This window comes from Lithobates pipiens, unplaced genomic scaffold, assembly GCF_037356315.1.
Source record: "Lithobates pipiens isolate NorthernLeopardFrog02 unplaced genomic scaffold, aLitPip1_a1.2 Scaffold_48, whole genome shotgun sequence".
In the NCBI taxonomy this organism is placed as follows: domain Eukaryota; kingdom Metazoa; phylum Chordata; class Amphibia; order Anura; family Ranidae; genus Lithobates; species Lithobates pipiens.
Genome location: NW_027507872.1, coordinates 968,232 through 1,040,320, shown reverse-complemented (window position 1 = coordinate 1,040,320; position 72,089 = coordinate 968,232). Strand labels below are relative to the sequence as shown.

Here is a 72,089-nt window from a genome sequence, read left to right as displayed (position 1 = left end):
GTGGTCAAACCACACATGTGAGGTATCGCCGCGATCGGTAGAGCGAGAGCAATAATTCTAGCCCTAGACCTCCTCTGTAACGCAAAAAATGCAACCTGTAGAATTTTTTAAATGTTGCTTATGGAGATTTTTGAGGCTAAAAGTTTGACGCCATTCCACGAGCGGGCGCAATTTTGAAGCGTGACATGTTGGGTATCAATTTACTCGGCATACCATTATCTTTCACAGAATAAAAAAAATTGGGCTAATTTTACTGTTGTCTTATTTTTTTATTCAAAAAAGTGAATTTTTTCCAAAAAAAGTGCGCTTGTAAGACCGCTGCGCAAATACAGTGTGAAAAAAAGTATTTCAATGACCGCCATTTTATTCTCTAGGGTGTTAGAAAAAAAAACAATATAAAATGTTTGGGGGTTCTAAGTAATTTTCTAGCAAAAAAAACTGTTTTAAACATGGAAACACCAAGGCTGAAAAAGAGGCCTGGTCCTTAAGTGGTTAATTGCCTCAGCTGAGGCATCTGCAATATAAGCCACTGCCGCAGTCAGGGTAGGAAAAGAATCTAAGATTTCCTGTTTGGGGAAATCTGCAGCTATATGAGACTTTAACTGGCCGATCCAGTATTCTAAAATTCTGGCTACACACGTTGTGGCCATTGCTGGCTTTAAATTGCTCATAACTGATTGCCATGATCTCTTGAGCAAAAGATCCAATGCGCTTGTCCATCGGATCCTTCAAAACTCCCATGTCTTCGAAGGACAGATCCGTGGACCTTGAGACCTGGGAGAAGGCAGCATCCAGTCTGGGCACCTTGTTCCACACTGCCGTAGGGTCCTCCTCAAAAGGAAAACGCCTCTTGTGGGCTTTGGAGAAAAAGGGCTTTTTCTCTGGATCCTGCCATTCTTTGCTAACGGTCCCAGAGATGACCGGATGAACTGGGAACGTTCGGCCCTTAGGCTCATCCAACCCAGCATACATGCGGTCATGGAGTGATAATTCCTTTCTCTCCTCACTTAAGCCAAGCGTAGCATGAATGGCTTTAAGGAGCCCATCTACCTCTTCAAGGGACAGTTTGAATTTGAGGGGACTACCTCAGACTCCTCCAACTCCTCTTCCGAATCCTTAACGGAAAGAGCAGTGAACTGCTTTTCCCTATCTGAAGGGTCTTCAGGCAGAGATTCCAATACCAGGATAGAGAATGACCCCTGGGAAGACTCTGAAGTGGAAGGCTGACTAGCAGCCAGGTTTACTAGCGAGTCACGAAAATTCTGAATCGTGGCTTATAGCTCCTTCTTTACAGAGGCAACCAGATCCTCACATACAGAGGCTGATTCCTCTTTAACTAAAGAAGTAATGCAGGCACTGCATAGGGTTTTATTCCAATTTTCTCCCAGCTTGGCCCTGCAAGAAGGACATCTCTTCTTTGGGTCAGAGCTCTTAGCCTATGAATAAAAAGACAAAAAAAGGGAAAAAAATAAAATAAAAAAAAACACAGGGAACCCTTAGTGAGACCCAGTCTCAGCCTTCATAGGGATCACCACACAGGTGCACTGAGAAGAAACCAGTCAGCCTCCAGTGCCCAGACAGGCCCCTTGCCACCAGGGGGGAAGGAAAGAAAAAAAAAAAAAAAAAAAAAAAAAAAAGACCAAAAGCCAGGAAATAGGAGAAAAAAAAAAAGGCAGACTTTAACCACTGCCTCCTACCAGGACTTTGCTGGTGCCTGTCCCCACCACTGCAGACGCTGAATCTTCCATAACAGGTGTGCAGAATTCCACTTGTGGCTACACGCCGCCTCCGGACTACCATAATGCATCTGCACCAGACCGGAAGCGGAAATAGGCACCAGCTCCTGTCCTCCCTCCTCCCCCCACGCCGGAAGCGACGTTTCCGCCGACCCAGTGACCCGCTCTGTCATTTCTGGCACGACCGCCGAAAAAAAAACATGCGCCACGCCTATGGACGCGTGGGCCACTGAATCTTCGGCTCTCTCCGAGCACCAAGAGGGGAAGAGGAGCCCGCTTGCTACCGCTGCCGAGGCCTGGGTCAGGACAGCGGGTCCCTTAAGGAGGAAAAAAAGGGAAGGAAGCCTGGTCCCTCAGGAACACCCAAGAGATCTGACTCCCTCCCAAAAGATGTTCCCTCCGGGCCGGAGGAAACACAATAACTGAAGTGTTGTAGGGAGGTGCCTCCCTTTAAAGTTTGGAGGAAGAAGGTGTTTCCTAACGAGGAGGGAGGAGTCGCTATCTCTCAGGTGCTGTCCTGAAAGATGCCTTGGGAAAAGATGATTTTCTATTTCGGAGCACAGAAATTTCTGGTGAGTGGAAAATATTGGTACGTGGAAATAAGCATGTTTGATATCGGTAGAAGCCAAAACTCCCCTCCTTGCAGGATGGCAACAACCGATCGGATTGACTCCATGCAAAAGGATCGGGTGTTCAAGTGCCGATTCAGATCTTTGAGTTCTAGAATAGGTCTTACTTCTCCACTTGGTTTTGGAACTGTGAAAAGGTTTGACTAAAAACCTGTGCACTGTTCCACCAAAGGGACCTCTGATATCACAGACTGGGATAAGATGATCCAGCGCTAAAAGGAGAACCTTTTTTTCTCTGGGTCTTTGGGAACATTTGATGGAAAAAATCAGAACTAGTTTGTAACCTAGAGAAACAGCAGAAGCCACCCATCTGTCTCGACATCGCTCCTGCCAGACCCTTGAGAATTGCAGGAGCCTTCCCCCCACCCGAGTGAGCGGGGGGGCGCTTCTTCATAGGGAGGCTTTAGCATTCTGTCTTGTGAGCCTCTTCTGACCCTGGTGCTGGTCTTTCCCTTGAACCTGACCGTTGAGGCTGTCAAGACTGCCTAGAGGCTGATGCCCCTGGCCCAGATGAGGAAGCATGCTAAGGGCCGGTTCACACAGCGAGGCGCGGCGAGGCGTTTCCGACTTGCCTCGCCGCGACCTGCGGGGACCTCAGCGGCGACTTGCAGAGGACTTCTGTATAGAAGTCAATGCAAATCGCCCCCGAAGTCGCCCAGAAGTAGTACAGGAACCTTTTTTCTGAGTCGGAGCGACTCGAGTCGCTCCTCTCAGAACGGTTCCATTGTACAGAACGGGGGCGACTTGCGGGAGCGAGGCGAGTCGTGTCGCCTCGCATCGCCTCGCTGTGTGAACCGGCCCTTAACCACTGGGCACTTAAACACCCTTAATAATCAGACCAATTTTCAGCTTTCAGTGCTCTCACATTTTGAATGACAATTACTCAGTCATGCAACACTCTAGCCATATGACATTTTTGTCCTTTTTTTCAAACAAATAGAGCTTTCTTTTGGTGGTATTTATCCACCACCGGGTTTAATTTTTTTGTGCAATAAAAGAAAAAAAGAAAAAACTTGGTAAAAATTGGATGGATTTGGTAAAAAATATGAATTTTTCTTTGTTTCTGTTATAAAATTTAGCAGATAGTAATTTTTCTAAAATTTATACTACTGCATATCTTTGGTAAAAAAAAAATAAGTACAAATTGGTGATTATTTGGTCTTTGTGAAAGTTAGAGTGCACAAGCTATGGTGCCAATATCTGAAAATTGATCACACCTGAAGGACTGATGGCCTATTTCAATTCTTGAGACTCTAACATGCCATAAAAGTACAAATATACCCCAAATGAACCCTTTTTGGAAAGAAGACATTCCAAGGTATTTAGTAAGAAGCATGATGAGTTTTTTGAAGTTATTTTTTCCCCACAATTCTTTGCAAAATCAAGATTTTTTTTTTCCCTTTTTTCACAAAATTGTCATAATATCAGTTTATTTCTAACACACAGCATATGCATACCCCAAGTTACACCCCAAAACACATTCTGCTATTACTCCCGAGCATGACGATACCACATATGTCAGACTGTTACACAGCGTGGCCACATACAGAGGCCAAACATGCAGGAAGCACCATCAGGCGTTCTGGAGCACCCAGGACAATTCTGACATTTCTCTCCTACATGTAAAAAAAAATCATCATTTGCTAGAAAATGAACTTATATATTTTTTTTTTTTTTTTTTAGCAAAGACCCTAGAGAATACAATGGTGGTCGTTGCAACTTTTTATCTTGCACGGTATTGAGCAATTTTTTGATCGCGTGCTTTAGAAAAAAAAGTTTTGTGCTTAAAAAAAACAAAAAAAAAAACACCACACTGTAAAGTTAGCCCAATGTTTTTTGCACACGCTCATGGAATGGCGCCAAAAGTTGCTACTTAAAAATCCCCATAGGCGATGCTTTCATTTTTTTACTGGTTACACGTTTTGAGTTACAGAGGTCTAGGGCTAAAATTATTGCTCTCGCTCCAACATTCGCAGTGATACTTCACATGTGTGGTTTGAACAGTTTTCATATTTGGGCGGGACTTACGTATGCATTCGCTTCTGCATGCGAGCACATGGGCGCTTTAAATTTTTTTTTTTATTGTTCATTTTACTTTATTTTTGGTTTACTTTTTTTCCCCTAAAAATACATTTTTTGACCATTCCATTTTATTCTTATTCCAAGGAATGTAAACATCCCTTGTAATAGGAATATGGCATGACAGGTCCTCTTTACAGTGAGATATGAGGTCAATAAGACCCCGCATCTCACCTCTAGGCTGGGAAGCCAATGGACATGTGATATTCTTGTTCAATGGCAGTTGCAGCAACAAATCATTGGAACACCCCCCCCCCATAGGATAAAGTGGAGAAACTCTTTAGGAGGATGTTTATGCAGATGTTCCCATTCAGCATACATAAGCTTCCTTAGCCATGCATGAATAGGAAAGGCATCCCCAGATGGAGGTTTTAAATGATCCCAAATTAAGAGGTGGGTTCATCAAGAGCCTGTGCTGCAGGCAGCAACGAACCAGTTTAGTAACAGAGTGCCCAAGCAACCTGACCAATTTTCAGCACTTTCAATGACAATTGCGCAGTCATGCTGCACTGTACCCAAATGAAATCATCATCCTTTTGTTCGCACAAATAGAGCTTTTTTCCTTCATTACTCAGTTTATTTTTTGCGAAAAAAATAAATAAACTAAGTGGAAATTTGGGAAAAATTATATTTTCTTCCATTTTAAAAGAAATCCAATAAAATAGAATTTTGTCATAAATTTAAGTCAAAATGTATTCTGCTACATGTTTTTGGTAAAAAAAAAAAAGTTAAATGTACAAGAATTGGTTTGTGTGATCACAGACATATGTATGCAAATGATCGTGTGCAGGTAATCAGACATGTGTTCAGATAATCATTGGGACATTGTGTGGGTACATGTGTTTACAGTAGAGTGGCGATCAGCGAGAAGGAAAAAATAAAATAAAAAAAACCCAAACACACACACACAGATCACCAGCTGGCTGCAGCAATCTGCTCTCCTCAGTGACAACTTCTGTGTGAGGTGAGGAGAGCCGATTGCCTAGCAACCGGCAATTTACATCACCTGACGGCTGTGATTAGACAGCCATCATGTGATCAGGAGGGCCAATCACAGAGCACTCCTGCCAATCAGATGAGCCATGTCCAGGTGACACCAGCGCATCAAGATTGTGCCACTGCGCGCGCAATCCCCCTCCTTCTGAAGGACGTTCCTGAATGTCCATTCAGAAAGAGCTCCCATGCGGCCATATATGTACATTGGCCAGATGGGAAGTAGTTAAGCTCCTCAAGAGACAAACAAGTATCTTCAAAATCTTTGGGAAGATTACTTGATTTCCAGCCTCCTGAACCTCAATAAGAGGAGCCTGAGCACTAGATAGGGATCTGCTACATTTGATGCCATTTGACCCCTCCATAGTGGGGTAAATTTTTTCCAAACCAGAAATGGTAGAAGAAAAGCTATCTCCTGTGATATACTCAGGGGCTGAAGAGTCTTGTGTAGCTGCAACTACAGATTTCCCCTGACGGCTCAATCTGACCAGCCACATTACTCAGATGATAACATTCTTTTGGAAACGACCGACACAGCTCCTCTCTAACAAAATGGGACATCCAAGCAGTGCCAAACAAGGGGTGGGAAAAACAGCATAAGAACTTCAGCCACCATGGCAAGTGGGAACTAGTGAAATTAAACCCACAAATTTTTTATTTTTTTTTTAAAAGTAGTGTGTGAGGAACAAACACCACATAACCAGGTATCAACATGAGTGATCCCCAATACCACAACCATTTACGAAAGTAATGCAACAGTGCATTAAACATAACAGTACTGCATTTTTAATAGGAAAACCAGGAAAATATAGCAATTGCGTGTAGAATTGCAACTACACGGCCGCCTGCAAAACTCTGCGGCCAAAACAGGCATCAGCCAATGCACCGTCTACCTTGTAGAACTTGGTAAACGTATGGACAGGCGACCAGGCTGCCGCCTTACACACCTGAGTGACCGACACTTAGTGTCGGAAGGCCCAAGACGTTCCGATTGCCCTTGTAAAGTGGGCTGTAACCGGAAAGGGGGGCACCTGCCACTTCAAGGCGTAGGCTTGTACTACAATCTGTCTGATCCACCTGGAAATGGTGGCCGACGAGACCACCATACCCTTCTTTGGACCAGCCACCGAAACAGTGAGTCTGACTTCCGAAAGGGAGCCGTGGAAGACAAATACACCTTCAGAGCCCTAACCACGTCGAGAGCGTGAAGGGCCACCTCTTTGAGGTGCTTCGGCTTAGGACACAACGATGGTAATACAATGTCCTCATTGATATGAAAAGCCGAGACCACCTTTGGTAGAAAAGATGGTTGCGGACGCAACACCACCTTATCCCTGTGGATGACCAGATATCTTGCAAGTCGCGTTAAGGCCGCCAATTCCGAAACCCTCCTGGCTGAGGTAACGGCCACTAGAAAGACCACTTTCTGGGAAAGAGTCAAAAGGGGAATCTCCCCGATAGTTTCAAACGGCGGTTTTTGAAGAACCGACAACACCAGGTTCAAATCCCAGGGGGGGTGGTAACTGTGGGCACACCAGAGGGACAACATGTCGTACCCCCTGAACGAAGGTACTAAAGGAGTGCGATGCCAGCCAAAGCTGAAATTTGCCCTTTTGATGGTGCCAAATGCCAATCTCTGGTCTACTCCTTGCTGGAGAAACAGCATGAACCTGGATATGGCATAGGGATAGCATCCGCGCTCTGTCTCCTCACACATGGAGATGAAGGTCTTCCAGGTACGATGGTATATCTTCAGAGAAGATGATTTCCGTGCCCTCAACAGAGTTGGAATCACAGAGTCCGACAGACCCCGGTTCCTCAACACCTGGCTCTCAATAGCCATGCCGTTAAAGCCAGCGATGGTAAAGCAGGATGAAAAGATTGAACCTTGAGATAATGCGAGGTCCTCTCGCAACGGCAGTCACCAGGATTACTGGAATCCCCTCGGCTTCCACTCTGCGAAGCAGACATGGCAACAGTTTCAGTGGAGGAAAAGCATAGATCAGCTGGTACTGATCCCACAAGCCACCAACACGTCTGCCCACAGATCTCATGTCCTGGACACGAATCTTGGCACCTTCCGATGGAGACGAGAGGCCAATAGATCCACATCTGGTGTTCCACTTCAGGCACAGCAGCCTGAATATCTCCAGATGCAATGCCCATTCTCCTGGGTCCAGCATCTGTTGGCTCAGATAGTCCACCTGCCAATTTTCCACCCCCAGGATGTAAATGGCCGACAGGACCAGTATGTGTCGCTCTGCCCACCAAAGTATGTGAGCGACCTCCCGAGCAGCAGCTGAGCTCCTTGTTCCCCCTTGGTGATTTATATACACCGCAGCTGTGGCAGTGTCAGACTGTTTCCTGATCGGACAGCCTTGAAGACTCATCGACCATGTGTGGAGGCACAGCCTGATCGCTCTCAATTTCGAGCAGATTGAGCGGCAACTGATTCTTCCGTCGACCAGAGGCCCTGAGCCGACTGAATTCCCATCACTCCACCCCAGCCGGATAGACTGGCGTCCGAAGTGATCACCGTCCATTTCAGAAAAACGAACGATTTATCGGAATGAGTACCAGATCAGAGAGAGTCCCTGACTGGCTGGCTCACCTGGATCTGTCAATCCAGGGACAACTGAGATTTGTCCCATTTCAACAAGATCTCGTTCTGCAGTACTCTGGTGTGGAACTGGGCGAAGGGTACTGCCTCAAAAGAGGCTACCATGAGTCCCAGTACTCGCATGCAAAACCAGAGCGACAACCACTTGCGGTTCATCAGCAGATTCACCACAGACCTGAGAGTCTGCAATTTGTCTGAAGGGAGAAAAACTCTTGCTTTCCTGGAGTCCAACAGTAAACCTAGGTACTCCAGACGCTGGGTTGGCACAATCACCGACTTCTTTAGGTTCAACAGCCACCCAAATTCTTGCAGGGTCTGCATGGCGATCGCCACATCCTCCTCGACTTCTAAGGCGAAAGATGCTCTCAGGAGATCGTCCAGGTAGCCCACGGCCGCAATCCCACGTTGTCTCAGCAACACCAATACTGGAGCCAGTACTTTCGTAAAGACTCTGGGGGCTGATGCCAGGCCAAAAGGAAGAGCCGCAAATTGGTAATAGGCTTCCGACTGCAAAACGCAGAAACTTTTGATGCCGAAGGCATATGGGAATGTGCAGGTATGCATCCTGGATTTCTAGACGCCAGGGAATCCCCTTGATGGAGTGCAGCAACTACTGAGCGAACCGATTCCATTCTGAACCTCTACACTTTTACAAAGTGATTGAGGGCTTTTAAGTCCAAGATCAGACATACCCCTTTCCTTCTTGGGAACCATAGATTTGAGTAGAATACTAGAATCCCTGGAAGCTTTCCGATTCCGGAACTGGTACAATCACCCCTTGAATCAGCAAGCCCCTTACCGCCCCCAACAGAGCCTCCCGGTGAACCGGTGATACAGGTATACTGGAGGGGAAGAATCTGTGCAGCGGCCAAGAGAGAAATCATCTTGTAGCCTGTGTAAATCAGATTGGAGACCCATTGGTCAGGATAACTGGGAAGACCACAAGGCTGCAAACTCCCGAAGGTGACCCCCCCCACCCGAGACATGGGGGGGGGGGGGGGGGGGCAAACCTTCAAGCGCTTGCGAGCGGAAAAAGGAGGGCCCTTACCTGCAGCGTGGCTCCTTAGCCTTCCAGGCCTGTGGGAGTAGAGTACTTTAACCACCGGTGGCATTTTTAATGTCGTCATCTAATGAGGCTCTAAAGAGCAGGTCGCCAAGGAAGGGAAGATCTGTCAGGGCTCTCTTGGATGCCTGGTCAGCACACCAGCATTTCAACCAAATCAGGAGCGTCAGCACCACAGCTAACACTGAAGCCCTGGATAACTGAGGTAGAGTATCCAGGGCCACGTCAGACTTACTGAAGGCCTTGCGCTAGTTGGTCTGCTAATTCCACGCAGACAGGGGAGGCCTGTTGCTCTCCCAATTCATGGTGCAACATTTTTGCCCACTCAGTGTCTGCGACACCAGTGCGGATCCAGTACAGGTCGCACAGCGGACCCCACAATCATAAACAAGGAAAGAGCCACCGCCTCTGCCTTCCTATCCGTGGGATCCTTGAATGCAGGAGTACCCTCAAACAGGATCGCGGTTACTTTGTTTAACCTGGATACTGGGGGGTCCATGACTGGAGGAGCTGACCACTTCTTGAGGCTTTCCTCAAAGAGGTAACACACCGCCATGTAATTGGGGACTGAAAGAGTCCATTGCAGGCGACCCCATGCCTTGTAAATGAACTTGTCAAAATAAGTCAGATACGGGAACACCTTAAGTGAATGTGCTGGCTTGCGGGACCCAAAAAGGGACCGGTACATCAGATGGATCCGCTGGCTCCTGAATCTTCAGGGTATCATGCACAGCTGTGATAAGTGCTCTAACTAGTGCTTCATCACACACGGACCCAGGCGGGGACTCAACCTCACTGTCCTGGTCAGCGTCATCTGACAAGACAGAGCAGGGGTCACCGGCCTCAGCAGGACCCGAGTCTGCGTCAGAGGTCTCCCCAGAGTACGGGGGGGGGGGGGGCAGGGGCCGCTTTTTAGCACCTTTCTTCCCACGTACCACCTCTATCTTGGTAACAATCGAATTGAGGATCGCCGTAACGGAGTCCATAGGGACCGAGCAGTCTGCAGGTAACCCGGTTGCAATTGCCTGGATTTCGGAGGAAGAAACACGAGGTTCTGAAGCCATGCTGACCCTACCCATCTGCCACCCGAAGGGGACTTAGGAAAGTGACAGTCCCACCCTCCTGTTACCGCTGGCTGAGGGGGCTCTAACCCGCTGGACTCAACACCCTGAGCGGTTCTGCCTTGCATTACCGCAATGTCTGATGATCCCCAGCGCTCCCAGATGCAGAGATAGCAAAAAAAAAAAAAAAAAACTGTCGGTGGCCAGCCGGTCACACGATCAGTGAACACTCTGTGGGCAAACACACGTTTAGAACACAGGCTAACCTTCCCAGCGCCCTGTGATGACCAAACAGGAAGGAGGGCACAGGGGCAGCTGCTAGAGCACAAAAACATGGCCCGGATACAAGAAATTGCCGGTGTTCTCCATAGGGAATAACCAAGAAAAAGGCTACCTAAAGCCAGTCTGACCCTTGCTCATACTTAAAATGACCACCGAAAAGCGCTATGAGGGATTAGAGAATATTTGGCAGGAACAGCGCTGCACCAACACAGGGACATGACTACACCGGCATCCAGCGGGACCAAGCTGCAGGACCCAGCATAGCTAAAACCCACTGGTGAGGGCCCAGGTACACACACCGCTCAGCACATGTACAGCCCACCACCCCCCCCCCCGTGAGGGGGGAAAGGAGAGTTCGGGACAGGGGGAAAGGAGGGGGTGAGGGGGCTCCCCCAAATAGACCTCACAGGGAATGCCCAGCTGCTCCACCCTGTTAGGCAGGGAGAGCTGTACTTACCAGTCGTGAAGTTTGGCGACATTCCATGATCAATGCAGGAAAGACTACTGGCCTCGGCCTACTGCAACAGACATCAGTAGCCCAGTCATATGTATGCCCCGGAGCATAAAGCTCACCGACCACCTCTGGAGCAGTTATTTCATGGCCTGCCGAGCCTTAGCTGCGACCTGCACACGCTCAGCCGGACTGGGAAGACTACAAGGATAAGTGAACCAGCCTGTCACCCAGCAGGCTGTTGATTAATGATTCTGTGATCTTCTATCTTGCGCAAAAAGCCAAGCTTCTACATTCAAAAAAAAAAAAAAAAGGGCCCGCAGGGTTCCTAGGTCTAATCTCCTCACTCAGTTCTGCTGGAGCAGGCTGTAGGATTGTAGCCTAGGGACTGCCCCCTGGGCGGAACTAAAAGTTTAGAAGTGTTGTGTTACAACTTGCCTAGTAATCTCCAGTGATAAGGCTGACAACCCATTTTGTTACAGAGATGTGCGGCCGGTGGAGAAATATGAAGATTATGTATCGGCCTAAACTTATAAAAAAAAATGTGATTTATATTTTTAAGGGATATTATAGCAAAAAAGTAAAAAATGCATTCTCGTCAAAACTGTCATTGTTTATAGCGCAAAAAAAAAAAAATAGGATTTTGTACTCACCGTAAAATCCTTTTTTCTGAAGCTTCTCTTAGCCATTGGGTTGTTATGCCACCTTTAGGAGGACTCGGCATAACAGGTTATGAAAAACAGAATTTAGTTCCTCCCAAAAGGCGGTCACTTAGGCAACACCCCAGCCTGCCATGCAGCCTCAGTACGTCAACAAGCAGTATAACAAAAAAAAAAAAAAAAAATGGGAGGGGCGGGTGCTGCTTCGGTGAATTACAGAGAAAGGGATTTTACAGAGAGTACAAAAAAAGCCTATTTTCTCTGTAATTCACTGACAGCTCCTCTTAGCAATTGGGACGTCCCAAAGCAGTGGCAAAATGAGGGGGGTGGGAAAACAGCATAACAGCCACCATGGCATGTGGGAACTACTTTTTGGTAAAGACTGGAATAACCACCACCAAAAACGGGGTGCTCTTCAACACTCTACCCTCAAACCACACCAAAACTGCAGTAACAAATCAAACAGTGCATTAACTTAAAAGTTACTGCGTTTTTGTAAAAACACACAAGAATTATGTGCAATTGAAATTATACAGCTGCCTGCAGAAATTTGCAGCCAAAACAGGCAGCCAATGCACGGATATCAACCTTGTACAATCTTGTACAGGTGTGAACAGACGACCAGGACACCACTTTACACACTTGAGTGACAGACGCTTGATGTCTGAAGGCCCAAGAAGTTCTGTTTGCCCTTGTGGAGTGGGCTGTGACTGGAAAGGGGGGCACCTGCCCCTTCAAGGCATAGGCTTGTACTACAATCTGTCTGATCCACCTGGAAATGGTGGCCGACGAGACCACCATGCTTTTCTTTGGACCAGCCACTGAAAACTGTGCCGTGGCACACAAATACAACCTCAGAACCCAAACCATGTCCAGGGAATGGAGGGCCACCTCCTTAGGATGTGTTGGCTTAGGACAGAGATGGCAATATCTTTATTGATGGGAATTGCCGAAAACACCTTCGGCAGAAAAGGTTGCAGATGCAACACAGCATCATTGTGGATTAACCAGGCAGGGCGACTTGCAGGACAAGCCCGACAGTTCCGAAACCTCCTGGCCAATGTAATGGCCACTAGAAAGACCACTTTCTAGGAAAGTCAGAGGGATCTCTGATATCTTCAATTGCCTTTTTTTGCATTGCAGAAAACAGATTCAGATCCCACAGGGGTAACATTGACGCACCGGAGGAACTACATGCTGCGCCCCTTGAACAAAAGTGCTCACTAGAGTCAGACCGGGGGGGGGGGGGTCGCTGAAAGAAGACAGCCAAAGCTGATATTTGTCCTTAGATTTTACTCAAAGCCAACTTCTGGTCTACTTGAAGAAACAGCAGGACCCTGGATACAGAAATGGAGCGTGGATGACATCCTTTCTCCTCACACATGGAGCTGTAGGCCTTCCAGGTACGATATCTTCAGAGAAGATGTCCGTGCCCTCAGCATAGTTGGCATCTCCGAGTACGAAAGACCCCCGGTTCAACACCTGGCTCTCAATAGCCATGCCGTTAAAACCAGCGATGGTAAAGCAGGATGGAGAATCAGACCTTGAGACAGAAGGTCTTCTCGGAACGGCAGTTGCTAAGGGGCATCCGCCACTAGGTGCACTAGGTCTCTGTACCAGGTATGCTGAAGCCAATCTGGGGCAATCGGTATTCCTGGGATCCCCTCGGCCTCCACTCTGCGAAGCAGACGTGGTAACAGTTTCAGTGGAGGAAAAGCATAGATCAACTGGTACCAATCCCAGCGCCTCTGTCCACAGATATTTTGTCCTGGTGACCAGTCTGACACCTTCCGATTGAGGCCAGAAGATCCACATCTGGTGGGCACCACAGGCACGGTTGTCTTAACACCTCCGGACGCAACGATCATTCTCCTGGGTCCAGCATCTGGCTACTTATTCTGCCTGCCAGTTCTCCACTCCCAGGATGTAACTGGCCGAAAGGGCCGGTACATGTCACTCTGCGCACCGAAGGACGTGAGCGACCTCCCCGTGTGGCAGCCAAGATTCTTGTTCCTCCTTGGTGATTGACGTATGCCACAGCCGTGGCAGGAATAGCCTGATCCCTCAGTTCAAGCAGATTGATCAGCAACTTTGATTCCTCTGGTACTCCAAACGCCAAGTCGGTAGATCACCGACTTCTTTAGGATCAACAGTCACTCAAATTCCTGCAGGGTCTGCATGGTGATAGCCACATCCTCCTCCAATTCTGAGGCAGAAGAGGATAGTCTAGGTATCCCTCGACTGCAATCCTGCATTGCTGTAGCAACGCCAAAACAGGAGCCAATACCTTGTTAAAGACTTGGGGGGAGGGGGGGGGGGGTTGGGGGCTCATGCCAAACCAAAAAGGAGAACCACAAACTGGTAGTGGGCTTCCAACTGCAAATCACAGAAACTTCTGATGCCGGAGGTATATGGGTATGTACAGGTACGCATCCTGGATGTCCAAGGACCCCAGGGAGTCCCTTTGGAGTGCAGAGACTACTGTGCTAACAGATTCCATTCTGAACCTCTGTACTTTCACAAAGTAATTGAGGGCTTTTAGATCCAAAATTGGATGTACCCCTTCATTCTTGGGGACTAGATATTTGAGAACCCCTGGAAACATTGAGTCCAGAACAGGTACTACAACCCCACGACTCAGCAGTAGGTAGCTTACTGCCCCCAAAAGGGCCACCTTGCAATCCAAGAGTACAGGTATGCTGGAAGAAGAACGTTGTGTTGCCAAGAGAGGAACGCCATCTTGTAGCGTGAGGAAATCAGACCGCAGACCCATTGGTCGGACAGCTGAGAGGTCCACTGGGGTGCAAACTTCTGAAGGCGGCCTCCCACCTGAATTGCGGGTGGGGGGGGGGGGGGCAAACCTTCATGCGGTAGCACTTTTGCTCACAGGCTTGCGGATCCAGGGACGCTTTGGTCCTTCAGTCGGGCTGGGGACTTTGGCCAAAGCTCCAGGCAGATGAAAAAGCAATTTGAGTGGAAAATAAGGGCCCTTGCCTATGGCGCAGCTCCTTAGCCTTCCTGGCCTGTGGGAGTAGAGTACTCTTACCACCACTTGTGGCATTTTTAATGTTATCCAAAGCGCCAGTTGCCAAGGAAGGGAAGATCTGTCAGGGCTTTTTTGGATGCCTGGTCAGCAGACCAGCATTTTAACCAAATCAGGCACCTCAGCACCACTGCTGACACTGAAGCCCTGGATAATAGAGGGAGAGTATCCAGGGCCACATAACAAATGTACTTCAGGCCTTGCAATAGTTGGTCTGCTAGTTCCATGCAGACAGAAGCCTGTTCTCCCAATTCGCAGTGAAACAGTTTTTGCAACAAAAGTGCGGATGTCAGTACTGGTCGCATGGTTGACCCAGCCCCCCCCCCCCCCATAAACCAGGAACATTGCCTTGGCCTTCCTGTCCGTGGGGTTTTCAAATGCAGGAGTCCTCTACCGAGATCGTGGTTACTTTGTTTAACCTGGATACTGGGGGTACACAACTGGAGAAGCCAACCATTTTTTTGAGAAAGCTCTCCTCAAAGCATGTATTTGGGTACTGAAAAGGTCCATTGCAGTCAACCTCATTCCTTGGGAATGAACTTATCAAGTCAGATAGGGGAACACCTTAGTTGAACAGGCTGGCTTACGGAACTCAAAAGGGACTGCTACATCAGAGGGATCTGCTGGCTCGTGAATCTTCAGGATATCACGCACAGCTGTGATAAGTGCTCCAACATGCGCTTTGATGTGCACAGACCCGGACTCATCCTCACTGTCCTGGTCATCTGAAAGGATAGAGCAGGGGTCACCAGCCTCAGCAGGGCCCGAGTCTGCATCGGCACTCTCCCTGGAAGATGGGGGACAGGGGGACACTTTAGCACCTTTACACCCACACCACTTCCATCTTGGCAACTAATTGAGGACCACTGACAAAGCGTCCAGAGGCACTGCACAATCTGCAGGCGAACCGGTTGCAATTGCCTGGATTTTGGGGGAAGAAACACCAGTTTCTGAAGCCATGCTGACCCTACCCTGTCTGCCATCTGATGGGGACTTAAGAAGGTGGGACCATCACTGTTCTAACTGCTGCTGGCTGAGTGGCCCTTTCCCATGGGACTCCTTCACTAGGCAAAATAAAATAACGGAGGCTGCATGGCAGGATGGGGGGGGGTTGTTACCCAAGGGACCACCCCTTTGGCAGAACTAAAAGTTCTGCATTTTACAACTTATGCCTAGTTCTCTCCTAAAGGTGGCGTAACAACCCAATAGCTAAGAGAAGAGCTATGTCAGACGGTGAATACGAGAAATAAAAACCGCAGAGGTGATCAAATACCACCAAAAGAAAACTCTATTTGTTGGGGGGGGCAATTTTGTTTGTGAGCCACATCGCACAACCACTCAATTGCCAGTTAAACTGTCAAATTACAAAAAGTGCACTGGTTAAGAAAGGGGTAAATCCTTCTGGGGCTGTTAAGTGGTTAAGAGGGTGCTAACCAGTACCCCTGCAGCTCACCCAAAACAAGCCGTCAGCCACAATGGTAGGCATTCATTCACAAGAAACCAATTGAATTATGTGGTTGTCTGGACCACTGCACAGCCATGTTTGTCATAGTGACAGCAGGTACAGGGGAGAAAAACCTTAGCGCCCCCCCCCCCCCCCCCACATAAGAGGGAGAGGGGGGGGGCAAAGGCTGCAGCTTTAGGATGTAACATTATAAACATGTTACAAAAGTGAACCTATCCTTTGAGAAAATGTCCGAAATTTATTAAAACCCAACATCATATTTCACAGCATACATTTGCTCCCTCAGATAGTATGTAATGCTTTTTAGGCTGTATAGTTAGAAATAGTTCTCTACTTTTGTGCAACTATATATACTGGACACTTATTAACTCAAAATGGTTTTATTAAAGGTTCGAGATGAAAGGAATAAATAGCCAACGTTTAATCTTCCTCCTCATCATCTCCTCCTCCAGCCCCTCCCTGTCCTTTCTTGGCATTCTTTCTCTTCACACGACCAGGACGTCCACCACCGTAAGGTGAACGTAGGGAGAAATCTATATGCTTCTGAGAATCCAGCCGCACAATGAACGATGGAATGTTCACTACTTGCTTTCGAACACTAAAAACAAAAAATAAAAATAAATATTAGCACAAATGGTCCATGATCCAGGCTGTTTATTAAAGTGTGTGCACCCCCCCAATTGCCATGCAGTTATTTGTTCTGATAAGTGATTGAAACAAACCAATAACCTCTCTACAACATGTTAACATTTTTAAATAAAATGCAAGACAACCCACAGGACTAAAATTGAAAATCGGAGGTCTTTCATTCATGAAAACGTATAAATTAGGAGAATCCAAGTATGACCATGTTGTGTACATTTCTAGCCAAAAGGGATGTTCTGGCCCCAATTTTTTTCTTTTAAAAGTCAGTAGCTACAAACACTGCAGCTGCTGACTTAATATGGACATTTGTCCAGTGAGCCCACGATGTCAGCCATGAGGCTGATCCGTCCATTGAACCAGCTGCCTGCACCGCCATCTTAACGAAGGGAAACAGGCAGTGGGGCCTGCGGTTTCACTGCCCGTTTCCTACTGCGCATGCACGAGTCATGCGGCGGTTTGAGAATGGTCCCATTTTCTGGGACACACACGTCCAGAACACACCAGGGCAGCTTGCTGAAGAGGAAGCACCACGGAATAGGAAGAGGCAGATTAGATAGACTGCCTAGCAACAAAGGTTTCTGGCAAGTAGAAAAAAAAAAAAAAAATTTAAATGTTTTTTTTAAGAATATTAACGCAAATTTTTATTTTAGGGTGGCCCTTTAAAAAAATGGAACTACAGTGCATCCAGAAAGTATTCACAGCGCCACTTTTTCCATATTTTGTTACTTTACAGCACTATTCCAAAATAGATAAAATTTCAAATTTTCCTCAAAACTCTATAAAAACTGACCTCTAATTTCCTCAACTTGGACATGAAGTTGCTGTCCAAAATAAATTCCAAACCCACTCAACCTGGTTATAGGCTGTTTGATACAGTGAGAACAAACAGGCTTTATGCCAACATGCCAAGCTGACAAAATTAGAAAAAAGACATATTCCAGCATGCCTATCCCTTGACATCAGGAAAGTTTGATGCAGTAGCCTGGCCATATCTACAATACTCTCTCCAGAGTTGGAGTTTTGGGAACAGCTTCTTGACCTGGGTCTCCTCCCTTTCCAAGGACCCACAGGCCTACATCAACTATGCAAGAAGGAAAAAAATTTAAATAACCCACCAACCATAGGTATTGGCACACTGTTAATTGCCTTAGAGAGCCTTCAGCACAACTCATCAGAACAGACTTGGTCAAACTAATTTTGCAGATGACCGTCCTATTCATGACACACCCCCATACCTCCACCCCAAATCTGTTAGCTAAACTGGATGACTTTGCCCAGATTCCTGGACTGCATGTCAACCCCAAAAAAGTAATGCACTCAACATATCCTTAAAACAATCAGAGCTCCAACAGACTAGGTCTTCCCTGTCACTCAATTGGGCGACACATCAACTCCCTTAGTTAGGGATACAACCAACAGCCTCACGATCTGACCTCTTTACAGCTGGCCCAACTTCAAGTATTACGCAAGAAACCACTATAGGTTGCTATTGAAATCAGTAGACTGACCCTATTTTGGTAGCAAAAATGCTTTGGCTACAACTAGTGATGCACCGAAATTTCGGCCGCCGAAACATATCGGCCGAAAATGCCCTTTTCGGCATTTTGCCGAAAGAGAAAAACGGCCGATAATGGAGCCGAAAATGGGGCGTGGCCTGGGTGGGGGCGGGGCTCCGCCCCCGCCCCTGGTGACGCCCATCATCGGGGGTGCATAGCGCAGGAGAGCCGCCTCCGCCGCCTGTTTGATCAAAGCGCCGGGAACATCACAGCTTTCATTTCAATAGCTGTGTGTTCCCGGCCGCGTGCCGTCACACACAGCCCCTCCCCCTTGTCCGGACACTTAGATAGACAGATCATCCGCAGGATTGGACGGATGATCTGTCTATCAAAGTGCCCGGACAAGGGGGAGGGGCTGTGTGTGACGGCGCGCGGCCGGGAACACAGCTATTGAAATGAAAGCTGTGATGTTCCCGGCGCTGTGATCAAACAGGCGGCGGAGGCGGCTCTCTTCCCTGCACAGGCTGGCTGCAATGGGACACACACTTGGCTGCAATACACACTTGGCTGTCTGGCTGCAAGGGGGCACAGGCACACTGGCTGCAATGGGGCACAGGCACACTGGCTGCAATGGGGCACAGGCACACTGGCTGCAATGGGGCACAGGCACACTGGCTGCAATGGGAGATGCCTCCTGTACCACGTTCTCTGACCATCTCCTGTACCCTGTACCACGTTCTCTGACCATCTCCTGTACCGTGTCCCCAGTCTCTGACCATCTCCTGTACCGTGTCCCCAGTCTGACCATCTCCTGTACCGTGTCCCCAGTCTCTGACCATCTCCTGTACCGTGTCCCCAGTCTCTGACCATCTCCTGTACCGTGTCCCCAGTCTCTGACCATCTCCTGTACCGTGTCCCCAGTCTCTGACCATCTCCTGTACCGTGTCCCCAGTCTCTGACCATCTCCTGTACCGTGTCCCCAGTCTGACCACCTCCTGTACCGTGTCCCCAGTCTGACCACCTCCTGTACCGTGTCCCCAGTCTGACCACCTCCTGAACCGTGTCCCCAGTCTCTGACCACCTCCTGTACCATGCATGCAGTCTGACCACCTCCTGTACCATGTCCCCAGTCTCTGACCACCTCCTGAACCGTGTCCCCAGTCTCTGACCACCTCCTGTACCATGCATGCAGTCTGACCACCTCCTGTACCATGTCCCCAGTCTCTGACCACCTCCTGAACCGTGTCCCCAGTCTCTGACCACATCCTGTACCATGCATGCAGTCTCTGACCACCTCCTGTACCATGTCCCCAGTCTCTGACCACCTCCTGTATAAAAATATTTTTTTAAAACAGTCATTTTCGTTATCGGTTTCGGTTTTCGGCCTAGTGTATTTTTCATTTTCGGTATCGGCACCAAAAAACCCATTCGGTGCATCCCTAGCTACAACCCAAGCATAGAGCTTGCATCTTCAGTTTGTTTACTCAACATTCCCTGACCATATAGGACAAATTCAGGGATGCCCACGATCTCCAGTTGCGCCCCACCATAATCATCTCCCTTCTCAGAATCCCAGATTCCCTACCCAGCTTGGGAGTCTGACCGCATTTGCAGCATGTCTACAGCAAATCATTTCAGACTCCAACTAACCTCAAACAAATTATGACTTTTCCTACCCTATGCGAGACCTTTGGACTACCTAGATCAGAACTCTTCCATCATCTGCAAATTAAAGTTTGCATGCCCCATTCCTTAAAACTGGATCTCCACTGACAATTCAAACAAGTTTGCAAGTTACACACTAGGATCAATTGAGCCTATACCAACACTTGACCAATATCTGGCAACGCAGGACCAACCTTCCTACACCACTAAATAGGCACAAGACATGAAGCACACGTTCAAAACTGCAGACTGGTCCGCTATATCAGGGGTTGACAAATTTGCTTTGAATTTAGGAGCCAGTTAAAAAGTTAGGAGCCAGTTTTTTTTTCAGCTCCCGGGGTAAGGCCACTCATTTTCACCCTCTATCCCTAACTCACAATGGAGCACCCAGTCAATAACTCAATTGAAACGCTGTTACATCAGGGGTATGGGCTGACCAGAAAGAGTAAGGCTGGCAACTGATGGAACTGGTTGCCACTGGAAGGCACGTGGAACTGCCGGTTGGCGATGGCAGGTGGCCCTGGTTGGCGATGGCAGGTGGCCCTGGTTGGCGATGGCAGGTGGCCCTGGTTGGCGATGGCAGGTGGCCCTGGTTGGCGATGGCAGGTGGTATTGATTGGCGGTGGCACTAGCAGGTGGCACCGATTGGCGGTGGCACTGGCACTGATTGGCGGTGGCACTGGTTGGTGGTGGCAGGTGGCATTGATTGGTTGCAGGTGGTATTGATTGGAGGTGGCACTGATTGGCACTGGCAGGTTTCAGACGGAGCACTCTGTTACTGAAATGTAACAGGAGCTGGCGGGACCCTGCTGGGGTGTGAAACTGACAACAGAGAGGTGGATATGTCAGATTTCAGCCTGATGTCAGGGTGGGCAGGACCCGGCCGGGGTGTTCGGGACTCAGCAGCTATCAAACACCAGCCAACGATTGGGCTGCTTAAGGGGCGGGCCACATACACGTAGCGGCCCGCCCAGATCCCATTGGCTGGTGTTTGATAGCTTGCTGGGTCCCGCCCCCACCCCGGCCGGGTCCTGCCCACCCCGACATCAGGCTGACAGATCATCCTCCTCTCCATTGCGTGTCAGTTTCACACACAGCGCGGTGCTGCAGAGTGTGAAGGAGGGAGGAGGACAGGGTCCGTGTTAATGCTGCTGCATGTCTGGGGCATCGATAGTGAGTGGGCTGGTGGCAGCTTAGGCGCCAGGTCGCGATTTCTGGTCGCATTGGCGACCTGGCGCCTGGGGTTTGTCGAGCCCTGCGCTATATGACTAGCTACCAAATCTTTCTTCCCCCAATTGCTCAGCTATTGAAACTAGCATGTTGGTACCTCGTACATGCAAGAATTGCAAAATATGTCCCATCATACCAAGGAAATAGTTTCCGAGGCTTCTCAGCCTCAGGGACCCACATATGGTAGCAATGTCACATGGCCCAAATTTTCTGGGCAAACCATCTCCTCTATGGCATCCAAATCCTTAGAGACCATTATTCCTCATGATCCAGCTACTGCCCTTTTAAACTTGAAACCAGCAGAGCTCAATCAATTCCGATTATTAAACTTACTACTGTGGTTAAACAAACCATAGCCAAAGCATGGAAATCAGACCTTGGTTGTGGCTGAAGCAAAACCAAAAGATTGCCATCGAAAAGTAAAAAAAATTAACCCTCTCCTATACCACTCTTAAAAATCCAAGCATAGCTGTAACATGCTTGCTTCACTCAAATCCAACCAACTGTACACATCTCATACCATAACTGATCCTGTTCTATGTACTTCATTGAAAATTTGTAAGCCTATTGTCATGTTCATGAAACTTCAATAAAAAAAAAAAAAAAAAAAAAAAGAACTTTAACCACTTCCCACCCGGCCAATGCACATATACGGCCGGGTGGGAGCCGTCTACTTCTGATAGGACGTTCAGGCACATCCTTCAGAAGGAGCGGGATCACGCACGTGCCCGCGCAGCGGCGCGATCCCAATGTGCTAGTGTCACCCGGATACGGCGCATCTCAGATCGGCAGGAGGGCTCCGATTAGCCCTCCTGATCACATGACAGCCGTGTCCAATCACGGCCGTCATGTGATGTAAACAGCTGGTTGCTAGGCAATCGGCTCCTCCTCTCCTCACACAGAAGTCATCGCTGAGGAGAAGAGAGCAGATCGCTGCAGCCGGCTGATGATCAGTATGAGCTGTTTTACAGCTTTTTACTCACTGATCACCAGTCTAGTGTAAACACACCACACAGTATAAACACAATGTCCCCAAAACACATGTCCCCAAATAAAAACACGTCCCCCACATATGTCCCAATGATTATCTGCACACATGTACATGATCATTCGCGTACACATGTCCGTGATCACACAAACGAATTATACACTTAACGGAATTTTTTTTTACCAAAAATATGTAGCAGAATACATTTTGGCTTAAATTTATGACATTTGATTTTATTGGATTTTTAAAATAGAAAAGAAAATATATTTTTTTTCCCAAAATTTACGCTTTTTTTTTGCACTTACATCGCAAAAATAAAAAACGGAGTCGTGAATAAATACCACCAAAATAAAAGCTCCATTTGTGCGAACAAAATGATAAAAATTCATTTGGGTACAGTGTAGCATGACAGCACAATTGTCACTGAAAGCGCTAGAGCGATGAAAGCTGAAAATTGGGCTGGGAAGGAAGGGGGCGAAAGTGCCTTGTATTGAAGTGGTTAACCAGGGAGGAAAAAATACATCATAATATTCATTACCTACTGGGACACCCCAGAGCAATAGCCTTGAGGCGAGGGAGACACTGCCAAACAATAGCCATCAGACCTTATACAGCAGCCTGCCATACACAAATTCCTTGATCAGCTCCAATGGTTCAAGTCCCAAGGACAGTTTTGGACCAGCTAAAGGCCTTTGGAAAAATACTGACAGGGCTGAAATCTGACAGTACAGTCTGCTTTACACAGCAGACTGTAGAAGAGAATTTTGACAATGCCATTTGCTGGCTTCACACCAAGCAATAAGTCTTCCAGACCTTACGATAGATCTTTCTAGTGAGCTTTTGTAGTATTCACTAGGGTAGACACCACTGGTCCTTTAACACGCCGGCTTCAATTGCCATGCCATTAAATTTAGAGACTATAAATTGGGGTGAAATATAGGACCTTGAGACAGTAGATTGGGGTGATGTGGAAGCATCCATGGCCCCTTGTATTGTGTCTCAATCAGAACCAGGGCCTTCTGGGCCAGGCTGGTGCCTCCAGAATGACTGGAAAGCCCTCTCCAAATCCTGCACAACAAATGTGACAGGAAAGGGATGATTGGGGGGGGGGGGGGGGGGCATAAACCAGGGAGTACTAGCTTCATGGAACTACCAGAGGATCTGCTCTGATTGCCAGAGGAGCCCTTGTTTGGGACAAACTGCTGTAGCTTGGACCTGGATGCCAAATTTCCTGGATGCTGATCTGCTGGCGGGTGATATAATCTGCCTTCCAGTTCTCTACTACCAGGCTAAGGACTGCTGATAGAATCAGCACATATCCCTCTGCACAGGCTAGTATATGGTTCACCTCCTTGAGGAGCTGCCACTGCCTTAGTGGTTTAGATAGGCCACTGCAGTAGCCTTGTCGGACTGAACCCCCGATAGGGCAGTCCTGAAACTCCACCGTACAAGACTGTAGGGCCAGGCGTACTGCTTGCAACTCCAGGAAGCAGATTGGCAGGATCTGTTAAAACATTTTCTGAGACCCTCAAGGGTCACTCTCCTGCCTGAGGGATGGGACTAGCATCTGGTCAGTACTCTCCAAATTACCAGGAGGAAGGATCTTCCCTTACACATGTTCTGATCCTGCAACCACCAGTTTAGGCTTAAGTGAGCCCAAGATGACATTGGATAATCCAGGGCTTGTCCTCTGGACCAAGCCAACAAGATGTCTTGCCTGGAAAGGACACCATCCTTCCTACAAGACTCATACAGAGCCAAATGTTTTGTGCCCTGACGCACCTGATCCTTCAGAGCACAGATCCTTACAGGTGGCAAAAATACCCTTGCTTGGACTCACACCAGACCTAAATACTTCAGACTTAGGCTGGATCATATGAAAAGTCAACCACGAGTCCAGCTCCAATCTTTTCAAATACAGCACTTTGCAGGTTATACTCTGTTCTAGAGCCTGTAGAGAGTGATCTTTGAGCAGGAGGTCATCCAGATCACCCCCAGCACCAAGGTGCCTTGGGCCATTAAAAGACCCGGTACTTGTGCCAAGACCTTTGTGACCACCCGAGGGAGCTGTGGCAAGCCCCAAGGGTAGAGCCACAAGCTGAAAATTACGTTAGCTACTGCAAATCACAGGAACCCCTGATGAGGCTGAAAGAGGTACGTGTAAATATGCGTCCTTTATATCAATGGAGGCTAGAAAGTCTCCAATCTGGAGCGAGGCTACAACTGAGGACATATTCCACCCAAAAAGGACTGGATTAGTAGTAACAGGTTCAGGGATCTTAAGTTGGCCTTGTGTCCCAGTTTTTGAACCATAAACATGTTTGTACAGGTTCCTGTAGCCGAAAGGGGTGCAGGGTTTTATTCAATCACTTCTTGATGCACTAAATGTAGTGCCTGAAAAAAAGCAAGCTTTTGAGTACGCCTCATAACTCAAAGCTGTAGCCGCGGGATATAGTTGAGGTGACCCGCACATTCTGAACCACTGTTCTCCAAATACCCGCAGAGTGCAGCAGCCTCCCCCCCACCCAATAGAGTGGGGGCATTACCTCAGAAGAAGGGCTTGATGCCGGGTTTAGACTAGCTTTGGACCCAGGGTTTTTTTTTCTGGCCCTGGCCTTGCAGCAGAAAAGCCTTGGCACAGACAACAGGTGAAGTAGTCACTGAGCTTTTATGTGTGATGCCTGGTGCTTCTCTTCAACAGAAGTAGAGAACCCTTCCCTCCAGAAATCTTTTGGATATATTTGTCCAAATCGCCAAAATGTTTCTCATAAAAGGGGAAAGCAGCCAATAACCTTACAAGGAAGCTCGGCCGACCAGTTCTTAAGCCACAAAAGTCTGCACCAGGGGCGTTGCTAGGTGGCAAAAGGACCAGGGGCTTCAGCAAAGTCCAAAGCGTGTACATGACGCAGGCTTTTTTGGCTGGGCCGTGACTTGCACACACTGACCTACCTACCACAGCCATGGTGTGCTGCGTCACAGTAGCCAGGTAGTCCTCAGGAGGAGAGGAGAGCGGCCTGCCCGAGTGCCAAGCAGGTATGTGGTGCGGCTGCTGCTTTGTAACTCCCACCTTCTGGAGCCTGCATCACATCCCACGGTCCCAGCATTGGGCCAATCGGATGTCCATCATAGACACTGTAGGCTCAGGCAGGACCTGCTATGGCACTCTGCCACACTCGGGATTAGATTGGCCCCCAGCGCTCACAACCAACAATGGAGCTGCATGCCTGAGACTCAAGGCTTTTTGGGTTCACATTTGGGGCTTAGGCCCCCCCCCCCCACACCCAGAGCAACCCCCTCCTGACGCCTCTGGTCCGCACATATGTACAGATGAGAGCCAAATGAGAAAGCTGCTATAATTGAATCCTTTAAAGGCATCAGCCAAACAGCGCTTGAGGAATCTGTCTTATTTTCAGCAAGATCAGCCTCTTGCTTAGCCCTGTCAGGTCATCTGACCTGATCTTTTGCAGGCTGGCAGATACCAATTTCTGCAACAGCTGGCCGAATAGCTAAGCTGGCCAGAGAAAATGACTCCAGTCAACAGGGTCTTTCAAGCCCTGTGCATCATCAACTGGACAAGTTCAGTTCTTGCTTAAGGAAGAGTGCTGCATCTATGGCTGCCATGCTCCACTTTTCATCAAAGGGATATAAAAAAGAAAACCTTAGGAACAAAAATACTGTCAGGATGCTCCCAATCAGCATACATTAAATATTCCTTTAAATATTGTATTGTTTCACTTAAGCATTGAAATCACTGCGTCCAACAGCCATTTTAAAAACTGTTTGCATTGATGCATGTCCCCTGGGGCAGGTCCCGGGTCGCCAAACACTTTATGGCAATAACACGCATAGAGGCCTTTAAAAATGAGCACTTGATTTTTCATGGCTGTGTCCCATAGACCAATGGTATTCTCAAAATTTGTCTGTTTGCAAGTTCTGGTGCAAACCATATCAGGGGTTTTAAGCCTACTTTGCATACACAGCTTAAATAAGCTGGTGGTGCGCTGGAAGCTTCTGTGCATGTGCGGCCCCGGCAAATGGGCACAGCTGTATTCGCATGATGCAATTCATGCTCCCAGATTAGGCTACAGCTCATGCGTGGCTTAGAGTATGCATAATGCCTATGGTGAAGCTGCATGGGCCATGGCTGTCAAACTGCTGACAGCAGTTTTCTTGCAAATCCACCATGGAGAACCAATGCACAACCACACAGGAAAAAAATAAAAATAAAAGTACACTTCGCAAACAGCCACAGCTAGCCCAAAACTCCCCCTATGATTACTGCACACAGGTGTCCAGGCTCTAGCTTGACCAACTGTTACAATCGCTGGGACACCCCACAATATATAAAGGGGGTTTTACCTATACGTCCAAGCGCAGGGCAGCTTAGAAACGAAGCCCAATCTTGACCCATCACGGCAGGTTCCTGCTACTTGAGGACCTCCAAGGATTGGGTAGCCTTTTCATGTTTAGGGTCCACTCTTGGACCCATACAGCACCCTGCAGGAATGCCTTACCGCTGTGGTATCCAGGATGCCACTTGCAGAGTCCAGAGCCTGGAGGTCGCACTACATGTAAAACATTGCAAGATCTTGAGTCTTTGGTACCATTTATCTAAGCCTAAAGAACCTGCATCAAATGGAGCCGATCGGTCAATCCCTTTGATTAATTTAAGAACTGTTTGTGGGACTGGAGAACTGGAGCTAAGAGCTCAAACATGCCCATCCAAACGGATGTACTTCCTGTATGGGAGGGGTTATATAGGGGATTACTTCCTGTCTAAGACTGTCTACCAGTGTCCATTACCCTAGAGATGGCATAAAACCCAGTAGGTAATTAGCCCAACTGTCCCACGATGTACGAAAAAAATAAACTTACAATCCGATCTGCATTGCAAAACATTTAGTGGAGCTCAGGAGAGACATTCATATCCCAGACCCTGCATATACAAAAAATGAAGTTGCACCCAAGCAGATTAAAATGCCCCCCACCCAAAAAAAAATAGGCTTTTTTGTACGTGCCGTAAAATCCTTCTCCAATTCACTGACCGACACAGCTCCTGTCTAACAAAATGGGTTGTTAGCCTCATCACTAGGAGATACTAGGCAAAGTTGTAATACAACACCTCAGAACTCTTAGTTCCGCCCGGGGGGGGGGGGGGGGGGGGCTGGGGCGTTCCCTCAGGCTACAATCCCCACACACTGCACCAGCAGCCTCAGTAAATCAACAAGCAGAATAACAGAAAAATGAGGGGCGGGGTGCTCTGTTGGTCGAATTACAGAGAAAAGGATTTTACGGCGAGTACAAAAATATCTCTTGTATTCACCGACTGACCGCTCCTCTAACAAGAAATGGGACAACCCCAGCAGAGCCAAACTAGGGGGTGGGTAAAAAAAAATCCAGCATATTATATATATAAAAAAAAAAAAACGTAATCCACCATGGTAAGTGGGAACTAGTAAAACTATACCCAGAAAAAGACAGCAGTGTGTGAAAAGACCACGCACAACAGGGTACCCTCAACAGGAGTGATGCCCAAGACCGCAGCAAATGTGGAAGTAATGCAAACAGTGCATTAATGTAACAGTACTGCGTTTTTACCGAACACATGAATTGCATAGTCAACTGTAGCTATAGGCTGCCTGCAAAACTTTACAGCCAAAACAGCCATCAGCCGATTCACTGACATCTACACTTGGTGTCAGAAAGCCCAAGATGTTCCCATTTTCCTTGTGGAGTGGGTCGTGACCGGAAAGGGGGGCACCAGCCCCTTTAAGGCATAGGCTTGTACTACAATCTGTCTGATCCACCAGGAAAATTGTGGCCAACAAGACCGCCATGCCTTTATTTGGACCAGCCACTGAAACAGTGAGTGACTTCTGAAAGGGAGCCGTGGAAGACAAACCTTCAGAGCCCTAACCACATCAAGAGCGTGAAGGGCTCTCTCCTTAGGGCGCTTCGGCTTAGGACACAGAAGGTAATACAATGTCCTCATTGATCTTAAAAGCAAAGACCACCTTATGTAGAACGGACAGATGTGGATGCAACACCAAATTATCCCTGTGGATAACCAGAGGGCAGCTTGCAGGACAAGGCCGCCAGTTTCAAAAACCTCCTGGCCGATGTGATGGCCACTAGGAAGACTACTTTCTGGGAAACTCAAGGGAATCTGATATTTTCAAACGGCTTTGAATCGACAACTCAGATTCTTCTGTTGACCAGGGCCCCGAGCAGACTGAACGTTCCCCCCCCCCACCCCCACCACTCCACCCCAGTCGAATAGACTGGCGTCTGTTGTGATCACCATCCATTTCAGAGGAAGGAACAATTTTCTGGGCTGAATCACTGGGAACCTTAACCACCAGATCAGCGAGTCCGACTGCCTGGCTCACCTGGATCTGTCAAGCTAGGGACAACTGAGATTTGTCTTATTTTGACAAGATCTACTTCTGCAGAATTCTGGTATGGAACTTAGAATAAGGTACTGCCTCGAAGGAGGCTACCATGAGTCCCAGTACTGGCATGCAAAACCGGAGCGACGACCACTTATGGTACATCAGTAGTTTGACCGCAGATCTGAAAGTCTGCAATTTGTCTGAAGGGAGAAAAACCTCTCGCTTCCCTGGAGTCCAACAACAAACCTAGGTACTCCAGACGCTGGGTCAGCACAAGCGCCCACTTTAGGTTCAACAGCCACCCAAATTCTTGTAGGGTCTGCATGGCAATTGCCATATCCCCCTCCAATTCTGAGGCGGAAGATGCTCTCAGGAGATAGTCTAGGTATCCCACGTTGTCACAGCAACGCCAAAACTGGAGCCAGTACCTTGGTAAAGGCTCAGGGGGGCCGATGCCAGACCAAAGGGAAGAGCCACAAATTGTGTTTTTTGTAGTCAGGGAAGCCATTACCAAACTTGAAGCCAAAGGCATATGGGTATTTGCAGGTACGCATCCTGGATGTCCAAGGATGCCAGGGAGTCCCCTTGGAGCGCAGCGACTACTGAACGAATTCCATTATGAAACTTGGCACTTTTACAAAGTGATTGAGGGCTTTTAAATTTATGTTTGGATGTACCCCTTCCTTCTTGGGAACCACAAACGTTTGAGTAGAATCCCTGGAAGCATCCGAGCCCAGAATCGGTACAATCACCTTGGGATTCAGCAAATACCTCACCAGCCCCAACAGGGCCTTCCGGTGAATTGGGGATACCGGTATGCTGAGGGGGGAAGAATCTGTTTGGCGGTCAAGAGAGAAACCGTCTCGTAGCCTGTGGAAATCAGATTGCAGACCCATTGGTCGGATAACCGGGAGGACCACCGGGCTGCAAACTTCCGAAGGTGACCCCCCCCACCCAAAACATGGGCAGGGGAAAACCTTCATGAGGTAGCACTTTTGTTCACATGCTTATTAGGCTTGCGGTTCCAGGGACGTTTTTGACAGTCCGTGGGCGTCCTGTCGGGCTGGGGATGTTTTGTCAAAGCTCCTGTTGGACGAAAAATCTGCTTGTGAATGGAAAAAGAGGGCCCTTGCCTACGGCGTGGCTCCTTAGCTTTCCTGGCCAGTGGGAGCAGTGTACTCTACCATCTGTGGCATTTTTAATGTCATCTAGCGAGGCTCTAAAGAGCCAGTCGCCAAGGAATGGAAGATCCGTCAGGGCTTTTTTGGATGCCCGGTCAGCCGACCAGCATTTTAGCCAAATTAGGCGCCTCAGCACCACAGCTGACACTGAAGCCCTGGATAACAAGGGGCTGAGTATCCAGGGTCGTGTCAGACATACTAAAGGCCTTGCACTAGTTGGTCAGCTAGTTCCACGCAGACAGCGGAAGTATGTTGCTCTCCCAATTCGTGGTGCAAAAGTTTTGCCCAGTCAGTGTCTGCAACAAGTGCGGATGCCAGTACAGGTTGCATGGCTGACCCCACAACCGTAAATAAGGAACAAGCCTTCCTGTCTGTGGGATCCATGAATGCTGCTTTAGTGCACCTCTTCCCATGCACCGCCTCCATCTTGTCAAACGAATTGAGGACCGCCGTCAGGGTGTCCATGGGGACTGTGCCATCTGCAGGTGACCTGGTTGCAATTACCTGAATTTCGGGTGAAGAAACACTTGTTTCTGAAGCCATGCTGACCCTACCCTGTCTGCCACCCAAAGGGGACTTAGGACAGTGACAGCCCCACCCCGCTTGCTGCCACTGACTGAGGGCTTCTAACCCGACGGACTCACCGCCCTGAGGAGTTCCGTGCCGTTTACAGCAGTGCCTGTAGACTCCTAGCGCTCCCAGATGCAGAGGAATATAAACTGTCAGTGGCAGTCCGTCAGAACGATCAGTGAACACTCGCTGAGCAATCTGAAAAACATGCTCAGACTACATAGAAGGCTGTCCAGTGCTGAGTAATGACAAACCGGAAGCTCAGGGCACATGAAGCTGCTGCTAGAGCACAAAAATGTGGTCCAGCTTCAAGAAAATGGCTGCCAGTGTCCCGAATAGGGAATCCCCAGGAAAATTGCCACTTGAAGCCCAGAAGCAGGCTGTCCTTTGCCCACACTGAAAATGGCTGCCAGCCAGCGCCATGAGACAAAAAACAAACATGTGGCAGAGAAACAGCGCAGCACTGACAGGAAAACCTCACAAGCACCTCTCGGGAGATTAAGCACTCAGGATCCAGGCACCCCCAATCAGCCAGAACCCAGAGGCACACAGCTCAGTACCCATGCACAACCCCCCCATGGGGGGGGGGGGGGTGAAGGAGAGGGTGAGGGGGCGCCCCGAATCGACCTCCCAGGGAATGCCCAGCTGCTCAACCCTGCCGAGACAGGGAGAGCTGTACTTACCAGTCCTGAAGAGCTGGGAGACATTCCATTGTAACCAACTCCTGACCAGTAGAGGGAAGGTTACTGGCATACTGTGACGCAGACATCAGTAGCCCGGTCATATGTATGCCCCGGAGCATAGAAGCTCACGACCACCTCTGGAGCTGAGGTATGTTGTGGCCTGCCAAGCCGTAGCTGTGACCTGCACACTCGATGGCCGGATTGGGGAGACTACAAGGATAGGTGAACCAGCCTGTCACCCAGCCAGCTGTTGATGAATGATCCCAGGATCTTCTATCTTGCACAAAAAGCCAAGAGTTTGCAAAAAATAAATAAAAAAAAGGGTTTCTAGGTCTATCCTTCAAAATAAAACTGAGGCAGCTGGTGCAAAGTGTGGAAGATTGTAGCCTGAGGGACCGCCCCCTGGGCAGAACCAAGTTCTGAAGTGTTTTATAACAACTTTGCCTAGTATCTCCTAGTGATAGGGCCAACAACCCATTTTGTTACAGAGAGGAGCTGTGTCAGTCAGTGAATGAGGCCCCCTTTCCCCACATGCATGACATGTGATACACATGTTAAATCTCCGTGCACACCAGAGTGATAGCAATAATTCTAACACAAAGACTCCTCCATAACATTAAATAGATACCTATAGAGGGCTTTTGAAGCATTCCCTATAAACAATACTGGGTACTGAAGTCTGACATTTCACCAGTGCACAAAAAGTTAAGGTTTGGCATGTTAGGTATCCATTTACTCAGTGCAACCTTTTATATTACCAAATATTTAGGTAATTTATTGCATTTCCTAGACCTTTGCAGCAATATGGTGCTACATAAAAAAAAATTATAATTGAACCACCACCATTTTATTCTCTATACATTTCAGAAAATATGTTTAGGGGTTGTGTAATCTTTAGGCCTAAAGTTAAATTGTTTTTAAACGTGTGAAAAAAAAGTTCAAGCAAAGGGTTGAAGAAACCCCATTAGTCTCATTACCTTCGAAGAACAATGAGTAGCAGAAAAAAATAAATAAAAAAAGTGGTTCATCTGAACGGACCTCTTCACAAGGTGTATGGCCAGAGCCAAATTGACCTTGCTGAAATTAAGCTTCATGCTAATGTGCAAGACTCAGCTGGTGGCCCTCAGGTAAAAGGTTAGCAGTTCACAAGGTGTATGGTAAAGCCAAAGTGACCTTGCTAAATCAAGCTTCATTCCAAGAGACTGGTCCATGTGCTATAAGACATCAAAGCATAGAATATGTAGAATGTGACAAAACCCTACCAGCCGACCAAGACATTAGCAAGGGTCTGGTAATGACCAACTGAAAATGATATAGGATTATACGTTTACATTCCATACAAGGACATTTCCAACAATTACAGTGGACTCCAGACAAACAAGTCCCAGAACCCAATTCCCTCAAGAAAACATGCCCAAGTAAGAATAATGCCCTCCTTTCAGATTACTGCTGTCCTGAAAAGTCCCATCATCTACTGGCGTGCAATACATACACACACACACAATACACACACACACACAATACACACAATACACACACACACAATACACACACACACAATACACACACACACAATACACACACACACACAATACACACACACACAATACACACACACACAATACACACACACACACAATACACACACACACAATACACACACACACAATACACACACACACACACAATACACACACACACAATACACACAATACACACACACACACACACACACACAATACACACACACACAATACACACACACTACACACACAATACACACACACACAATACACACACACTACACACACACACAATACACACACACACACACTACACACACACACAATACACACACACACACAATACACACACACACACAATACACACACACACACACAATACACACACACACACAATACACACACACACACAATCTCCCAAAAACATTTACCATAATATATTCATTAACTACATTTAATCAGTGTCAGAACAACAATACCACATATACCAAGAGGCCGTCTACACAGCCTGAAAGCTGGCTCCTGGGAGTGAATGAGCTGGTGGTGACAGGATTAGAGAAAACAAGTTATCACTGGCATACATGCTGGCTGAATCCCTTAACCTGTGCCGGACTTATCCCACTTAAAATGGGTAAAATCACCCAGAGACCATAACTAGATGTACAAGATCAGTCCAGCTAGTGGCCGAGATGAGCTTTAAAGGGGTTGTAAAGGTAAATGTTTTTTCACCTTAATGCATTCTATGCATTAAGGTGAAAACTCATCTGAAAGTGCCTGAGCCCCCAGACCGCCCCCCTTCCCCCCTTTTTACTTGTCTGGCCCCTCGAAAGTTCAACGCTTGTCCCGACATCCTTTCCACTGTTCAGCCTGGCCACTGATTGGCTGGAGTGGATGGAAAGCAGCGTAGCCATTGGCTCGCGTTTTGTCAATCACATCCACTGACGCGGACAGCAGGGGGTGGTGCCGTGTGATACAGCGTGTGGCTATAGCTGCCGGCTGCATCACGGGAGTGCGCCCGCAGATGCTTCTCACCATGCAAGGGAGCTCGCATGAATGCGAGAAGCACCTGCGGGAGGAAGCAGAGACAGCCGTCGAGGGACCCCAGAAGAGCAGGTTCAGGGCTACTCTGTGCAAAACAAACTGCACAGTGGAGGTAAATCTAACATGTTTGTTATTTAGAAAAATAAAAAAAAATTCACTTTACAATCCCTTCAAGTCGCACTCAAAGCATTGCATGTGAAAAAGTTCATATCTGTTGTCAGGCAATGTGCAGGGAAAAGCAGCTTGCATGTCATCTAGCTCAGGATATGCAAAATAAGTGCAACGGTAACTTTGTATCAGTGGATACAACCCAACATGTGCTTAACCACTTGTCACTTGTTCACCCCCCATTGGCCAAAGTATTTTGTTTACAATTCTGCTATGGACAAATTTTATTCATCAATTTTCTCATGACTTCAATAGTAAAGACAACTTTGATGTTCTACTTAATGGCTCTGTGCAACATTAATGCACAGAACAGTTCCTTACCTGATCTGATGGACATAAGAAAATTAGGTAAGGAACTGCTCTGTCAGCACTGTTTTCCATCTGTGTGCCCCTTCAACAAGCCAGCTGCTAGGGGGGCATGGGCTGTGTGCATTCATGAACAAAGCATGATTTGATCATGCATCCCCCCACCCCATTCACTCCTTACAGGATTTTACCATGTTTTTGGCTCCTGCTGCTCTCAGTCTCCCGTTTGAAGAGGAATGAAGGGAGAAGAGCTATCTGGAATAGCACTGATTGGTAAAAACGCAGGTAAAGTTTAGGGATAGACAGGCAGTGGAGCATTTTAAGCATTTCAGTGCATAAAAGAAAAGAAAGGTATTTGTGATATTATCCTGCAATCCTTCAGGAAAAAACAAAACCTACTGTTTGGCCAGTGTTAGTTTAAAGATTATGGTGTTAGGGTTACAGCAGATAAAAATTGCATATTTTATTCTCCAATTTGAGATCTTTAAAATGACAAATTGCACAAAAATATTCAAAGATATGAATATATAGATAAAGATATCCAAGGTTAGCAAATCAGTGCAAGTGAGAGCCACATCACCTTTGTTTCAAATTGACTCTAGTAGGTGTTGTGTTTGAAGAGACAAGGGTGGTGTGGCTATAGCAAAAAAGCCTGCAAGACCAAGTAGTGAGGGGATAGTTGCTGCAGACAGGCACACTGCTGTATTGAATGAGGGCTCAAGATACTACCTACGTTTTTACCTTAATATGCAAGGCATGCCGTAAGGTACAAATATTTAGGCTTTATGGCAAAAGCCTCAAACGACCTGTTCCAAGTCCCTATTCTCAAAACACTCAAGAGTTCTGCCAGCTCTCCTCCTCTTGGTCTCATAGGAGAGGATGTATCCAGAGGAAGCAACAGACCGTGCCATCAGGGGACCAACTGTGCAATTGTAGAGCAGGCAAGCATACCTTTTTGCCAATATAGCCACATTACTAAGTGTGCAAGTGTACCTAGAATTTCTTTGCAAATTGAAAGGAATTGTTTTTTTAAACATGTTATATTTACCTGCTCTGTGCAATTGTTTTGCACAGAGCAGGTCCTCCCCTTCCTTACCACTTGCTATGGGGGTAATTGTACATGCCTGAGCCAGCTCAGTGTCCATGAGACCATGTGTGGCTCAGCCCCACCTCACTGGATGCAATTGACAGCAGTAGGAGCCAATAGCTCCTGCATTAGAGCAAATAGGGAGAGACCAGGGTGAGCCTTGATTCTTGTGCACAATCACTGGATTGGTATCAGGCTTAATTGTGGGGGCTGAGGTGGCAGCTGGACACTGAAGGTTCTTTCATGCATAGAATGCATTTAGGTAAACCTTCAGCCTTTACAACCATTTTAGGGCAAAAAAGTTGACCTAACAAATGTTGATTTTATTTTCTTACTTTCCTTGTAGGTAAATATATTATAATATTTTTGAAAGCATCCTCACGTACACATTTTGGCACATTAGTTTGTGCATACTGCTAGCTGTGAGAAAATGCGCTCACTCGACTATATAGAATTAAGTGGGGCACCCTTTTATTGTCTTGGGCATCCAGGACACTGACAAATTTGATTAGCAGTTTAAAAGGTCATCACACTTACCGGATATGCCTCTGTCTGATGAGAACACGGGCATGGTGAATGGACTTTGCCAAACCCAACTTGAAGACCTGTGTTTGGAGACGCCTTTCCAAGAAATCTTCAATTTTTAAGCCCAGAATGTAATCAAGCTTCATCTTCCCCTCATCCAACACACCGATACGCACCAGTCGTCTAAGCAGGGCATTTCCTAAAAACAAACAAAAACAGCCAATGTCTTGAATAGAGCAGGATCAGTTAACACAAGTTTAGGATATACATTCCCTCAAAGAGGAAGTAAACCCTGATGAGTTGAATTCCTCTTTCATTCCCTGCAAAGGTAAAGCATAATTGACTACTATGCATCGCATAGTAGTCCATTATGTGTCACTTACCTGACAGGAGCCAGCGATGTCACTGCTGTCCCCTGTAGTGCGGCGCATCCATCTTTTTGTGGGTCTCGCTGCTCAGCTGCTGTCATTCGGCGAAGCCGCAATGACATCACTCCCACGCATGCGCATAGGAGCTGCCACGCACGGCATATTCGCCGTTGACGGTGCCGCGCTCAGAGCGCCTGCGCGCCGATGTCTATGGCGCATGCGTCGTAGACAGCGGTGCCCGTCTTACGGCAAATATCTCCTAAACCGTGTAGGTTTAGGAGATATTTCTTGGACCTACAGGTAAGCCTTAATCTAGGCTTACCTGTAGGTCAAAGTGTGTTATAAGTGTTTACAACCACTTTAAAATGTTCCCACCAAGCAGGAACAGAATACCTGCCTCTTCCACCTAATGCAGTTCCCTTCCTATTAAACTGGCCAGTAAAAAGCTGTTGGCTGCAAGCACGTAGCCTTCACTTATGTTCTCAATCGCAGTCCCCCACCTTCTCTGGTGACCTAATTTCCACCCCCTGCAGAGTTGTAGATTTCATGGTCACTTCCAGCCATCCAGACTGCAGGACAGTGGCAGCCATGGGGCCGATGACAGATTTGTGAAAGCGTGACTTGTCTCGTGTTTTCAACCTCATGGAATACACACTTGTTTTACTACTACACCTAAGTGTGCCCCTCCCCCCCCCCCTTTCTGTCAGATCTATAGTCAAAGTTAATGAAAAAAAATATAACTTTACAATAAAAGCCAAACGGGTTATACTTAAAGCGGAGGTCCACCCTAAAATGGACCTTCAGCTCATCGGAATCCCCCCCCCCCCCTCCGGCGCCACAATTGGCACCTTTCAGGGGGGTGCAGTTAATTGCACCCACTTCCGGGATAGCTCTCTGCGGAAAGGGGCGTAGATTACGCCCCTTTCCACAAGTGCCCGCCCCCTTCCGCAAATGCCCCGCTGCCTGATGGGAAACACACAGATCCCAGAGGCAGCGGGGATCGTCCTTATTGCGCAGCGGAACTCGCGCATGCGCAGTAGGGAACCAGGAAATGAAGCCAAAAGGCTCCATTTCCTGATTCCCATACCCAAGATGGCAGCGGCAGCACCCGAGTGACGATCTAAAGATCGGCTTCGGGTGCCGACATCGCGGGCGCGCTGGACAGGTAAGTGTCACTATTTTAAAAGTCAGCAGCTGCAGTATTTGTAGCTGCTGGCTTCAAAAAAAAAAAAAAAAAAAAAACGCGGAGTCCCGGCGGACTCCCGCTTTAACTGCCCGGTACAGTGAATTTGCACAGAGCTGCCCAGATCCTCTTGTGTCCCTTTTCTCTGCTACTGCCCCCCCCCCCCCCGCTTCAGTGTCCCCACAGCAGCTTGCTATGGGGAACCCAGTCTCTGCTCCCTGCGTCCAGACAAAGCCACAACCAAGCCCCCTCTCACCTGACAGCAGCCACCAATGGCACTACTGCTGTGTCTCAGCCAGTGTGGGGGGGGGGGGATCTGACTGAGACACTTGGACATTGGTACCTCAAGTATTTGGGGGGCGGCTACACAGAAGGTTCATCTTAATGCATAGAAAGCATAAAAATTAAAAGGGCAGACTGCTGTTTTTCTGCTGTCACTTTTCAATGGTTTACAACTGCTCAAGAGCAACATTAGGAGGCAGGAGATGCAAATATCCCATTTTACCTTTACAGCAACTTGGCTAGACCAATTATGCAACCATGCCATTTCAAAGCCACTAGAACTACTAGTTAACTGCTTACCAACCAGATACATGTACTGTGGGGCAGCAGGTCTGAGCAGAACGTACCTGTATATCATTCTGACCTTCTGGGTCTGTGGCACTTGCTCCTGCTGTGATTGGACAAAGCGGGAGCCAATCAGCGGACTTGCTGATTGTCGAGAGGCAGAATGGCAATTTGCCCATGTAAAGGCAGATCATGCGTTTCTGCCAAGCATGAACTCTGATCTCTAACTTTCCAGTTAAAGCACCCCCACCAGTTAGAAAGCATTCCCTAGTGAAACATTTAACTGATGTAACCCCTTCCCTGGCAGTGTCATTTGTACAGTAAATGTGCATATGTTTTAGCTCCGAATACTGTATTGGTGTTACTTGTTCCTAGAAAATTCTCGAGTGTCACTTAATGTCCGATGCAATCCTGCTATAATTTGCTGATCACTGCCATTACTAGTATTAAAAAAAAATAAAAAATAAAAAATCCCATAGCTTATGGAAAAGAGGGGTGGGAACATCAAGAAATGATCTGCACCCATAATCAGAGCTCCTCAATTGAGTTGCAAACTTAAACAGCCGCCTGCAAAAACTTACGGCCGAAGCAAGCAGCCGAAGATGCACTCACATTAACATCATAAAATTTTGAGGAAGTGAACGGACAACCAGGTCATCGCCTTACACACCTGGGTAAACGGACACTTGATGTCAAAGCCCAGGAGGTGCCAATTGCCCTGGTAGTATGTGCCATAACAGGAAAGGGAGGCGCCGCCCCCTTACGGCATGAATCTGAAGCACAATCTGATCCACTGAAAAATGGTGGCCAATATGACCACCAGTCCCTTCTTTGGACCAGCCGATACAAACAGCAAGACGGACTTCCAAAAAAAATAAAAAGCTGTAGCAGACAGATACACCCGCAGAGCCCAGACCATGTCCAAAGAATACAAAGCTGTCTTTGGGGTGTGACGGCCAAGAACATAAGAACGGAAGCACAATGACCTCATTTAGATGAAAGGCTGAAACAACCTTTGGCAGAAACTAAAGCTGCGGACGCAGCACCACTATCTGTGGAGGATCAAGTAGGGAGCCTTGCAAGACAAGGCTGCCGACTCAAACCCTCCTGGCAGATGCAATAGCCACTAGAAAGACTACTTTCTGAGAGAGTCAATAAGGGAATCTCCCAAATGTTTTCAAATGGTGTTATCTGAAGCACAGAGAACACCAGATTTAAATCCCACGGGGGTAGTAGTGGTCGAACCGAAGGGGCCACATGAACCCCCCTGAACAAATGTACTCAATGAACGAGTCAAGGGGACAGCCAAAGCCGATATCTGCCCCTTGATGGTGCTCAAGGCTAGTTTCTGATCCACTCCTTGCAACAAAAAAACAGGATCCCGGAAAGATTATGTGTGCAAATGCCACCCCATCTCACACGAAGGAGATGTAGGCCTTCCATGTATGATGAACTTCCTTGCCCTCAGCATAGTGGATATTACTCTATTCAAAAGACCTTGGTCCCTTAGCACCTGGCTTTCAGCCATGCCATTAAAGTCAGTGACGGTAAAGCAGGATGAAGTATTGGACCTTGCGACAGAAGGTCCTCTTGCATCAGTAGTTGCCAAGGAACATCTGCCACCATTTGTACTACGTCAGCGTACCACAGACGCTGAGGCCAATCAGGGACAATCAGTTACCGGAATCCCATCGGCCTCCACTCTGCAGTTTTCTATGCCTGGAACGTACACGGCTGACAGCTGGCGCACGCCACTCTGCCCACTGCAGGATGTGAGTAACCTCCAGTGCTGCAGCCAAGCTCCTTGTTCCTCCTTGATGGTGGACATACGCCACCGCCATGGCGTTGTCTCTCTGACCATGTGGAGAGGCATCACCTGATCACCTGAATTTCCAGCACGTTGATTAGCAGGTGGGATTCTTCCTGGGGCCAGTGACCCTGGGCTGACTATGCTCCAAACTAACCGGTCAGGCTGGCATCTGTTGTGATCACCGGTCAATGAAGAGGAAGGAACAACTTCCTGGCTCACCCGAATTTGATAATCCAAGGACAGATTTGTCCCATTTGGACAGGATCTCCTTTTGCAAGACTCGTGTGGAATTGAGCATACAGTACTGCCTCAAAAGAGTCTACCATGAGACCCAGGCGTCGCATGCAAAAATGCAGCGACAACCACCTGCAGGACACCAACAACTTCACCGCAGCTTGAAGAGCATGTAGCTTGTCCGAAAGGAGAAAGACTCACACGAGTCCAGAGAAGGCCCAGGTACTCCAGGCATTGAGTTGGTACCAGCACAGACTTCTGTAGGTTCAGTACCCACCCAAACTGCCGAAGAGTTTGCATAGCGATTGTCACATGCTCCCTTAATTCTGAGGCAGAAGCTGCTTTCAGGAGGTCATCCAGGTAACCCACGATTGCGATCCCTCACTGCCTTAAAGCCAAACTTGGGGCTAGCACCTTGGTAAAGACTCTCGGTGCTGACAGCAGGCCCAAAGGGAGAGCTACAAATTGTTAGTGCTCGTCCCTGACTGCAAATTGCAGAAACCTGATGCATCTGGGGACATGCAAGTATGCATCCTTGAAGTCCAGGGATGCCAGAAAATCCCTGATTGAGTGCAATGACCACTGAGCGAACCGATTCAATCCTGAACCTTTGTACCTACACAAAACTGTTGAGGTCCAGGACTGGACAGACCCCTTTGGGACAACAGTAGAATCGCTGAAATCGTGCCAGTGTTGGTACAGGTCCTGTACTGCTCCGAAAGGGCTTTCCGATGAGCCACAAGATGAAGCATGGAGAGGGGAAAAAAAAAAAAATAATCTGACAAAAAAAAAAACTCTTGTATCCTGATGAAACCAGTTCACAGACCCACTGGTTGGAAAGTAGGGAGGTCCTCCGGGCTGCAAACTCCTGAAGACGACCCCCCACCCAAGAGTCAGGCAGGGGCAAAACTTCATGCACTAACAGATTTGCTTGCGAAACCAGGGACACTTGTCCCTCAGCAGGCACCTTGTTGGACTGGGAATGCTTACCTGCCAACCCAGGCAGACAAATGCTCCGACTGGATAAGGAGGGCCGTTGCCTATGGCATGGCTCCTTACCTTTTCTGGACTGTGGTAGCAACGTACCCTTACCCCCCCCCCCAATAACATTCTTAATTTCATCCAACGAGACTCCAAATAGCCTCTCCCTGGAAGGGCAGGTCCACCAGTGCTTTCTTAGATGCCTGGTCCGCAGACCAGCATTTCAGCCAAGTCAGGCAACTTGCACTACTGCTGATACAGAGGCTCTAGAGAGCCAGAGAGCCATATCCAAGGCCGCATCACAGATATACTTAAGGCCCTGCACCAACTGGTCCACCAGCCCCACACAGACTGGGGAAGCCAGTTGCTTCCCCAACTCACAGTGCAACAATTTTGCCCATTCAGTAAGCATCTGACATCAGGGCCGTGGCCAACAATGGCTGCAATTCTGACCCCACCCCCATAAACATGGACCAGGCAACTGCCTCAGTCCTTGTCAGCAGGGTTCTGGAAAGCAGGAGTCCCTTCTACCAGAATCATGGTTACCTTATTTAACCTGGCTACTGGGGGGTCAACAATCAGATGTCCATTTCTTCAGAAAACCCTCCTCAAAGGAGGTAACGCACTGCCATGTCATGGCAATTTTCACCACTCCTTGTAAATAAACGTATCAAAATAAGTTGGGTAAGGAAACACCTTAGCTGTGCAGGCCAGCTTGTGGGACCCAAAAGGGACCAACACCTCTGTAGATGCCCTGCCGTATCCACAATCTTTAGGGTATCCGGCACCGCTGTAATAAGTGCTGCTACAAGCACCTTCTCCTGCGCTGACCGGACACAGTCATCCTCACTGTCTGAACTGTTCTGGTCCACATCCTCCGATATGTCAGAACAGGGGCCACCTGTCACAGTGGGGTTCGAGTCTGAATCAGCTTTCCCCAGAAGACGGTGAGGGTGTTTACCCCCCCCCCCCTTGCGCCCGCCACTTCCACCCTGGTAACAAAGGGCTCCAGGACTGCTGACAGCATCCATAGGTACTGCATGTGCAGGGGAACCAATTGCAATAACAGGGATGTCTGGGGAAGTAGTGCCAGCTTCAGGCACCATGCTGACCCACACGCCTGTCTCCACCTTGGGACCTAAAGCAGGACACAAGGTCTACCCATCCTAGCTGCCACAGACTGAGGGGCCCTCCGCAGAACTCACCACCCTGACCTAGGTACTGTAATGCTGCTGTCCGCTCTCCCCTTTGTCATCCACGAGATGTCTGAAAAGTGCGCTGTTCTAGAAGGAAACACCCAGCCCTAGAGGCAATACTACCAGACACCACTAGAAAATGGCCGCCGGCCACCTCAGCAAAAACATCTGAGGGCGCAGAGAAAATGCCCGAACATCCAGAAATTTCTGGAAGGCAAAAAACTGGCTGTGGCTACAAAAAGTGGCCCACATGTCAAACAGCACAAACACCCCACCGTGGGCCAGAAACAGGGAAGAGGACCCCCAACACCCAGTGTAGCCCCCTGCCAGGACCCAGAGCCCACCCAAAGGACCACTGGCCAGGTACGTGCACCGTGCGCCCATGTGTCCAGTCACACAGTGGCCCATAGAATGGGGAGGGAAGGGAGAGAAGAAAGGGAGAGTGAGAGACCCCCTAGTCTACCTCTCAGGGAATGCCCAGCTGCTCCATTCCTGCTGAGACAGGTGAAATCGTATTTGCCCCTCCTGTAGGGACTGCTGGATGCATTCCTTAGACCCATCACCCAAGCAGTACAGGGTGGCTGTCGGCCATGGCATACTGACACAGACAGCAGTAGCCTAGTCATGTGTGCCCCAGAGCATATAGCTCACCAGCCATCCCTTGATCAGACGTTGCATGTTGTGGCAGACCCAGCGTGTAGCTAAGGTCTGCTGGCCAGGCTGGGGAGACTACCAGGATCTATATTATCCACCCGATCCTCCTACACTAGGCAGAAAAAAAAACCTGAGCTGCTGGATGCAGTGAGGGGTTATAGCCAGTAGGACCACCACTGGGCGGTACTGTACAAGTGATTACAAAAAATATCTAATAGCCACGCTTAGGAAGCAGAATATTTTTAGGTTGCTGCCACCCTCCAAGCCCTCAGCCCCCATTAGGGAGCTATGGCTGTTTAGCCATTTATAATGTTAAAATAGGGCTTATGGTGCTACCTATACCAGAATGACTAATTTATCTATAATATAATACCCAGATTATATTTCGCAGTGCTCATGCCAGTGCAAGGAAACACCCAGCCCTAAAGGCAATACTACCAGACACCACTAGAAAATGGCCACCGGCCACCTCAGCAAAAACACCTGAGGGCGCCAAGAAAATGGCCGAACATCCAGATATGTTCCACAATGGAATTAGCTTATCCACACACCACGTTACCAGTCATATATGCACTGTACTATTGTAAAGGAGATAGCAACCCAAAAAAGAAAAGGAAGGAGGCTCAAATCAATATCTTATATCAAGACAGAATCCCTAACAAAAAGGCCCCTTTAATGCTAATGCGTGCTCACTTCCCACCTACCCCCTTTATGTACACCCCTCCGGGGTGCGCCCAAAATGTATTTTACCCAAGCTGGGTAATGGGCGTAAACGAAATAAGTATTCCTTAAAATACAAGTGGTGAAATAATGAAAATAGAAGATACCAATAAACAAATAACATTTCCCATGATGCTCATTCACTCTGCAGTGTAGGTGAGCATCATGGGAAATGTAGTTCCAAAACATCTGGGGTGCCAAGGTTCGCCATCACTGATCTAGGTAATGTCCACATGAACGTTCTATTGTATCTGATTTAGTAGTTTTCTTTTTTGGGTTGCCATCTCCTTTACTATAGTACAGTGCATATATGACTGGTAACGTGGTGTGTGGATAAGCCAATTCCATTGTTTATATTATAGATAAATTAGTCAGTCATTCTGGTATAGGTACTATACAAGTGTTGCTGTTTAACACTTTCTGCCTAGTCTTCTCGTAAAGGGGCGATATAACCCTAAGGTCAAGATGAAGATGCTGTGTTCGTCAATGAATCAAAGAAAACACACTTATTGGGATTTTTGGTACCAAAATTATGTAGAATACATATTGGCCTAAATTGAAGCAATGTGACTGTTGGATACAGCTTTTGTAGCAGAAAGTAAAAAATGGTTTTCCAAAATTGGAAGGCTTTGTTTATAGCGCAAAAAATAAAAACCCCCAGAGGTCAACAAATAACACCAAAAGAAAGCTATATTTGTGAGAAAAAAAAAAAAAACACCTCTATTTGGGTACAGCATCACACTTTTGTACAATTGTTAAAGTAGCGCAGTGCCAAGTTGCAAAAGATAGCCTGGTCAAAAGGGGGTAAACCATCCAAATGAATAAAAGGTTAAGGCTCCATTCACACCTATGCATGTTGCTTTTGAGCATTTTTGCCATGCTTTAGGAGACGTTTTTATGCTTTTCTTTATTTGGCCAATTTGTTGGGCAAATTGAATGCAAAATGTGAAATCCAAAAATGCACTACATGCTGTTCTGCAGCATCTCCTTTGAAGTCCATTGAATCAAAAAAAAAAGCAGCGTTTTAAATTTTTTACCAAAAACGCACAGGCACAGAAATGAATTGACTCGTGCACCGACAGCATTTAAAGACCTTTTAAGGTCATATCAATAGAACTACAAACCTTCAAACAAACGTTTAGGATCTTTCTCATCTAGAGTAAGCAGTTCTCTGGCAGCCTTACGGATCTTTGCAAGGGTGAACTTCACCCGCCAAACCTCACGCTTGTTACGCAGACCATATTCACCTATAAAAAAATAAAAATAATTAAAAGACACGAGACATCAGCACACAAGATGCAAAGAACTATCTAGAACCGAAAATTTGATTGGACTACAAATCTTACCAATTAGTTTTAACTCCTGGTCCAACCGCGATTTTTCAAAAGGACGTCGTGGAGTGACATAGGTCTTTCGACACACCCAACTTCTGGCAACCGGCATTTTAGGCTATCCACCTGTTAAGTCACAAAGGTAAGCCTAACAAAAGAAAACTCACTTTTAAAAAGTATAACTAAAAAAGGCAACAAATTAGGTTTTTATTAGTCCGTAGACCCATTAGGGGAAGTTCACCTCTGACCCGCTTTCCATCACTGAAAGTTAAGGTAAAAGAAAATCAAGTTATGGGTTGTCCCCTGCAAAGGTAAAGCATAATGGACTACTATGCATTGCATAGTAACCCATTATGTGTCACTTACCTGACACAGGAGGCAGCGAAGTCACCACTGTCCCCTTGTGTATGGAGCCTCCATCTTCTTGGTGGGTCTCACTGCTCTGGCACGGTCATTCGACAGAGCCGGGATGACATCACTCCCACGCATGGAAGCAGCCACTCACGACATATCGCCGTTAAAAGCGGCACGCTCCATGCACCTGCGCGCCGCCGTCTACGGTGCATGCGCCATAGACAGCGGTGCCTGTCTTTTGGCAATTATCTCCTAAACCGTGTAGGTTTGGGATATATTTCTTGGACCTACAGGTAAGCTTTAACCTAGGCTTACCTGTAGGTCAAAGTGGTTTGTAAGGGTTTACAACCACTTTAAAAATCCCCATAGGTGACACCATTTTTACTGGTTATATGTTTTGAGTTAGAGGTCTAAGGCTACAATTATTGCTTTCACAGCGATGCCTTACATATGGATTGAACACCGTTTTCATATGTGAACGGGACTCACGTATGCATTCACTTCTGCATGTGAGCACATGGGCGATAAATTTTTTTATTAATTTAACTTTTATTTTTCTATTTGACACTGTCACTATTACAAGGAATGTAAACAGTTTGAATAAGTATGGTAGGTCCTCTTTACAGTGAGACATGGGGTCAATAAGACCCCGCATCTCACCTCTAGGCTGGGAAGCCTGAAAAATAAATAAAAAGGCTAAGCTTCCCAGCCGAGGCCCCAATTGTTTGAACGCAGGGGCCAGGCATGACATCACATTGCACCCAGCCTCCGAACTATCAGACTCTGGTCTGCCAGAAATCTATGGCCAGAATCTGAGGCCAGAATCTGGGGCCTGCAGATCCTTTCACCGACAGCAGGGATAAGTTGGTAGAAGGGGAAACGACACTACCCTCTCACCAACCGCAAGAACAATCGAGCTGCTGACCATGTAAACATCCCTTGTAATAGCAATATGGCATGACAGGCTCTTTACAGTGAGATATGGGGTCAATAAGACCCCGCATCTCATCTCTAGGCTGGGAAGCCTGAAATAAGGAAAAAAAAAAGGATTCTGGCTTTGATCGTGTTGGCGAGTCGGTAGAAGCACCGAAAGGCAGCGGGGGGGGGGGGGGGGGGGGTATGTCCCCTCTGGCCTCCTATAAGAAGAATCAAGTAGCGGAACAGCCGCTATGATAGTTCTTATAGTGTAGGGAATTGCCGGCTGAAAGCTGATATCTGAATGATGCTTGTAGCTACACCCATCATTCAGATATCTCGCACAAAGTCAAGGACATCATATGACGGTCAGTGGGCAGGAAGTGGTTAAAATGCTTTTTAACACAAAGTTGTCCATTTAAACAATATTTCTAACACATCGCATGTACATAGCAAAAATTACACCCCAAAATAGATTTTCCTACTCCTGAGTATGGAGATACCACATGTGAGACTTCCACAGCCTGAGCATCGCCGGGTAGCGGCAGAGCATCACTGGGTTTGACAGAGCGATCACATGGTAAACTTAACTGACACAGGAGCCAGCAAAGCCACCGTTGTCCCCTGTAGTCCGGAGCATCCATCTTCTTGGTGGGTCCTGCTGCTCCGCCACTGTCATTAGAGGAAGTCGTGATGAAGTAACTCCGGCGCACGGGAGCCACCACTCGCAGCATATCACCGTTGACAGCGGCGCGCTCAGTTCGCCTGCGTGCCGCTGTCTACAGCAGTGCGTGTGTTTTGGCAAATACACACTACACCAGGTCGCGGCGCTGCAAGTCGCGCCGCCCCTGTGTGAACCGAGCCACGCGGTTTAGGAGAGTTCTTGGACCTACAGACAAGACTTAATCTAGGCTTACCTGTAGGTCAAAGTAGTTTGTAAGGGTTTACAACCACTTTAAAGTGGGAGTAAACCCTCTGAAGTTCTCTTTTTTTTGACCTGCAAAGGAAAAAAAAAGGCATAATGAGCCAGTATGTACCGCATGCTAGCTCATTATGAAATAACTTACCTTAGAACGAGGCCCCGACATCTGGCCCGATCCACGCCGAGGGAGCTGACATGTTCCCTTAGCGTGTCTTCCGGGTATCGCGGCTCCGGTGCTGTGAGTGGCTGGAGCCGCAATATCGCCACTCCAGTGCATGCCAGACTTTCAGCTGAGAGTCTCCTGTGTGCATGCGCCACTCCAGTCAGCAGCGCATTGCGAGGGGAATATTGCCTAAACCGTACAGGTTTAGGATACTTTTTACCTACAGGCAAGCCTTACCTGTAGGTAAAAGTTAAAATTACTATACAACCACTTTAATAGCATCATCTCCTTTGTACCAGATAAAAGCTCGCCATTGCTGGATTGAAATTTGACCAGCAGGGAAATAAACTAAATTTCAATCCAAGTGGAGTTAAACTGAACCATTGTTAACCACTTTCAGACCGGACCATTTTGCTGGCTTAAGACAGACCACTTTTTGCGATTCGGCACTGTTGCTTCAACTGACAAAATGCGTGGCCATCCGACGTGGCTCCCAAACAAAATGGAAGTCCTCCCCCCCCCCACAAAAAGCTTTTGGTGGTATTTGATCACCCCTGCAGGTTTTTGCACTATAAAACAAAAAAAGCGACAATTTAAAAAAAAATAAAATAAAAACTTTACTTTTTGCTATAATATCCCCGAAAAAAAAATATATAAAAATTTTTTCCCCTCAGTTTAGTTTCTACATATTTGGGGAAAAATTGTGACTGACATGGCAGACACATCTGACACATTTTTGGGACCATTGTCATTTATACAGAAATCAGTGCTATAGAAATACACTGATTCCTGTGTAAATGACACTGGCAGTGAAAGGGTTAACCAGGGGGGCCAGTGTAGGGGTTAAGTGTGTCCTAGGGGCATGGCTGTGCGTTAGTGAACACTGATCTCTGCTCCCTGCGATTGGAGCAGAGACCAGTGTCACTTTTTGCTAGGCAGAACGGGGAGATGCTGTTTACATCCGCATCTCCCCGTTCAGCCTCCCGGGAGACACTCACAGGTATCCCTGCAGCAATCGAGTAAGCGAGACCGGACTCACGGGGGTCCCGAGCGGCACGCGCCGCCATGCACATGAGGGCAGGGCGGCAATTTCAAACGGACGTACCTTTAAGGCTTCATGCACACGAGACGCAGATGCAAACGCTGCTGGACACATGTGGAAACCGGCGTTTAGAAACGCGCGGTTTGCCGCGATTTAGCGGCGTTTTACCGAGTTTGCGTCTAGTTAAGCTATCATAGACCCTCCCCAGCTCAAAAAACAGTATTAACTATTTCAGCAATTTTGTGAGACCAGAGTGAGTAGCAGCAGCTGTGAGAGCTGCAGTGTACTTGTATTTAGCGTGTCACTTGCCACGGCACCTGCCACAAGTTGTGGATTGTCCCCTTGCCACATGACCTGCCACAAGTTGTGGATTGTCCCCTTGCCACATCACCTGCCACAAGTTGTGGATTGTCCCCTTGCCACATCACCTGCCACAAGTTGTGGATTGTCCCCTTGCCACATCACTTGCCACCTGCCACGTCACTTGCCATGCCACCTGCCACAAGTTGTGGATTGTCCACTTGCCACATCACATCACCTGCCACAAGTTATGGATTTCCACTTGCCACGTGACTTGCCACATCACCTGCCACATCACTTGCCACAAGTTGTGGATTGTCCACTTGCCACCTGCCATGTCACTTGCCACAAGTTGTGGATTGTCCACTTGCCACGTCACTTGCCACCTGCCATGTCACTTGCCACAAGTTGTGGATTGTCCACTTGCAATTGCAATTGTTTAAAATATTTTTCTAATGGTTTTTCATCATTTGCAATCATTTTTGAGATTTTTAATGTAAAAAAAAAAAAGGTCACCTTTAAAAACGTATATAAACGCAAACGCGGCTAAACGCGGGTGCTGCGTTTAGCCGCGTTTTGCGTCTGAAACGTGGAAATTTTTGCTTCTGAACGCATTTTTTTGCTTATGGAAAAACGAGATTAAACGCAACTGCATAAAAACGGAAAAAAACGAGACTGTGTGCATGGACACATAGGATAACATTGAATGAGTTCAGGGGCACTTGAAAAAAGTGTCCAACTGCATCTGAACACGCGTTTAACTGCGTCTCGTGTGCATGAGGCCTAAGCCAATTTGCCTACCTGTGCCATTCTGCCGACATAGTCATGCAACGATCAGGAAGTGGTTAAGCTATGTACACACGGTCGGACTTTCCAATGGAAAATATGCGATGGGATCATGGTTTCGGAAAATCTGATCGTGTGTGGGCTCCATCCGACTTTGTTAGAGTTTCTGACAAAGTTTGAGAGCAGGATCTAAAATTTTCCAATAAAAGCCAATCATTTAAATTCCGACAAAGTGCCACGCACACTCAGAATAAATTGGCAGATGAAAGCCATTTTGGCCTGTAGAGTCCCGTCGTACATGTTCTATGTTACTACATTCATCGGGGGAGGGGGGAGGAGAGAGCTACACACACCATCGGGGGAGGGGGGAGGAGAGAGCTACACACACCATCGGGGGAGGGGGGGGGAGAGAGCTACACACACCATCGGGGGAGGGAGGGGGGGGGGGGGAGAGAGCTACACACACCATCGGGGGAGGGAGGGGGGGGGAGAGAGCTACACACACCATCGGGGGAGGGAGGGGGGGGGGAGAGAGCTACACACACCATCGGGGGAGGGAGGGGGGGGGGGAGAGAGCTACACACACCATCGGGGGAGGGAGGGGGGGGGGGAGAGAGCTACACACACCATCGGGGGAGGGAGGGGGGGGGGGGGAGAGAGCTACACACACCATCGGGGGAGGGAGGGGGGGGGGGGGAGAGAGCTACACACACCATCGGGGGAGGGAGGGGGGGGGGGGAGAGAGCTACACACACCATCGGGGGAGGGAGGGGGGGGGGGAGAGAGCTACACACACCATCGGGGGAGGGAGGGGGGGGGGGAGAGAGCTACACACACCATCGGGGGAGGGAGGGGGGGGGGGGAGAGAGCTACACACACCATCGGGGGAGGGAGGGGGGGGGAGAGAGCTACACACACCATCGGGGGAGGGAGAGCTACACACACCATCGGGGGAGGGAGAGCTACACACACCATCGGGGGAGGGAGAGCTACACACACCATCGGGGGAGGGAGAGCTACACACACCATCGGGGGAGGGAGAGCTACACACACCATCGGGGGAGGGAGAGCTACACACACCATCGGGGGAGGGAGAGCTACACACACCATCGGGGGAGGGAGAGCTACACACACCATCGGGGGAGGGAGAGCTACACACACCATCGGGGGAGGGAGAGCTACACACACCATCGGGGGAGGGAGAGCTACACACACCATCGGGGGAGGGAGAGCTACACACACCATCGGGAGGGGGGGAGCTATATACACTGCATACCCCATCGGAGGGGAGCTATATACACTGCATACCCCATCGGAGGGGAGCTATATACACTGCATACCCCATCGGAGGGGAGCTATATACACTGCATACCCCATCGGAGGGGAGCTATATACACTGCATACCCCATCGGAGGGGAGCTATATACACTGCATACCCCATCGGAGGGGAGCTATATACACTGCATACCCCATCGGATGGGAGCTATATACACTGCATACCCCATCGGATGGGAGCTATATACACTGCATACCCCATCGGAGGGGAGCTATATACACTGCATACCCCATCGGAGGGGAGCTATATACACTGCATACCCCATCGGAGGGGAGCTATATACACTGCATACACCATCGGAGGGGAGCTATATACCATTAGAGGAGATATATACTGCATATACCATTAAAGGAGATATATACTGCATATACCATTAGAGGAGATATATACTTTTAAAGGGTCAATCTGGTAAATAGACTCATTAACTTTAACCCCATTTTGTTACTGGCCGGTTAATCGATTATGAAAATAGTAATAAATTAATTTCATAATCGATTAGTTATCAATCAATTGTTTCAACCCTATTGTAGTGTCTACCCTAATGTTATAAAGCGCTGCGTAAACTGTCGGCTATTTCTACCCGTTCTTCAGCTCTGACACAATCACAGGACACCAGCAGACACTGCTGCCAGCCTTGTTCACTCCCACTCCGGCCACTCTTTAAGGTAACGCATCTGCACCAAAACTAGTATCCATACAACCCAAATATCTATACAGCTGTCATCTTTTAGACTATAAATTACTCTGATTTCAGAAGAAATGTTCTAGTTTAAAGGTGTAGAGTTGTAAACCCTTAAGGTTTTTCACGGGAAAAAAAAATAAAATGTTTTAACATTCATGCTGCAGGGATAAAACCCATCCAGCAACAAATGGATCACCAGTATATGGTCAGAAAACAGTGTACCCAAAAGGTACAGCATCTAATTTGCAAGAAAAACTGATCTGGTAGAGGAGTGAGCCAGATCTACTGGAGACAGAAGGGGTATTTAGGAAGACTGGAACATACATCCAAGAGCAGCTTTGCATAGCAACCAGCTTTTACGCTCAAAGTGTAACACACATCGCTCGCTCCCATCGGAGACAAAACAAATTAACCAAACTACACAATACAGAAAAAAAAACACGTAGAGGACATGTCACGGGATACAATACGTTTCCATGCCCCATTGTTCAGAAAGCACAAACTCCAATATGGCGACCGCACTCAACAACAGGCTGAAGTAGTGTAATTAAATAAAACATGCTTACAGCACTCAAGACATTCGGAAAAACCCTGCATATGTTAAGGTAAACAACCAAAAATAAATTTTAAACACGAACGCCCTCGAATACAAAACCCGCAACAATACTCCAAACCTACCAAGCCGCGGTAAGGAAAAGGAAGAGCAAGGCGGCCACCTCGCTTAATATAATGTATAAGAAGCCCCGCCCTATGGCTTGTCACTTCCTATGTACCGCAGAAATGTTTTTTGGGGGGGGGTCTGACTGCAGACAGGAGCTCCACTTTAGACAGGAAGCATGTGTCCTCCACTCCACTTTTTTTTAAATGAACTTTAATATAACAAACATTCACTAGACACTAGACACAACTCCCTGGAAGTGGAGGGCACTGAACGTCACAAGCCCATATCCTTTTCCGAGGGGCTATCTGGCGGCTGACTGGAGCTCCACTCTCCACAGGAAACATGACCTAAATAGTTTTTTATTCTTAACCACTTTCAGACCGGACCAATTTGCTGGTCAAAGACCAGACCACTTTTTGCAATTCGGCACTGCGTCGCTTTAACTGACAATTGCGCGGTCGTGCAATGTGGCTCCCAAACAAAATTGACGTCCTTTTTTTCCCACAAATAGAGCTTTCTTTTGGTGGTAATTGATCACCCCTGCGGTTTTTATTTTTGCGCTATAAACAAAAATAGAGCGACAATTTTGAAAAAAACGCATTATTTTTTACTTTTTGTTATAATAAATATCCCCCAAAAATATATAAAAAAAAATTTTTTTCCCTCAGTTTAGACTGATACATATTCTTCTACATATTTTTGGTAAAAAAAATTGCAATAAGCGATTATTGATTGGTTTGCGCAAAAGTTATAGCGTTTACAAAATAGGGATAGTTTTATAGCATTTTTATTAATAATTTTTTATTATTTTTTTTTACTAGTAATGGTGGCGATCAGCGATTTTTATTGTGACTGCGACATTGTGGGGGACCCATCGGACATTTTTGACACATTTTTGGGACCATTGTCATTTATACAGTAATCACTGCTATATAAATGCAGTGATTCCTGTGTAAACGACACTGGCAGTGAAGGGGTTAACCAGTGGGTGGCAGTGTAGGGGTTAAGTGTTCCTAGGGGTGTGTTACTAACTGTGGGGGGGTTGGGCTTTCATTTAGTGAACACTGATCTCTGCTCCAATCACATGGAGCAGAGATCAGCGTCACTAGTTGCTAGGCAGAATAGAGAAATGCTGTTTACTCGGCATTTCCTCCATTCGGCCGCTCCGTGAGACGATCACGGGGATGCCCGTGGCGATCGAGTCCGCGGGTCCCGCGACCGGACTCACGGGGGTCCCGACCAGCGCGGGAGCGCGCCGCCGGTGGCGCGCTCCCGATGGCAGGGCGGCATTGAATATTGGACGTACCTGTACGCCAATATGCCTGCCCGTGCCATTCTGTCGACGTACATCGTCGTGCGCTGGTCGGGAAGTGGTTAAGCAACTTTAAAATTATTGCTGAAAGAGCTGTTTTTGTATTTTTTGCACACATGAACACTTGGCGCTGACCGAACGCAAATATGCTGCCTCTCAGCACCTGGTCCTTGCTGCCGTGGGGTCGCATATTTGCGTGAATGGCTGTTCAAACAGCTGTGCTGACAGCGGGCGCAGTGCGCTCCCTGACAGCTCCTGATTGCAAGCAGCTTTTGAATCACGTGACAGCCAATAATACCAGGCAGGTGCTCTTAGGCCTCATGCACACGGACGTTTTTACAGCCGCTTTTTTGAGCGTTTTTTGCAGCTTAAAAAGGCCTGTCCATGTTAGTCTATGGCTTCATGCCCACCTAGGCGTTTTTGAGCTGCAAATGGCATAGGCGTTTTTAAGCTGTAAAAAAAAACCCAGGACCAGTGCGTTCCGTGGCGCGGAGCTAGAGCTGTAAAAACGTGAATCGCAGGAAAATGCGCATAAACGCACAACATATTTTCTTTGTTTTCTGAGTGCTATAGCCAAGAGATGTGTTTCTTTAAAAACGCTACTTAACGCTAAAAAACGCACAAAAACGCCAATGCAAAACGCGGTAAAAAAATTTTTTTAAAGTTTTTAACGCCGATTTTTCCAGGCGTCGGAGCTAGCTTTGCAGCCAGTTTTTTAAAACGTCCGTGTGCATGAGCACTTAATCCCCGTCCACCTCCCAGTATCATAAACCTTGTAAAGTGCCAGGAGGTGCTGGCGTGAAAAAGGTTAAAAAATTATTTTAGGCCTGAAGATTGAATAAAACCCCCAAAATATTATTTCTTTTCTGAAAGCAGACACTCTAGCCACTTAAAGCGGGAGTCCGCCAGGACTCCGCGTTTTTTTTTTTTTTTTAAAAAGCCAGTAGCTACAAATACTGCAGCTGCTGGCTTTTAAAATAGTGACACTTACCTATCCAGCGTGCCCGCGATGATGTCGGGACCCGAAGCCGATCTCTAGATCGTCTCTCGAGTGCTGCCGCCGCCATCTTGGGTATGGGACTCAGGAAATGGAGCCTTTCGGCTTCATTTCCCGGTTCCCTACTGCGCATGCGCGAGTCTCGCTGCGCAATAAGGACGGTCCCCGCTGCCTCTGGGATCTGTGTGTTTCCCAGCAGGCAGCGGGGCACTTGCGGAAAGAGGCGGGCACTTGCAGAAAGGGGCGTAATCTACGCCCCTTTCCACAGAGAGCTATCCCGGAAGTGGGTGCAGATACCTGTACTGTACAGATATCTGCACCCCCCTCCACCCTGAAAGGTGCCAATTGTGGTGCCGGAGGGGGGGAGGGTTCCGATGAGCGGAAGGTCCACTTTAGGGTGGACCTCCGCTTTAAGGACCGCCGCATGGCAATGCACATTAGCAGAATGGCACCGACAGGCTTAGACCCCATTCACACCTGCACAAAAATCCGTTAAATTGCGGTAAAAAACGCCGCGAATCGCAGTAAAAAACGCAGCAAAAAAAGCTTGACAACGCTACGCTCAGGTGTGAATGCATTCACACCTGAGCGTAGCGTTTTCAATCGTTTTTTGCGGCGTTTTTTACCGCGATTCACAGCGTTTTTTACCGCGTTTTAGGCTAGGTTCACACCGCAAATCCGCGGCGTTTTCCCGCATCGCATGCATCCCGCCGGCAGTTCACACTGCCCTATGCGGACTGCTGGGAGTGTCAATGAAATCTTAATGACACCCCCAGATCAGTCCGCATATCGCAGTGCGATCTGCAAACTCGGACAGGAATCGGATCGCATGGTGTGAACACCCATGCGATCCGATTCTGCTGTGGACCAAAAAAAGGGTCCCGTGCGAGTTTGCGGCGGGTGCGATGCGAATTCAGCCATACTATCTGTATGGCTGAACTCGCATCGCTACAGAGATCGGATGTGATTTGCACTGCAGTGCGGTGCGAATCACATCCGGGTCTCCCACCCGCAGCGGTGTGAACCCAGCCTTAACCGCGATTTGCCGCGAATTTGTGCAGGGCAAAAGGTCACCAATGTTAAAAGAAGAAAAACGCCCAAATCAGCACGATTCGCGCGATAAAAAAGGGTCCAGAACTTGTTTGAGCTTCAGGCGTAGGGCTTCAGGCGACTTGGAGTGGAGATGTGAACCATCTCCATTGAGAATAATGGATTTTTTCCCCTCCAGCGTTTTGTAGCTTCAGGCGTCAAGCTACAAAACGCTCAGGTGTGAATGGGGTCTTAGTGTCAGTTGTGACAGTAAAAACTGTCAGGGCAGTTAATGTTAGGTCCAGGGTAGCCCCCTACCCCCCCCCGTAAAGGTTTAACCCCCTGATTGCCCCTAGAGTTAACCCTTTCACCCCCTTTTGCCAGTGTCACTAAGCAATCGTTTTTCTGATCGCTGCATTAGTGTCACTGGTGCCGCTAGGTAGCTAGTTATTTTTTTAGGTTCACCGCCAGGTTTTTATAGCGCTAGGTACCCCCATATACTACCCAATAATGGTTTTAACCCCCTGATTGCCCCTAGTTAACCCTTTCACCAGCGATCACCGTATAGGTGCCACTGGTGACGCTGGTTAGCCAGTTAGTTATTTAGGTTCCCCGCAGGTTTTTATATAGCGTCCAAGACCCCCATATACTACCTAATAAAGGTTTTAACCCCCTGATTGCCCTCAGCTAACCCTTTCACCCCCTTTTGCCAGTGTCACTAAGCGATTGTTTTTCTGATCGCTGCATTAGTGTCACTGGTGCCGCAAGGTAGCTAGTTATTTTTTTAGGTTCACCGCCAGGTTTTTATAGCGCTAGGTACCCCCATATACTACCCAATAACGGTTTAACCCCCTGATTGCCCCTAGTTAACCTTTTCACCCCCTTTTGCCAGTGTCACTAAGCAATCGTTTTTCTGATCGCTGCATTAGTGTCACTGGTGCCGCTAGGTAGCTAGTTATTTTTTTAGGTTCACCGCCAGGTTTTTATAGCGCTAGGTACCCCCATATACTACCCAATAATGGTTTTAACCCCCTGATTGCCCCTAGTTAACCCTTTCACTCCCTTTTGCCAGTGTCACTAAGTGATCGTTTTTCTGATCGCTGCATTAGTGTCACTGGTGCCGCTAGGTAGCTAGTTATTTTTTTAGGTTCACCGCCAGGTTTTTATAGCGCTAGGTACCCCCATATACTACCCAATAATGGTTTTAACCCCCTGATTGCCCCTAGTTAACCCTTTCACCAGCGATCACCGTATAAGTGCCACTGGTGACGCTGGTTAGCCAGTTAGTTATTTAGGTTCCCCGTCAGGTTTTTATATAGCGTAAAGGACCCCCATATACTACTTAATAAAGATTTTAACCCCCTGATTGCCCCTAGTTAACCCTTTCACCAGTGATCACCGTATAAGTGTTACGGGTGACTCTGGTTAGTTAGTTTGCTTTTTATAGCATCAGGGCACCCACCATTTATTACCCAATAAAGGTTTAACCCCCTGATCACCCGGCGGGTGATATCAATTAGGTTTTAGGGTCAGGGTCTGCGTCGCCCCAGGCAGCGCTAGGTTAGTGCCAGTACCGCTAACACCCACGCGCAAAGCATACACGTCCCGTAGTGGTATAGTATCTGAACAGATCAATATCTGATCTGATCAGATCTATACTAGCGTCCCCAGCAGTTTAGGGTTCCAAAAAAACGCATTGTTAGCGGATTCAGCCCAGATACCTGCTAGCACCTGCGTTTTGCCCCTCCGCCCAACCCACCCAAGTGCAGTATCGACCGATCACTGTCACTTACAAAACACTAAACACATAACTGCAGCGTTCGCAGAGTCAGGCCTGATCACTGCGATCGCTAACAGTTTTTTTTGTAGCGTTATATATTGAAATACTGAAGGCAGTGCTTGGTTTTCAGGGTCCCGTATGTGGCTAGGCTCCCAAAAAGTCCCCCATGTGTGGTATTCCCGTACTCGGGAGAAGCAGCAGAATTTATTTTGGGGTGTAATTTCACTTATGCCCATAACATGTGTGAGCAATATATCATTTAGTGACAACTTTGTGCAAAAAAAATAAAAAATTAATATTCCTGCAACTTGTGGCAAAATATAAAATATTTCATGGATTCAACATGCCTCTCAGTAAATAGCTTGAGGTGTCTACTTTCCAAAATGGGGTCATTTGGGGGGGTTTTGTGCTATTTTGGCATTTTATGGTCTTCGAAACTGTGATAGGTAGTGAGGAGTGAAATCAAAAATTTGCACCCTAATGCCGCGTACACACGACCGGACTTTTCAACATCAAAAGTCAGATGGAATGATTCCGGAAGACCATTCGATCGTGTGTGGGCTGCAGCGGACTTTTGATTTGCAAAAGTCTGACAGACTTTAGAAATGGAACATGTTTCAAATTTTTCTGACAGAACTCTGCCGGACCCAGTTCCTACCGAGAAATCCGCTCGTGTGTATGCTAGTCCGACGGACAAAAACCGACGCGAGGGTAGCTATTGGCTACTGGCTATGAACTTCCTTATTCTAGTCCGGTCGTACGTCATCACGTTCGAATCCGTCGGACTTTGGTGTGATTGTGTGTGGCCAAGTCCGTTCATTCGGAAAGTCCGTCAGAACTCTGTCAGAACTCCGTCGAAAGTCTGTCGGACCTAGTCCCTCGAAAAGTCCGGTCGTGTGTACGCGGCATTAGAAATCCTGAAGGCAGTGATTGGTTTTCGTGGGTCCTGTACGCAGCTAGACTCCCAAAAAGTCCCACATATGTGGTATCCCTGTACTCAGGAGAAGCAGCAGAATATATTTTGGGGAGCAATTTCACATATAACTATGGCATGTGTGAGCAACATATCATTTAGTGACAACTTTTTGTAAACTCTTTTTTTTTTTGTGTCATTATTCAATCACTTCGGACAAAAAAAAAAATATTCAATGGGCTCAACATGCCCCTCAGCAATTTCCTTGGGTTGTCTGCTTTCCAAAATGGGGTCATTTGGGGGGGGGGTTGTGTTATTTTGGCATTTTATGGCCTTCGAAACTGTGATAGGTAGTGAGGAGTGAAATCAAAAATTTGCACCCTTAGAAATCCTGAAGGCAGTGATTGGTTTTCAGGGTGCCGTACGCGGCTAGACTCCCAAAAAGTCCCACATATGTGGTATCCCCGTACTCAGGAGAAGCAGCAGAATATATTTTGGGGTGCAATTCCACATATAACTATAGCATGTGTGAGCAATATATCATTTAGTGACAACTTTTTGTAAACTTTTTTTTTGTGTGTCATTATTCAATCACTTGGGAAAAAAAAAAATATTCAATTGGCTCAACATGCCCGTCAGCAATTTCCTTGGGGTATCTACTTTCCAAAATGGGGTCATTTGGGGGGTTTGTACTGCCCTGACATTTTAGCACCTCAAGAAATGAGATAGGCAGTCATAAATTAAAAGCTATATAAATTCCAGAAAATGTACTCTAGTTTGTAGACGCTATAACTTTTGCGCAAACCAATAAATATACGCTTATTGACATTTTTTTTACTAAAGACATGTGGCTGAATAAGTTTTGGCCTAAATGTATGACTAAAACTTAGTTCATTCAATTTTTCTTATAACAAAAAGTAGAAAATATATTTTTTTTAAAAAAAATTCAGTCTTTTTCCTTTTATATCGTAAAAAATAAATATCGCAGAGGCAATCAAATACCATCAAAAGAAAGCTCTGTTTGTGTGAAGAAAAGGACGCAAATTTCATTTGGGTACAACATTGCAATTACCAGTTAAAGCAGTGCAGTGCGAAATTGTAAAAAGACCTCTGGTCCTTAGGCTGACAATTGGTCCGGGGCTGAAGTGGCTAGACTGGAGAAAAACATAAAGGTAGTTCCAATTTTATACATTACTAGGCATGGGTGAATGGTTCAGCCCGAGCATAAGTTTGGGCCGAACTTTGGCTGTTCGCCCGTTTTCTCTGAACAACTGAATTATCGGGTCATTCAACTGTTTGGCCCACCGAACTACAACAATGCACTGTTGAAGCAATGAAAGCTTCGCCTAGTCAGGACACAGAGTACTGTCTGAGCCATGATTGGATGCTGTAATGATGACTGTATCCAACCATGGCTCATTGCTCTTAATCCCACTCCACATTATAAAAGTATTCTTTCCATAGCGGCCATTTGTAGTGTGATAGTGGTGTGGAGAGAGATAGAACAGGGCTCTGTTCAGTGCTATTAAACAGTTAGGGGGCCATTTACTATAGCGCCGCAGCACTAATGCGCACAAATTTGTGCAAATTAGCACTAATTAGCGCTAATACGGTATTCACTATAGCGCTGGTGAGAAAATACTCCCAAAATCAAATTTATTATAGTTCCCTGAAACTAAATAGCGCCCAAATCCTTACTCTACTAAAAGCTGGAGAATTGCACATGGAAATATATGTTTAGAGCATGATCTGATTGCCTAAATGTTACTGAAATATGCAGTATATTATTTAAAGATAATCTGCTTTTAAACTGTGTGAAGAGACCTTGGGCAGGTGTGCGCGCAGACGGGGCATGAGGGGCGGGCGCAGGACGTGAGGTCGCTGGGCGCGCCTGAGGGGAGGGGCTGACCTGCGCTGTCAAGCGGCGTGTGTGCGGGGAGCTGGAGATGGGCGCCGCGTTCTCATCAGAGGAAGTGTGCGGCTCCGTCCGGAGTGAATACGAGCATCCCCCCGCTACAACACGCCACTGGTGCCGCACCCCCCGCTCCGCCACCAGAGTCGGACCGTCCGAATAGAGAGCCGCTGGCCGGCGGTTCCCCGGTCCTCCTACACCCCCTCTCCATACTAACAGGGAGCATGGACGAAACCCCGGAGAATACACAGGAACATTAGGGAACGGAGAACAACAAGGGCACAGAAAAACAAGGATGGTATTGTACCCCATTAGAGTGATAGAATTCAAATGCCTGTTGTCTGCACAGTCGAGCATGGGGATGGGATGCTCTCTGCGAGTGTAGAGTCTGGTGAACTGTTACCCTAGCTGAGCAATATAACTGCTTTATGCTGACAGGGCTGTGCTCCAAAGGTGTGAGACGGGGAACCCCCCCCCCCTTTTGCTAAAGGACTCTTACTCACAGAGAGGCTTTAGCTAAAGGACTCTTATTCTCAGATGGGCTTTCTATCTATAATTTAAGAGATAAGCTCAATGTGATATATCCTGAAACAACCCTGTATAACCCTGTTTAAGCAGGTAAAGCACGAATAGCTATCTGTGTGCAGTTTTTATAAACCTATGGATATAAGTACATGAATGTCCTACAGCGAATGGGAAATCAGGACTAACACGGACAAATTATATGTGACATATCCCGGGTGTGCCCCGCTGCCAACGACTTTCTCTTATAGGCTCGTTTTTCTCCTATAAAGTGTGGTATAGCTTAAACGTGTATTATCCTGCAGAATTCCTCGGATTAAGTGGCAATGTAAGAAAAACTATCTGGGCTCAGTTGTTATAAATTTTTAGATATATCCAGCAATAACCCAGTATTAATCCTGCTTAAGCAGGTAAAGCATGAATAGCCATCTGGGCTCAGTTCTGATAAACCTAAACGTATAAGCATATGCTTTTTCCACAGCGAATGAGAAGTCAGGACCAACACTGGCAAGTCATTTTGGATATATCCTGGTCTGCTTTAGCAAAACGAACAGAGACATCTCTTTCTTTGTTGTTTCCCGTTTTTTTTATTTTTTTTATTTTTTTTTATTCTTTTTGCCCCAGGAGCTCCGTACATATGCTGTAGGCCCTGAAACGCATGCCCAATACAGTCAGCAATACGAAAATGCTAATACTGGGTGCACTACATGTAGGGTCAGCTAAGTAGATCTTTTACACAAAGGTGAAGGGTGTCTTCATAGATATGATCATAAAAGCTTTCTCAGACTACTATCAATAGAGAGAGCGGGACTGTAAGGGGTTTTAACACACAGGAGCCCAGTGTACTGGTAAACCTGACTCTAATTGAGGAAAAAGTAAATGGAGTAAGTCCCATCAGACTAACTATAGCTTCAAATTTACACTTACAAGCATCTATATTTTATTACAAATCGAGTACCATAGCGTCAAAACCACGGGCAGAACACTATTAAAGGTGGGGAGTAAAAGAAGTAAGAGGTGAGGGGGGGCAAGGAGAAGAAGGAAGCAATAAAACAAGAAGGAGGTAAACGACCGCACAAGATACCATGAGTAAATCGGCCAATAAAGCCGCTAAAAGCGGAACTTCGCGGACCTCTAAAGAGAAAGGTCTAGATACTACTATCCAACAATACTTAACGCAAGGAGGAAGCCCCAAACATACAGGTACCGGCAAGAAACAGCACCCTGACCAAGAGCAGAAAAAAGGTCTAGGTAAACATAAGGAGGATATTACCTCGCATCTAAGAGAGGATATTGGGATAGATAGTGACACGGATAACAGCAAAGCGGATGAGTCAAGGGTAATAGACCTTCCCCCTACAAAAGGAGAAATGCGGGAGATGCTTCTGAGTCTTGAAAATGCAATCAAGGTGGATATCCGTGGGCTCCGAGAGGATCTCGGAAGCCTGCTAGAGAGAGTAGAGGCTACGGAGAATTGCATTGAACAACAATCCCAGGAAGTAAGCAAATTGAAGGAGCAAGTAGAAACAATAAGACGAGAGCAGAGGGAGATATGGTATAAATTGGAAGATCAAGAGAATCAAAGTAGAAGAAAAAACCTACGGATTCGATCCGTCCTGGAGGAAAAGGGAGAAGACTTAAAGTGGTTGTATGGTAAATTTTTTAATTTTACCTACAGGAAAGCCTATAATAAGGCTTACCTGTAGGTAAAAAAAAATATCTCCTAAACCTGTACGGTTTAGGAGATATTCCCCTCGGTATGCGCCGCTGACTGCAGCGGCGCATGCGCACAAGGGGGTTCTTGCCGTGAAAATCCGGCAGCGCTCGTCCGGCCGGACTGAAATCTCCCGCGCGCATGCGCGGGAGTGACGATATCGCGGCTCCGGCCACTCACAGCGCCGGAGCCGCGATACCCGGAAGAGACGCCGAGGGAGCATGTCAGCTCCCTCGGCGTGGATCGGGCCAGATGTCGGGGCCTCGTTCTAAGGTAAGTATTTCATAATGAGCTAGTATGCGGTGCATACTAGCTCATTATGCCTTTTGCTTTGCAGGTTTAAAAAAAAAAAATTTGCGGGTTTACTACCGCTTTAAGGAAGATATTTGAAAGCATATTCTCCGATTGCTGGGGAAACGGGAGAGAAAGTCCCCCAAAAATTGACAGGATTCATAGGATAGGCAAAATACGCCAACCGGCCACAGAGAGACCCAGAGATATCATTGTAAGATTTACCTACTTCGAGGAAAAGGCAACACTCTGGAGAAAGCTCAGAGGGAAGACCACACTGCAGTATAAGGGACGCGAGATACAAATCTTCTCTGATCTATCATACGCGACTTTAGCGAGAAGACGGCTTATGAAGCCGCTGTTGGTAGAGATGAGTGCGCGAAATGTAAAATATAGTTGGGGTTTCCCAGCATGTTTAATGGGTTTCAAAAATGGCCAAACTGCGAAGTTGAGATACCCGGAAGATCTGGCAGATTTTTGTAAGAGATTAGATCTGTGCATTCCGGAACTTCCAGGCTGGACATGATAGATGTCGGGTCTATCACAATCTAGAGGAATTATGAGATAGAATCCAGTTAGGGGGGAGTAGGAGGGAAGAGGGGGAAGAAGGTGGCTGGTGGGGATGGCGGAAGGAGGGTAGGGGATGTAGGCGATATACCCTCTCATCCTGCCTAAATAGGAGAGGAGAGAGGAGGCGTAGGTCAAGGAGCCTCAGGCCCTCAGAACAAGTCGTCTGGGAGATGGTATGGGCTTATACGACCATCTACCAAACAAGGGCCGAGCCTTGGCCGCAGGGTGGGGGGAGGTGGGGGAGGGGAGTAAGGGAAGAGGGGGGGAGGTGAGGGGCGGGATGGGGAGAGGGGTGAGGGGGGGGACTGTGGGAGGAGGTGAGAAGGATAGGGAGGAAAAGTAGATCATTAGAAAAATATAATTTGTGCCAGAGTAGGAGAAGGGAGGTGCCAGGGAATTAGGAAGCTATTCGCTAAATGAACGGTATAAATTTTTTAACATATAACGTAAAGGGATTGAACACCCCAACCAAGAGGCATAAGATCTTGGCAGAGTTAAAGCGATGCAAGGCAGACGTGGTGGCTCTTCAGGAGACACATATCTCCCTGACATCAAACATTAGATTATATTCGAAGCACTTCCCTAGTTGGTATTACAGCGATACAATAGCCACTAGGAGTAGAGGGGTTGCGATAGGCTTTTAAAAAAAAACGAAATTCCAATTAGTGGATAGGATGAGTGATGTGGAAGGGAGGTATTTGTTCCTGAGAGGTACACTAGATGAGATGGACTGCACCATAGTCAATATCTATGCTCCTAATGCCAATCCCATTGGGTTTTTAAAGACGATATTAACCAAGTTAACCAAGTTTAAGAAGGGATACGTGATAATGCTAGGAGACATTAATTTTTGCCTCAATCCGGGATTAGATAGCACGTCCGGGATACAGAGGATGAGAAATGATCAGCTAAGGAACATTCAGCAAAAATTATATACTAACCAGTTGGTAGATGCCTGGCGAGTTATGAATCCAAAGAGTCGAGATTACTCATTCTACTCCCCGGTACATGCGACATATTCCCGTATTGACTATATCTTTATAGACCACGGGCTATTAGATCAGATGGTCGAAGCTAGTATAGAAGCAACTACCCTCTCAGACCACGCTCCTGTTAAGATCAAAATAAACAATTTAAGCAATAAGATAAGACCCTCAACATGGCGGATCAACGAAGACCTGCTATATGATGAAGAGGATAGAATTAGGATTGGCAAAGAAATCGAACATTATTTTGCACTGAACGATATCCCGGAAACCCCAGGTCAAATAGTATGGGAGGCACATAAAGCCTATATAAGAGGAATATTGATCGCAGTAGGGTCCAAAAAAAAAAAAAATGAGGGATATGAAAATCAAAAGATTAATGGAGGAGATTTATAACTTAGAACAAGAGCATAAAAAAAGTCAGCCCCAAGGAGATAGAATATACAAAAAATTAGTTAACACCCGAGAGGAATTAAAGGATCTCCTGGAACAAGAAACCAGGAGGGTCTTTAACGGTCGGGCCCGTGAACGTTACCTCTGGGGGGATAAAACGGGTAAATATCTAGCTAAGATGGTGCAAAAAGAAAAAACAAAAAATTTTATTGGCAAAATAATGAATAAAAATGGTAATATCACATTTTCAACTAAAGCAATCGCAGAAACTTTTAGGAAATATTTCGAAGAGACCTATTCAGACAGCGAGCAGAAGGTACAGGGCGAGATGCGCGAGAAGAACATTGCAGCTTTCCTAAAAAAAATTTGATTACCCAAAATCAGTACGCTGGAAAGGGAGATTCTTGATCGGCCAATCTCGGTCGAAGAAATAAACAAGGCTTTGACAAAATCAGCATCGGGAAAATCTCCTGGACCGGACGGTTTCACAATATTTTACTATAAAATATATAGAGAAATTTTAACACCAAAAATATGTCACTATTTCAATGGGTTGGGTGAAAAATATAGTATGAGTAATGAGGGCTTATCGGCCACAATTGCACTAATTTATAAAGAAGGGAAAGATGCAGCTCAATGCACCAGCTATAGGCCAATTTCGTTACTTAACACAGATACGAAACTATATGCGAAGATCTTAGCAGAGCGACTAAGGCATCTGATGAAGAACCTGGTCCATCCAGATCAGGTGGGGTTTGTACCAGGATGGGAGGGGAGAGACAACGGCTTGAGAACCCTATTGCTGCTCCAACAGATGCGACGGAGGGAGACCCCCAGTCTGCTTCTGTCTACGGACGCACAGAAGGCCTTCGACAGAGTGGACTGGGGGTTTATGTTCCAAACAATGGCCGAGATGGGATTAGGCCCGAAAATAATACAGAGGGTGAGAGTTCTATATAACCAACCCACTGCGTGGGTAAAAGTTAATGGACAGGAGTCCGCTAAATTCGAACTGAAACGGGGGACAAGACAGGGGTGTCCCCTGTCGCCCCTACTGTTCGTGATGTCAATGGAACCCCTCCTCGCATCAATCCGAGATAGTCAGGATATAATGGGGGTAAAAATTGGGAAGGAGGAACATAAGCTATCCGCCTTCGCAGATGACATACTATTTTACATATGCAACCCCAAACGGTCCGTCCCAAATTTAATAAGGATATTAGAAAAATATGGAGAACTGTCCAATTTTAAAATAAATCGATCAAAATCCGAAATATTAAATATAAATACCAACAAGATGGAGGCGCAAACAATTCAACAGAATTGGAGCTTCCCGTGGAGAAAGGAGCTTAAATATTTGGGCATAAAATTAGCTAACTCTGAGAAGAGACTTTACCGAGTCAATTACATACCACTACTGAATGAAATTCAGGCGGAGTGTAAGAGATACAGTAAAGGGTCGATATCATGGTTGGGGCGAATAAACATAGTGAAGATGATAATATTTCCTAAAATCCTATACCGTTTTCAGATGCTACCGATTGCGTTGCCTAATACATATTTTGTTAAACTAAAATCAGTACTAAATAAATTTATATGGAAGCATAAAAACCCCAGAATAGCCTTTGCTAGCTTGAGACAACCAAAAGACAGAGGTGGGCTGGCAATCCCAGACATCCAGATGTACTATAAAGCGGTGGTCCTGTCGAGGGTGAGCGAATGGACCAAAAGGGATAATATAGAAAAAAAGTGGGTAAAACTTGAACACGAAAGTTGTGGAGCACAATTAGGTAAACAAATATGGAATCCCCCACATAAAAGGCAGAAGCTAGAGATAGGAAATAATTTAACACGTAACACTTTTCGAATATGGGACATGGTATATAAGCACGTTAACGGAAAATATAACTCACCTCTTATGGCACTAAAGGATAATAAATATTTTTTTGCCAGGTTGCTCGGAGATAGGAGGTAATTGGGTAAAAAAGGAAGCACAGCTTAAAGATGTAATGAGGGAAGGCAATATAGCACCTTTTCACGAAATAAAACAAAAAACAGACATAATGGTGATTGACGAGTGGAGGTACTGCCAGCTCTCCCGCTTTATAAAAAAATTACCGCAGCCGATTAGGGCGGCTGACGAACTGAGCACGTTGGAACAATTATGTACAACAAAGAACTCCAAGGGGATAGTTTCTAGGTGGTATAAGTTGCTGCTGTCAGCGGGGGAGGTGGGAATGCCTCCATTCGTTAAAAAATGGGAAAGGGAATTAGGCTCACAAAAGGATAAGGTAATGTTAGGTAAAGTATTTAAATTGGCCCATAGCTCAGCCATCGACGCTAAAACCGCAGAGATGAGTTATAAATGCTTATCGAGGTGGTATTACTCCCCAGATAGAAAGAGTAAATTCCAATCAGACACGTCAGGGGAATGCTGGCGTGGATGTGGGGAAATAGGTACAATGGCTCACATATGGTGGGGGTGCCCGAAGATCAAGAGCTACTGGAACCAGATCCTATTGCATATTAAAACTATAACCAGTTCTGTGGTAATCGCTGACCCATGGGTAGTTCTGTTTCATGCTACAGGGGGCAGCATAAAACAGTACAAGATGTCCTTGATCCCACATCTATTAAATGCGGGGAAAAAACTAATCCCAAAAAAATGGCAAGAGCCGGAGGCACCTACGATATGGGAGTGGGTGGACACCGTAGAAGGGATATACAAGATGGAATGTATGGAGGACAGCTCGGTGGGCAGGAGCAATAAACACACGCTGGAGAAATGGAATAGCTGGCAAGAATTTAAAAGGAGTTGGAGTACCTCAGGAGGATTAAGGGTATAGACCCAAACGGGTATAGACATGAGTAATTGTCAAGTTAAAAATGATCTACTAGGTAGGATGGGGGTGGGGGGGGGTTATAGTGGGCGGAAGGTGGAGGGGATTGGTGGGTAAGGGAGATGTCGACTAGATAATTGCGGGAATATATTAAGCCATGTGAGCTTTTGGATCTAGCATATCATAGATATATGCAAAAAAAAAAAAAAAAAACAGCCACCATGATGTAAAGCGATGAGAGGTAACCTGAGCAATCAGCGGATATGAGGACCTGGTTTTCCTCGGAGATCACTGGTTTTACTGAGTTGGCAAAACAAAAAAAATAAAAATAAAATAAACTGTGTGAAGTGATTTCTACACTGAAATATCTTTAAATATCTTTAAAAGTCTGGGAAGAGATAAATTCCCCGTTTCTGTACAACTAGGTGCCAACACAACGGAGCATGCTCAGACCTGCAAATAGCTCTCATTTTAGCTCCAGTGTCTTTTTTACCCGGCGCTCTAGTAAATACCGAAATGAGTACTTGGCTAAAATGCGTTTTTGAGAATGAAAATCGGCTCTATTATAATCCAATGCAAATTTCAGCCATTGATTCTAAAGGTACAATAAATAGATACTTTTCATGTTGTATGATGATGTATGGATATTAAGGGGAACCTCAGACCCAAATTAAAAAAAGGAAAAGCGTGGGGCCCCCAGGCCCTATATACTCTGAACAGCAGTATAGAGGTGGTGCAAACAAGACAGGCACTGTAGGTTTGTTAGACAGGCACAAGTAGAGTCTGTTTGTAAATTTGAACTGGTACATTTTTAAAGTGTAGCTCCAGACAAAAAATATATTTTTAAGCTTTTTGGAAAACATAGGGAAGAGTTATGACCCCAGTAACATTTATTTTGCTGTCTGTGAACCTCTTCAGAAGATTTCACCTCACTTTCTGTCTCAATGACAAATGTTTTTTTTTTTTTTTTACTGAAACAAGGATTGGTGATAAAGCATCAGTGGAGAGGAGACACGTTTTCCCATATCAACTCTTATAGGTGAGAATTTCCTTTCCTAGGGGTAGATTTCATCTCACTTCCTGTTGTCTTCTTCCATTTGCAAGTAGGAGTCATTTGTAAATTGGATGTTTGAAAGTAGGGGCCTGCCCTATATGCTCTGCAGAAATTGGGGCCTAAGGTGTTGGTGGTATATCAAGAATTTAAAAAATTGGGCCTTAGGCACTGGTGTCACAACACTGCAAAACCTCACAGAAACTCTAGTTGGAGCACAGAAATGAGCCCTGCTGCAAAGTATTGCATCAAAAATTGTAATTAAGGGAGGGAGTGGGAGACTGACCGGGATGGATGTGCTGTGAGCTCACTCCTCTTGATCCGGTTGATGAGCTGCAGCTGCTTCCAATAATGAGTTTCTCCCAAGCTTCCCCCATGAGGCTCTGCAAGGCTGAAGAGACAAGGAATCTGACTACCTGCTGAGGGCGGTGGAGGAGCAGCGAGTACACGGGAGAGTGTGGTCACTACAGCTGGATCCCTCGAGTGGTTCGGAGCGGCAGCTCGGATATGCTGGGGACTTCCTTGCGTCATCCTGTTCATTCCCTGTGCAGTAGCCGGGAGGAGGGGAAATTCGGCGAGGCTGCACTCAGAGGAGTGCTGGGAGTGGATGTGTGGAGCCAGCGGTGCCGAGTCCTGCCGAGACTTACCGAGTTCTGCCGAGGAGTCGCCGAGATTTACAGAGTCCTGCCGAAGGCCCACTGAACCCTGCTGGAGACACACAGAAGTTGCATTGAGTCCCGCTGAGGACTCATTGAACCCTGCTCAGCGCATTGTTGGTAAAGTGGAGCGTGTCAGCCTGAACTTCCCTAATCTCAAACAATCCTGAAGTATATGGAGCTGCCCTGAGCCTGTTAAAAATAAACTGTAAGTAAGAACTACATTTTGAATGGATCAGCCACATAGTCTGAATACTATATCTCTGAGCAATAAGGAGAGGCTATAGAAACTGGTGAGCAGCTACAGAATATTAATGGTGGAAGACAAATGTAGGCACACTGAATGCTTTACATCATTCATGATCTGAAATAACATTTAAATATCAAATATCTTATATTATCTTACATTATTGTTGGTTTGAAACAGCGCTTTGAGAAGAGGAAAATTGACCTTTATATAGCGCTAGGGGCCTGAATAAGACTGTATCTAGCAAGATTAAAAGGCACAATAAGATTTTATTAGAGTGGAGATGGAAGGAGTTTGATACAGAGTTTGATACACTAAGCTGATGCTAACATTAATGGTAAATACAATTACCGTGTACCAGAATTAAGAGAAAAGGAAAGAGCCTTTTTCTAGTATTATCACATAACATGCCACCGAAAAGCACCCATAGTCAAAAAACAAAGAGGGGTTCAATGGGGGATATAGTGAAAAAAAACCTTAACCCCCAGTCTGCGCAAAAAGCAGATATAAAAGGGTTTTTTAAGAATCCACAATCACCATCTCAACAGGAAAATGGGATACTGGCAGAATTGAATTTTGTATCTCCTGGTAGAGATCCAGAACTTACGGAAAGCAGTAGTCCCCTAAGAAATATGTAACAGTCCGCAGAAAAGATATGGCAGGCGAAGTAAATAGTCCCAGTTGGGATATGTAAGCATATATAAAATCGTTACCGACTAGAAAAGATATGGACAAATACGTACATAGATTGGAAACAACATATAAGCCCTTGTACACACGGTCGGAAATTCCGATGGAAAATGTCTGATTGGATCGTGTTGTCGGATAATCCGACCATGTGTGGGCTCCATCGGACTGTTTCCGTCAGAATATCCAATCAACAAAGTTTGAGAGCTGGATATAAAAATTTCTGACAACACGATCCGTCAGTTCCGATCATGTGTAGCCTAGGCCAACGGACAACGTGCCACGCATGCTCAGAATAAATTCTGAGACGGAAGCGCTCGGTCAGGTAAAACTACTGTTCGTAATTGATATAGCACATTCGTCACCCTGCAATGTTAAAAATTCTTTAATGCAGCGCATTCTCTTTTTCTTTATAATGCTATAAGAATGAAGTTGTTTTGGTGCTCATTTTCACACACACTTCTCCCAAACTTATTTCTTTATTCTTTTTCCTCATTTCATGAATACAATATTTTAATTCGTCACATCTTCCCAATAATTTTTTTTTTTGTTTAAATTTTGTGGTTGATTTTTTTAATCATTTTGCTCATCTTTGGAATTTTTTTGGTGATGTTTTGTGTGTCAACTTACCACAACACCATTATTATCTTTTTATTTTATTGTTTTATTTTTTTAACCACCTCAATACAGTGCAGTTACACCCCCTTCCTGACCAGACCAATTTTCAGCTTTCAGCACTCTCACAGTTTGAATGACAATTACTCAGTCATCCAACACTGTATCCATATGAAACTTGCGTCCTTTTTTCCACACAAATAGAGCTTTCTTTTAGTGGTATTTAATCACTAGTGGGGTTTTTTTGTGCTATAAATAAAATAAAACATAAATTTTGTGAAAAAAAATCCTTTTTCTTTGTTTCTGTCATAAATTTTTGCTAATTAGTAATTTTTCTTCATAAATTTTGGCCAAAATTTATACTGCTACATATCTTTGGTAAAAATAACCCACATTAGTATATATTATTTGGTCTTTGTGAAAATTATAGAGTCTACAAACTATGGTGCCAATCACTGAAAATTGATCACTTCTGATCAGGCCTTCAGTACATCAGGTGTACCTAATTTCTTGAGACACTAACAAGTCAGGAAAGTACAAATACCCCCAAAATTACCCCTTTTTACAAAGTAGACATTCCACGGTATTAAGTAAGTAGCATGATGAGTTTTTTTAAGTTGTCATTTTTTCCCACAATTCTTTGCAAAATGAAGTTTTTCTTTTTTATTATTTTTTTTTTTACAAAATTGTCATATTATCAGGTTATTTCTCACACACAGCATATGCATACAACAAATTACACCCCAAAATACATTCTGCTAATCTTCCTGAGTACGGCGATACCACATGTGTGAGACTTTTACACAGCCTGGCCACATACAGAGCACTAACATTGATGTAGTACCTTCAGACGTTCTACGAGCAAAAATGACGCATCTCATTTCTCAACCACCTATTACACTTTTGAAGGCCCTGGAGTACCAGGACAATGGAATTTCCCATAAAATGACCCCATTTTGGAAAGCAAACACCCCAACGTATAATCTGTGAGGCATAATGAGTCTTTTGAATGGTTAATTTTTTTCCAGAAGTTTTTGGAATATGTGGAAAAAAATTAAAACGCATTATTTTTTACACAAAAATGTCAATTTATAAGATATTTCTAACACATAGCATATATATAGCAAAAATTACACCCCAAAATACATTCTGCTACTCCTCCCGAGTATGGCGATACCACATGTGTAGGACTTTTACACAGCCTGGCCACATAGAGAGGCCGAACATTGAAGTAGTACGTTCAGGCGTTCTAGGAGCATAAATGACACATCTCATTTCATTCCTACCCATCACACTTTTGAAGGTCCTGGGCCACCAGGACAGTGAAATTACCCACAAAATGACCCCATTTTGGAAAGCAAACACCCCAACGTATATTCTATGAGACATGGGCTGCAAATAGGTACTGGGGTACTCTGATGGGCTGGAGATAGGTACTCTGATGGCCTGGTGACAGGTACTCGGGTACTCTGATGGCCTGGTGACAGGTACTCGGGTACTCTGATGGCCTGGTGACAGGTATTCGGGTACTCTGATGGCCTGGTGACAGGTACTCGGGTACTCTGATGGCCTGGTGACAGGTACTCGGGTACTCTGATGGCCTGGTGACAGGAATTCGGGTACTCTGATGGCCTGGTGACAGGTACTCGGGTACTCTGATGGCCTGGTGACAAGTACTCGGGTACTCTGATGGCCTGGTGACAAGTACTCTGATGGTTTGGTGACTGGTATTTAGGTACTCTGAAGGGCGGTGACAGGTACTCATATGGACTGTGACAGGTACTCGGG

General features: G+C 46.7%; 1 protein-coding gene across 2 annotated transcripts; it reads right to left on the bottom strand.

The window, feature by feature from the left end:
• Positions 1-16,442: 16,442 nt before the first annotated feature.
• On the bottom strand, positions 16,443-44,807 carry RPS9 (ribosomal protein S9). 2 transcript variants are annotated; one of them, XR_013270043.1, is made up of 5 exons: positions 44,641-44,807; positions 44,419-44,541; positions 35,594-35,780; positions 31,909-32,145; positions 16,443-16,679 (listed from the first exon to the last, which is right to left on the bottom strand). XR_013270043.1 is itself a non-coding variant. In XM_077467166.1 (4 exons), exons 1-4 carry the CDS (start codon positions 44,735-44,737, stop codon positions 16,502-16,504), a joined length of 585 nt encoding a protein of 194 aa, XP_077323292.1. In that variant the 5' UTR covers positions 44,738-44,807; the 3' UTR covers positions 16,443-16,501. The 2 variants fall into 2 exon arrangements, 1 of the variants encoding a protein (XP_077323292.1); XM_077467166.1 differs by lacking the exon at positions 31,909-32,145.
• Between the last annotated feature and the right edge of the window lie 27,282 nt (positions 44,808-72,089).

Coding starts and splice junctions, on each gene's coding strand:
- RPS9 (XM_077467166.1), bottom strand. CDS start 44,737: ATGCCGGTTGCCAGAAGTTGGGTGTGTCGAAAGACCTATGTCACTCCA. Junction 44,542..44,640: donor CCAGGAGTTAAAACTAATTG/GTAAGATTTGTA, acceptor ATTTTTTTATAG/GTGAATATGGTCTGCGTAAC. Junction 35,781..44,418: donor TCCTAAACGTTTGTTTGAAG/GTTTGTAGTTCT, acceptor GTTTGTTTTTAG/GAAATGCCCTGCTTAGACGA.